At 40.2% G+C, this 72,089-nt stretch overlaps 1 non-coding gene across 1 annotated transcript; it reads right to left on the reverse strand.

Annotated features, from left to right (window-relative positions):
- Positions 1 to 23,389: 23,389 nt before the first annotated feature.
- Trnas-cga (transfer RNA serine (anticodon CGA)) lies at positions 23,390 to 23,464 on the reverse strand. The gene has a single exon. It is a non-coding gene; the product is annotated as a tRNA-Ser (tRNA).
- Between the last annotated feature and the right edge of the window lie 48,625 nt (positions 23,465 to 72,089).

Consider the following 72,089-nt stretch of genomic DNA (forward strand, 5'->3'; position numbering starts at 1 on the left):
CAGGAGGGAACAAAACCAAGATGACAATATTAAACTGGCAAAAAAGAGGGCTAGGTCATGCAGGTTTTCCGAAAATAGCGGAATATTACAAAATACACCACGAGGTATTATTTAGGCGAAGATAGAACGATGAGGAAAAATGGCGCATCTGTTTATGTGCGTGGGAAGTACGGGCATTATGGAGACAGAAAATGTATTGCGAAACTGAATGAGGTAGTAATTTTCGAGAACATGTGGCGCAGAGTACAGGAAAGACTAGAATCTTGTGACATATGTAAGAACGTGCGAGCAAATAATAGGATCGAACATGGACAAATCTATTCTGTATATCCTCAAAATAGGCTATATCTCGTAGCTGTGGACCTTTCTGCCCCTTTACCTGTTTCAAAGGGGGGTTGTGACTATGTCTTTGTACTAGTAGATGGATTTACGAAGTATGTTAGATTTTATCCTACAAAAAAGGCAAACTGCGAAGTAATTGTTAGTAAACTAGAGAAAGATTATTTTGTAAACATTGGGGTGCCGAAAGCCAGGTTATCAGCTAATGGATCCCAGTTTGTGTCCAAGAGGTTTGAGGAATGTTTAAACAAAATTTTGAGTACACTAAAATTCTGGAAGGTTCCTCGCAAACGTTTCCCCTTTATATTTGAGAACAAAATTACGATTTATGATACTCGTATACGTGTAAAGTTAGGGTGCAGAAATTGAGAATGGTGAGTTAGACGCACTGTATTTTGCAGGTACGAAATTTTGAAAAACCTCATACGAGACAATAAGAAACCAGGTCTAGGACAGACGACTTGACGCTGTATCACAGTGAAGTGCCTCTAAAGCAACCAACGTGTAAGTGTGAGGAAAAAAATTATTCTACCCCAGTGCTGCTACAGAAAGTAAGTGCTTTCTTCCTAAAGTATGTAAAAAAGACGCTTCCCAAAGCGAGAATATAATAATATAACGAAGGAAACATTTTATCTACAGAGATGATGAAAGCTAGTGTTATCCTGCTAGAAAATTTTATGGAATTACGCTAAACAAGTAGAATCTTCTGTATAATAATATATTAGGTTCCATGAACGCTAATATAGCGACTGTAAAGAGCATTAAGTGGTTTTTTTCATTTCAAAACGATATAGAAATTTGTAAGGTAATTGTTTAAAGTAAAATTTAATTTCATGGAAAACGTGAATATCTACTAATGTAAATGGTTTAATAAGTATTATCTTTTTTTGGAAAACGTTAAAGTGCTGAATTTTGTACGAAAAATATTTTTTCTCAAGAAAAAGGGAAATTTTGTAAATCAGATTTACTATCTCTTATGAAGTCCAAACCTTTGAAATCTGATGTAACATCGTAGAAAACTGTAATGTAGTTTTGGTATTTTGTTTATTTGAAAAAAAAATGTAAGGAGGAACGATTTTCATTAAAAATCCCATAGTAAAATTTGTCGGTTTATTTAAAGAATGCAGTAATAACATTGCCGTTAAATGAACCTTAAATTCACTTAAAATTAATTTTAGGTTCTTAGGGGGCGTGTAACGCAACAAGTTATTACGAGATGACATTCGTTGCAGTAAGGCACGCAGCCGTCTAGTACAGTGGCTGCAGGATGGCTGTGTTTTTCTTCGCTCTGTTCGCAGCACTGCTGACGCTGGCTGCCATGAGAACTGCATAGTGTAACATTTAGTCGATACAAAGATTCATACCCTCTACGAATCTAAATAATCCATATTTGTTATTATCCGAGTTTGGTTGAAATTTGATACACAGCCTTTTGTTATTAATGGGATGATGTTTTTAAAATTTTCGAGTTTTATTTATTATAGTTCCAGAGATAAAAATAATTACCTAAATGTCTTAAACCTACGCTTGTTTTTCAAAATTAAGTTAGGAACAATAACAGATTGATTTTCATTACCATTTGAAGCCATTACAAAGTTCTCAGTGCATAAAAATCAGTTAATTAGAATTTTCTTTTTTAAACTTTTGTCACTTTGCATTACATAATACAATAAACGCTCATAATTGTAATTTGATTATAATTTGTTGTGTGAGTGCGTGAGAATGATTGAGAGAATGTATGTGGGGCATACGTTAAAATTTAATATTTCATTTCTCATAAATCCTTGTACAAACGAACAGAGGGAAAGTATGTTGCAACCACGATTCAGGTGACGTATGACTGTGTGAAAATGCTTTTGTATAAAAGCAGCCAGAACGGACGTTAGTGGCGGAATAGGTTTATTTACCAATTTGAAGAATATTTAGTACTTCGCTTATTTTGATTAAACATAATACAAGAAATTGAAGTTTTGCTGAAATAAATTTCTATCAAATTAGTGATTGGATAAGGCAAGATGAGCCACGTCATTGATCACGAAGGAACATTCTGATTGGTCGTTTACATCAACAGCCAATCAGAATTAAGCTGTTCCTCCGAGAATAGAGGAGTGGTCAGAGAGGAGAGTACCTCGGGAGAATCGCTTGTTAGCCGTCCAACAGATAACACGATGTTAGATCGCACCTTAAAAATACTCTGTAATGTTAAAAAATAGTGAGCTAATTTCAGTTCGAACATATCGTGACTGAAGCGACTGGAGACACAAACATTTTAATGAAAGTTTAGTGTTTCTAAGTTAAATAGTTTGAGAGATATGAGCATGTGAACTTTCTGGTCGTAGTAACAACTCCGGTAGCGTGTTTCGTGCTCTGTATGGAATATTTTGGCGAGAAGACCACTGAAACGACCGAATGCTTAACTCGCGAATAGTTGTGAATCTGCTTTTCTAGTGGATATTTGTTATACGGACAGTGACATTTCAATGATAACGTTTCACCATATTAAATACAGGCTTGATAGCCATTTCATGTGTTTCAATATAAATAAAAACAGAGTTAATCTAATTTTAAACGCTTTTCTACAAGTAGACTGAATATCGCGAACACCCGATTTTTTAGTCATGAACTTTCAGTTACTGACTTTCCACTTGAGTTACGCGACCTCTGTGTGGTAGGTATTAGGTAGTGGTTTCATCAACGCTGCTTTACACTGCCTAGCACGTATCTGCTACCACAGAGAGAAGGGACAACGGCAAGATTCTTATCGAGGTAGGTTGACTGAACGATAGCATTGAGAGGCACCCGCATGCCTTGCTCATACTGTGGCATCAAGCAGTCAGGCCCGCAAGATGAGTGGTCTGCCAAGCGAGTGGATTCATTTTTTTTTTTATTTATCAAGTAACATGAACTCTAGTACTCACAATTAAGTTAAAAGTTATTCTCCTGCTTGGAGACTATTAGTAATTTATACAACTCTGACTGTTCACTACGCACTGGCAATACCGCATTTTCGTTCTTATTCAACGGCTTTGATCAACACGTGGCCATCGCACTGCATATGAATGGCGCACACATTATAAATTCTGGGTATCATGGCAACACACTATTCGAAGGAAAAGGCCACCAATCTTTTTCTTTTCACTATCTTATTTATTCCGATAAATTCTATAACCTAAACACACCAATTCTATAACCTACAACAATAACACATGAGAAATTCCGCCCAGAGGGTATGGCTTTACATGGGTGATACTCTATCTTATGGTTTCGTAATTATTTAATGCTACAGTGCACTTTCTGGATAGGATGGTGGATCTTTTGCTACATCTCACACTTCGACTCTCACAACCATCATCACGAAACTTTCCTCCAGACCGAGTGGTACAAAAGGAACATGCATAACCCACTACCTCTGAAACTACCTTGTTACTCTCCCATGCAAACCACACATACTTAAATTACATGACATACATCACACTGCAACATGGAATACAACATAGGAATTGTCACAACATTATAATCCCATCATTTTCAGCTTTCCCACTTCAATTAGTATTCATCCCAGTTCCACACGACACTGCCCCACTTCGTAACTTTTCTTTCCTACTACGAACTCTGGACGATATATGCACGTCTTCCTGCGCGATGCAAGCCAAGTGGCGTGGCTGAATAGACGGCTGACTCACCTTGCTTCTCTCTCAGAGTATTATAGTTTGAATCAAGTGTCACACGGAAACATAACACGCAAAGTAATATTAAGAACATATTCATCACACACGCGAGTCCACAACTGATACCATGGACGAGTACTTCTCTTTATCCTTTCTCTCATATACAGATTGAGACTCACACAGTACTCACGACGTGGAAGTACTCGTCTCTAATTTCAAGTCCTGCACACGCCATTTCATAAATATTTCCAACTTATAGTACACACGCTAGTAATTCAGCTTAACTTAAGCACTCGGAAGTATTTCAACTTATTGCTACACGTGGTTTCATTGTGACCGTTGGTCACTTCCGAAGATTACTACGACCCCATTAATATTACCTGCCTGACATTTAATTCTCCCCACAAAAGTTCGTGAAATAGAGAAATTATTATTCTAAACTACTCTTAAGTATTTCACATGCATACCATGTCTCCACTCTTTTGTCCTTACGGAGTACGCCTAAGACAGGTCTTACCAACACTAGATCCAGCGGCAGAGTGCTGAAGCATGGCCGTTCTTCAGGTCATCTCGCACCTCTGTCGAGGCTGGGGAAGACCATGCTACCGTATTGGTCAGCCACGTTTCAGGCGCTCAAAGATCCGGTAAGTTTCATCTCTTTGGCTCCACCAAAGGTGGCCAAAGGATCGTCTCAAAGATGATCGTATATTCACATTCACTATCTGCGGTTAGCAGACGACCATACATTCCTTCATTTCACAGATCTCACCAAACTGGATGTAGGGATTGATTTTGTGGGAGTGCACATGTGATCAATTAAATAAGTAAATTGTCATTCTTTCCCACACTGGTATCCGGCTTCGCTGTATTAATTGAAACTGAGGTACGTTTACAAAAAATATGTTGTTCTGACAAGAATAATGAAGTATGTTGTACCTATTTTCAATGTCGGGCGGTACTGTGCCCTTTCAGCATTAACAACAACACAAACGATCGAGCCCGCCCCGCCGCACGGTGTAGGATCTTGTGCACGAACTGATCTCTCAAATATGTATTATAAATGTTCGATGGGATTCATGTTGGGCTATCTGAGTGGTCAAATCATCGGCACGAACTGTCTAGAATATTCTGCAGACCAACCAATAAAATATCCATCTTTGATTTGGAACATTAAGTCCATGATGGCTTCAAATGGTCTCCAAGTAGCCGAATATAACCGTTTCCAGTCAATGATTGGTTCAGCTGGACCAGAGGACTCTGTCCATTCCACGCAAACACAACCCACACTATTGCAGAGCCACCAGCAGTTTGCATAATGCCTTCGTGGCATTTGCGCCACACTCGAACCCTACCATCAGCTCTTGTCAACTGAAATCTGGACTCATTTGATCAGGCCACAGTTTTCCAGTCGTCTAGGGTCCAACCAATACGGTCACAAGCCCAGGAGAGGCGCTGCAAGCGATGTAGTGCTTTTAGCAAAGGCACTCGCGTCGGTCGTCTGCTGCCATATCCCGTTAACACCAGATTTCGCGGCACTGTCCTAACGGATACTATCGTCGTATTTCCCATATTGATTTCTGCAGTTGTATCATGCAGTGTTGCTTATCTGTTGGCACTGAAAACTCTACACAAACGCCACTGCTCTTGGCCGTTAAGTAAAGATCGTCGGCCGCTGTGTTGTCCGTGGTGAGAGGTAACGCCTCAAAATTGGTATTGTCGACACACTCTCGACACTGTGGATCTCGGAATACTGAATTCCCGAACGATTTACGAAGTGGAGTGTCACACACGTGTAGCACCACTCCGCGTTCAAAGTATGTTAATTCCTGTCGTGCGGCCACAATCATGTCGGCAACCATTTCACATGAATCATCTGAGTACAAATGATAGCTCAGCCAATGCACTGTCCTTTTATACCTAGTGTACTCGATACAACGGCCATCTGTATATTTGTATATCTCTATCCCGTGAAATTTGTCACCTCAGTGTATGACGACAAGCAAGTGTCTACGAAGAACATGAATGCCAAAAATGTTGCCATATAGCCGTATAAAGATGCGGTAGTTTGGGAAAGGAAGCTTAAATTACTGTTGTGTTAAACCGAAAAAGTATTTTCATGAATTATAGGGCACTAAAATTGATAGATAAATGGGGTTTTGTTAATTATAGCGTTACAAACTCATTTTACAAAATAATAGAGAAACAAATGTAAATAAAAAGCGTGTGATGTTCTTACATGATATCATGAATTATAGGGCACTAAAATTGATAGATAAATGGGGTTTTGTTAATTATAGCGTTACAAACTCATTTTACAAAATAATAAAGAAACAAATGTACATAAAAAGCGTGTGAAGTTCTTACATGACATCTGGACAGTGATACTGATAGTACCTTAAATTTCATTCATATTTAGTGCTATAAATAATATTGACTGTGGTAGATACATACAGTATTATAAGATTTATTACTTGATATGCAGATAAGTGTAGAGATTATTTATACTGGAATTTGGTAAGTATTTGCTGCAAGTTTTTCAGGAAATTAGTGTCAACCAAATAAGTATACTCATAAAGGATGTTATCAGGGGAGCGCGCTTGTGTGTGTGTGTGTGTGTGTGTGTGTGTGTGTGTGTGAGTGGGTGTGAATTTCTGTTTGTTACAACAGATTCACAGTTGCTCCTTTTTTTACTAAATGTAATACTTTCATGTTGCTCTCAATGTTACTAAACTGAATGGTTTTCGTCAGCAATGTGGGCTGCAAATTGTACAAGTTTCTAAGCCTTATATCATCAAGGGGTTCTTTGTTCCTAATCTCAATACTTCTGTCTGACCATTGTAGAATTTTGTGAACAAATCCCGTTGGAGCTTGGTTTTACTGTAGGGTACCTCGGAAAGACTTATTTCATGCATTACCTTTTGCTACCATTTACTATTAGGAGAGAAGCTGATTTTAATATTCTTCTTTTTAAATACGTTTACTGTTTTGTATGCTAATACGGCTATGCATGGGATAACAGTATACATATGTTTCGCTTCTGTGGGAGGCTGATTTGTGTTGGAGTGAATGTTGTGTGAATTGCTGTTCTGTGAATCTGTGATTTTGGTTTTATTTTGTTGCGGAGTTTGTTTATTATTATAGGATTATAGCCATTATTATGAGCAACTGTTTTGATTACAGTGGTTCCATTTTGATTATCTGTGTGACTCATGTAATTTTGAATTCATTGTACCATGGCTTTGTTGGATGGGATGACGTGATGAGTTTTCAATACTGACATTTGTGGCGGTGGGTTTTCTACAGATACTAAATTGATGTTAATCGTTACTACTACAAATTTTATTGAGAAAATTTGTGCTCTTACTCTTTTGATGCTTAACAGTGAATTTAATAAATTTATGCATTTTTCTGGACTCTGCTGCCGATGCATCAGTTTCATTGTTTGTACTATCAAGGAGAAGGAGTGCATCACCAACATATATTTTGTAACATATTATTCTGTTAGTGATTTGTTTCTTACTGGAGAAGAATCTTTGTTCTATATGGTTGATGTAAATGTCAGTTACTATCCCAGCCAAGCCACTTCCCATTGCCAAGGCATCATGTTGTTGGTAAAACTTTTTCTTGAAGTTAAGACAATTGTGCACCAATTGTGAGTTCATAAGTGTTTCCAATACTAATTGTTTTTCCATGGCCTTAAGGGGATGAATCTACTGCAATGCAGTGGGGTTGGGTGGGTGTCAGGAGGTAATTTGGGCCTGCCACCAATGCAGTTTTAATTTCTGCCCTCACACTGCACACACAGCAGTAACAGATGGCCGCAGAGGTCCAAGGCTGGCGCTACGCTCGGTGCCACTTGATGCATGCACTGGTGTGTGTGCAACACTAATACACAAAAAATTGTTAAAAAAGTACTGTCAGTGTAATTTGATAAAAAAGATCCTGTACCTCCACAGTGTAAGAGTTACATAGCAAGAGTGTAATCTGTGTAAAAAAGATGGCTACACAAATGTCTTTAAAGTTGTGGTGTGTTAAATTGCACCATACTGTTCGTAAACATGTTAAAATAATAAAACACGCAATATGCAGCTGTCAAATTAGATACCTTAACTTGATATCTTACCCAGATTTTTTTAAAATTTACTTTCATTTTACAGCAGGTGGGCTCATACAATACTTGACATATCTGATATCTTTTGTTCTGTCATACTGGACGCCAGCTTGGATTACAAATTGTACTAATGTGTTATATGTATAAATTAGAGTGTATATGTGTTTCTGGGAGCTCATCCCAAACTCCTTGATAGATTTATAGCAAATTTGGCACAGAAGCAGCAGGACATATGTGTATCAGCACCATGGTGTTTACACCCTCCTAACTCCAATAGGAGCGGAAATATAGGCAAAAAGTGTTTATCTCCAGCCCCTGGCGATTTGGCTGTTCTGCATGACAGTCACATTTTGTGTAGACTTTATCAGCCTGCCAAATCAACCTTTTCTGCAAGGCAGCCTACGTGCAAAGGGCAAGAAACGGTTTTTCGGGTCTCCACATGTCTGCATGACATTCGTGTTGTGTGGGAGCAGTATCAATTTGCTATATCAACCTGCTTTTCATGGCGGACTATACAGCAGGGGCAAATAAATGATTTTAATGCCCCTGACTTGCCGCCCACTCTAAGCGACAGGCATCTTGTGGGAGTGGTATCAGCCTGCTTTATTGAACACTATTGCAGGGACTACAAGTGCCGATGAAGATAGCTGGGGCAGGGTGAAATGAACAGATATGGGGATGGGTAGAGCGAGGGGAGGAGGAAACAGAGAGGGGAGGAGGAGGCTGCAAGAGACAGGTGGAACATATAGGCAGGTGGGGGGTAGGTGGAAAAGGAAGTGTGGGAGGCAGAGATGGAAAGAGAAAGGGGGAGGAGAGATGGTAAGAGGGAGGTTGGTGAAGGAGGTGGGTGAAGGGCTTGAGGAAATGCACAAAGAAAGGGGGAGGATTAGATGAAGAGAGAGACAGAGTGGGGAGGAGGATGTTAACATGCAGAGGAGGGAGGAGTCGTGGACAGTAGGTGTGGACACAGAGAGGAAGAGGATGAGGAGGAGGAGGAGGAGGAGGAGATGTGCTCAACATATGTGTAAAAGGCATACATGGGCGAAACTACAGGGTAAAGCCTAGCTGGATAATAAATATCAGTAATAAGGATAACAAATTGGGTAGTAAGATAGAGCATTAAGGAAAAGGGTTAGGATCCCTGGTTAATAAATTATAACGATCAGGATAAGGGTAGTCCTAATATGACGATAAATTATACCAATGAAGATAATTGACACGGGAGTAAATTATGTGAAAATGCGCGAGTAATCTGACAACCATACACGCTGACCTCATCTGCGTCAACCAATAGGATAACAATCCAAACTGTATGACTGGAAAGAATGTGATAGCTGGAACTTCTGACAAAAGGCATTTCGTCAGCAGAGAGATTTCTCAAGTCGGCTTTGTAGATTTTTCGTCGATAGTTTCAGACATTAAGAGAGATTCTCAACTAAAAATTACCAAATTATGCAGATAAAATCTATGTATGATTACTTACAGGCATTTCCCTAAAGGAAACTCATAATGTGGCACAATTTCAGCATCTTTATTATCCATTAAGGACAAAAGAGTACACAATCACATCAAGTGGTTTCAATACTACTGCGTCATTCTCACCGTTACGCACAGCAATTTAAACAAAATCAGTATTTTCTCTGTGTAATGGAATCCTTCAAGAGATGTTACAGAGAATTTTAAAGGTCTTAGTTTTGGCGTACTGTATAAGTGATGTCATGTCTCCATTGCTATATTGCTATAATGGATAAAAAAGAATGACTAGTTCACTACTTTTTACTACTGATGATTCTTCTATGTGACTAATAGATCGGTTCTAGCGCTATAAGGTGCAGTTTTGCCAGTAGCAGTCAGAATGTAACTTAAAACTATATAAAAACTAAGTATTTACAAAAATATTTATGAAAGCACGGAAGTGATACAAAATTTTATTGCATTATGTGATATGCAACCTTATTCCTCGGAACGCAAATGTTTCATTTACAGGGAGTACACATGCAGGAAAGCATGAACCCAGAGGATTTAAAATATATGATTTACTAATCTGGTAATTTGTGATGTATCTTGACAATTTTTATTTGCCCAGTTGGTATTACTACGTTTTTCATCAACACAAAGAAGTTGCAGAGAGTGATGCACAACGCTGTTTGAGCAGACAGTATATTTGTGAATGTACTAACAAAATCCATACTTTACGAGGAGAACGTGGGAAGTAGCGTAAATCGCTTTCCCAGAAACTTTGCTTAGAGGAAAAGCGTTAAAAATAAGGGAACACTTGTCTCGGCTTATCCGTAGATACTCAGCCGTTTCTGAGAATCGACAGTCAAAGCTTAAGAGGTACTTCACATGCTTTTTAGCGAGTGAATAGTCCAACTGAAGCGGTGGCACAGTGCATAGCGTTGCAGCTTCACCCTTTTGTGCCACGTGTATGTAGCCCGATTATTATTTTTATTGCTGTTTTTTTATTTATCTACCCAGGTCCATAGAAGATTACTACACCAATGCTTTCTGATGTATATTGAAATAACATTGTCCTTAACCATGTATCTGGGGAACAAATTTAAAAAATGAAAAAATCATGTGAAATTGACTTTGGTGAAATTACCGTAGTATATCTTGATTCATAATCAATTTTACGCGCCGGTTTGCCCGTTATGTGTAGTTTGCACCGAAATTGTAGCCAACGCGCGAAATCTTCAGCAGTGTTTACCGTGTGAAATTCATATGAAGAAGTGTCACTGCGGCAAACCTGCCTTCCCGCGATGCTCGTGCTGTTCGTAATTGCTGTGTTTTGCATGTTTCTACGATCGGTATAATCCAACAGAATTCACCACAGTTTTCGGAAGAATATTCATAAGAAGAAAATGTAAGAATTAACATAATTGATATAATAATGTAATATCAGATTATGAGAGTTTAAAAATGTTATAACGCTGAAAAAACTATGCACACATATATTATGCACTGAATGAGGAAAAATATTCCGAGGTCCGCATGCTGCTACACAGCAGACCCGTACAAACTGGTAACCTACCTAATATCGTCTAGGGCCCCTGCGAGCACGAAGAAGTGCCGCATCACGACGTGGCATAGACTTAACTAATGCCTGAAGTATTGCTGGAGGGAATCCACACCATGAATCCTACAGGGCTGTTCATAAATCCGTAAGAGTACGAGGGAGTGGAGGTTCCTTCTAAACAGCACGTGCCGAGCCATTCCAGACATCCTCAATAATGCTGATGTCTGGGGAGTTTGGTGGGCAGCGGAAGTGTTTAAACTCAGAAGAGTGTTCCTGGAGCCACTCTGTAGCAATTCCGGACATATGGAGTGTCGCATTGTCCTGCTGGAATTGCCCTTGTCCGTCGGAATGCACAATGGATATAAATGGATTCAGGTGATCACACAAGATGCTTATGTACGTGTCACCTGTCGCAGTGGTATCTAAACGTATCAGGGGTCCCATATCACTCCAACTGCACAATCTCCACACCATTACAGAGCCTCCACCAGTTCGAACAGTCCCCTGCTGATAAGCAGGGTCCTTCGATTCATGAGGTTGTCTCCATACCCGCACACGTCCATCCACTCGATACAATTAGAAACGAGATTCGCATTAGCAGGCAACATATTTTCAGTCATCAACAGTCGAATGTCGATGTTGACGGGCCCAGGCGAAGCTTAAAGCTTTGCTTAATGCAGTCACCAAGGGTAAACAATGATGTTTCGATGAATGATTCGCACGCTGACACTCGTTGATGGCCCGGCATTGAAATCTGCAGCAATTTGTGGAAGGGTTGCACTTCAGTGACGTTGAACGATTCTTTTCAGTCGTCGTTGGTCCCGTTCTTGAAGGATCTTTTTCCGGCCGAAGCGATGTCGGGGATTTCATGTTTTTCCAGATTCCTGATATTCGCGGTACACTCGTGAAATGGTCGTACAGGATAATCCCCACTTCATCGCTTCCTCGAAGATGCTGTGTCCCACCGATCGTGCGCCGACTATAACACCAGGTTCAGATTCACTTAAATCTTGATAACCTGCCATTGTAGCAGCAGTAATCATCTAACAACTGCACCAGTCATTTGCTGTCTTATACAGGCGTTGCCGACCGCAGCGCCGTATTTTGCCTGTTTACATATCTCTGTATTGAATACGCATGTTTCTACCAGTTACCTTAGTACTTCAATGTGTAATAAATGTACGACAATTATTGTGAAACCCAGTTGTAATTTTCAATTGATATAAAGCCTTTCTATCCTCTGACTTAATAAGAAACGTTCGTGTAGTATACGGGAATGGTAGATAAGTGAAAAAATATAAATTAGTAAGAAAATAATCGGGTTTCGAGTACGAGAAGCAAAGCTGAGAGGCCGTGTCACAATTTCGGCTAAAATTATCGCAAGCTTAAAGGCATCTAAATTTCGTCGAAGACTTTCAACGTCGTTTTCTCAGAGACTGTCGAGTATCTACGGAAATGCTGAGACACGTGCTCGCTTATTTTAACTCCTCTTACGCTGAGTGAACTTTCTGGGAAATCGGGTTGTGGCACTTGCGGTGTTCTTCTCGTTAACGGGAAGCAAATACGATCCACAGAACATGCTAATGACTAATAAACGCCGTTAAACGAAAGCGTATGTAATGTGTACACATATGCTCATAGGTCCATACATGAAAATGAGCGTACGGCATCATTGGCCGGGAGGCCCCTATTCGGGGAAGTTCGGACGCCAAATGGAAGTCTTATTTCATTTGACGCCACATTCGGCGACTTGTGCGCCGGTGATGAGGATGAAATGATAATGAGGGCAACACAACACCCAGCCCCCGATCGGAGAAAATCTCCAACCCGGCCGGGAATCGAACCCGGGTCCACTTGCACGGGAGGCGAACACGTTACCACCCACCTAAGCAGGCGGACAGGTCCGTGCATAGGGAGTCTTCAACAAGAGTGAGTAAATTTGAAACTTTTACATTGTCTACATAACTACGGCTGTAGATTGTGCGAAAAAAACGAGTTTGTGCAGTGAATACGATCCAAAAAGCTTTTTCCCTAGGTTGCTTGTACTGGACTAGTCGTAAAAAGAGGCCACGAGGCTCGAGGCGTGTTCCTACGGCAGTTACTTACGGAAGGTAAACAAGCGGTCGCCTTCTCTCTTAGCCCTGAGGCAACATTGTTCACTTGCCCTTTCTCTTGGCGGGATGAATTGGAGGGAACTATCCGTTGTTTTAACTCAGCGCCGTCTTACTAAAGATTATTTGGCGTGCGTAGTCACCTGTCTCGCTTACTCCCTCAATACGAAGTGTGTGTTTTGACATTAGGGGTGCTCAATGGTAAGGTTATCAGCGCCCTGGAACATTTTAAAATGATCAAACATGGATAAAATCGCTAAAATTATTGTACGCAGTGAAGATGGTTCAAATGGCTCTGAGCACTATGGGACTTAACTTCTGAGGTCATTAGTCCCCTAGAACTTAGAACTACATAAACCTAACTAACCTAAGGACATCACACACATCCATGCCCGAGGCAGGATTCGAACCTGCGACCGTAGCGATCTCGCGGTTCCAGACAGAAGCGCCTAGAACCGCTCGGCCACTGCGGCCGTCGCAGTGAAGATGAATTCTACACAACGACACTAGTTCGCTCACTCCCTCCTCACTCACATTCACTCACACAATCACAAAAGCTCGCACGCCTTAAGACAACGGAGTAAAGGTGAAAGGTACTATACCAGAGGTTAAAACACAAATAAAATGACAGAAGAACTAAAATAGTCGCAAAAGAAAATTAGACCGGCTGGCTACTTTAGTAACCATGTGTGAGCCAATCGCCCTGGCAATACATTACGACCATCTCCCTAAAATCTTGGGAAAAATGTTGGACAGTCCACTAACGCTTAAAACTCTAACCAAATTGGTTGGAAAATCAATGAAGGGAGAGGACAGGTCTGTGGGCAAATCTGCCGCTACCCTCTGGTCTGAAAATGGAACACCGTATAAAAAAATGTGGCGACCAGTGATATGTACGCCACAAACACCACACAATGGAGGGTCCTCTCGGCGGAGCCAGAAGCCATTCGTCATTGAGCCTGGGCTTATGCGAAGACTTACAAGGAGGACCACTTCCCGTCGACGTGGCGGGAAGGAAGTATGTGACGGCCGCGTTCCGGGCCTTACTAGTCGGAGATTATCGTCTGTCACTTCCAGCCACTCATCCTCCCATCGACGCAAGACTGTATGTCAACAACGGGGCGACAGCATGCAGGGGGAGGGCACATCACACTAACTGAGGATCTCGATACGCCTCTTTGGCTTCTACATCTGTCGTTTTGTTCCTCGCAATATCCATATGCCCTGGTACCCAACACAAAGACATTTCCTATCGGAGTTGTTGTGGTTGGAGGAGTAGTCCTGAAGATTCTGGACTACTTTATCTGCTGGGTACAAGTGTTTTAGAGAGTAAGGGGCATTCAGACATTCGGAACACACAAGAAATTTAGTGCTCAAACCACGTCTCATCTGCTTCAGTGCTCTCAAAATCATATGTAATTCTGCTTCGAAGACAACAAAGTCTTGAGGAGTCAGACCTTGAGGTCATAATCAGAGAAAACAACAGAGCAACCAACGGAGTCCCCTCGTTTCGACCCACCCGGAAAGGCAGCTGTGAAGTTGTGGAGTTCAGTTAAAATCTTCTTACATAATATATCAAAAACATATGCTGGAATGCAACCTCTCCTGAACTTCACTAAATCTAAATTTACTATGGGCCCTGCAGCAAACAGGGTGACAGACTATTAAAACCCTGTACTGGGAACGATGACCTCAGCAGTTTGGTCCCATAAGATCTTATCACAAATTTCCAAATTTTTCCCTGGACTTGAGGTTGTACTTGCTCCACTCTTATTGACTTCAACACATGCTTCACACGGATCCCAAACGGCGTTGTTGACGAACACTGTACCAAACTGTGGTTCCTTTAAGCAAATGAATTGCGAGCCCGTATAGACTCTCACGAGGTGAAAGAACAAACTGGCTTTAGAAGTGGGTATACTACATTGTACCATCTGCAGATTGTCAACGACATTATAGAAGGATGTGCGTGTGTGAATTCCTAAGGGACCAAACTGCTGAGGTCATCGGTCCCTAGACTTACGCACTACTTAAACTAGCTTAAAATAACTTATGCTAAGAACAACACACACACTCATGCCTGAGGGAGGACTCGAACCTCCGGCGGAAGGGGCCTCGCAATCCGTGACATATAGAAGGCTGCAACGAATGTTAGCTACCAGATTTTATGGAAGTGCTTGACTTTCACAATAAAATCTATGGCGGTAATACTTCACAATCAAATGATAGAACCTCCCTACATCAGATCATTGAAGAATATATGCAACAAGGCTACAGCATCCATTCGATTATATCAAGATGGAACTGTTTAGAATTGAGAAAAGTGTGTCATACGATCTTCATTTCACCAAAACTATTTTCTGCAGCCTTGTAAGAGGTCTTAAAGTCACTAAGCTGGGATGCAGAAGGAATATTCATTAACACTTCATATCTGGACCATTTTCGGTTAGCAGATGACACTGACATGAACTATAAATCACATCCTACACGGTCTGAAAGTATAGTAAATAGCATCTTACAGGTCAGATTTGTACAAGGACCATTTGGTTTTTGTCTGGGACGCTTTTGCCTAATGACCTGAACAAATTGAGGTCATATTGTGATTGGGATGAACTGTAACTGTTTCATCTCAGCAGCAGGGAACCTCGGAAAACTGCATCAGCATCAACTTACCTTGTTTGCTAAAAATCTTTTATAAAACAGTAAAAGTAGTGAAGCAAAGGGAGTTTGGTGGCACTTTTGATATCAAATTGATAGGAAATGGATATCAAATTTATAAGCTGATTAATTAAATTGATGCCATAATCCCTTCACCTATTGTTATGCTGCCTGATTTATGACTCCCTAGAGATAATCTGTCCTTCTGAGAAACCCCCTAGCCCTCCCCCCTCCTCCTCCTTCCTTCTGGGAAATCCCAAGCCATTCTCTCCCCACCCTCTACTGGCGGGAAATTAAAAAATTTGTGGGAAATTCAGGACCAGGATCAAGCCCAGAGGTGGATCGACCATGTGTTACATCCAGGATAAGGTTCGAAGGTGGATCCACCACAAGTTATTGTCGATATGGGGCTTAGAGATGGATCCACTATGCACCTGGAAAGAGTTCGAAGGTGAATCCACCTATGAGACATCTGATATGGTGTCTGGAGGTTTATTCACCAGCAATAAGTCCAAGGCAGGTTTCAAAGCTAAATGCACCTTGAATATGTCTGGGGCAGTGTCTGAAGGTGGATCACCAGCAATAGGTATGGAGTAGGTTCTGGGGGCACCCACATGATACTGATAAACACACATACAGAAAAATAGCGCTCTTGCGCTAGCTGTTTGCGACTTTACTACATTTACAAGCAAATTTAGAATATGTGGCCGGGAGTGATGTCATCATCACGTCAGCAGAGGTGTCAGCGTCTTGGGTCTTTACAGTAGGCTACACATAAAAGGAGCTTTGAAAGCAGATTGCTCTGTGACATAGTGGGTACCTCATGGTGTTGGGGAAGTATATTGGCGAGTCAAACTGATTGTCTTGCGCAATACTTGTAACCTGTGCAGAATGGAGATACTCCCACAGTAATCTCCCCAATCAGCATCGTTGTGCAGTTCAGTGTGCGATGTGTGAGGGATTAGGTTAGCTCACCTTAAATATACAACATATGACGTGGGGCTGGCATTTTCAAAGGTTGGTGTTTAGCTATTAAGCAACATCCTGACAAACAAAGTGAAGCTGGTTTCCTTTATACTGCTACTGGATATGAAACTGTGTCTTTCCATTGTGATGGAGGATTGAAACGAATAACCCATGGGAACATGTGTGGTTTTCCAAGCTCTTGTTCCTGCTCGTAGCGAGGAGTAGGGATCTTGTGGATAGTATCCGTCAGAAGAGAGATGCAAGAATTACTGCAGAGGTTGCAGCTAATATTGAATCTCAATCAAATCGTCTGAAAGCGGGAACAGAACACCATGTGACTGTAATAATTTCTGACAATGTTCAACTGGGTAAAATCTGCTTCCAGGAAGAAGTGGGAATACTATTCTTTCCCTGTGGACATATTTCTGCTTGCATTAAATGTGACCTATCCTTTCCTCGTGTGCTGTTTGTCAGAGACATAAGAGCATTTTTGATGAAGACAGTGATGTAGTTTTTATACATTGTTAATACACATGGTGAAGAATGAAGCATTAGCGTTAAAATGCGGTCTTTGCTTGTTTTTTTCCTACATCAGTCCCACTTATCTCTGCTCTTAACGTGATAGCTAGGATTACACTGTGATCTTAACAGCTCCTGACCTATACTGAAGAATCGTGATTTTTTTTAGTGTCGAAGCATACATACCACCTTTCTTCGATGCAGTTAAAAATATTAGGAGAAATTGGTATGCATGCAGCGGGAATATAAAAAAATCCATTTAAAGCAGAACTGGTTGAAGTTGAAACGGAGCATCAGCCTGTACTATTGCAACGGCCCTCAACATATTATTACTAGCTTATATATTCGGATAATCAGAATGATTACATGCGACTACATAACGTTTTAACCTCTGTTTTACAATACGGAAATGGACTGGGCAGGTATGACCCTCTCTAAATGCTGGCGATATGGAAGTACATTTCAAAAATCAGTATGGAATGTATATAGTGAGGAAGACTTAGTTTTAATGCAACATCTGTTAACTATGTGAAGGAGTACCCTATACGGCATCACTGTTGTTAAATCGAGACAGTCGTTTGAGACATAAGTTACATGCATCTAATTCCAATACATTGTAAGAATACTGATTATTTTTTCTTTGTATGCAAATTACATTTCTAAATTATAATGGAGTGCATATGCATGTATATGACAAGGAAAACTGTAGTTATAATGGAACATTTGTTAATAGTGGGAGAGTGTACCTCACATAGCATCACTAAATTTGAATAGACCTGACAGATGTTTGGAGATTAAGTTACATGCATCTCATTCCATCGCACAGCTGCATTACTAAGTAATTTTTCTTCCTAAGCAAATTACATTTAGAAATCAGGAGGGGATCTATGTGTATGTGTATGACACTGAAGGTTGTAGTTTTACTAGGAGATCTGTTAAAGGTGAGAGGGAGCACAACATGCATAATCACTTTACTTAAACAACCCTCATAAACGTTTGGTAACTATGTTACACACACCTGATTCGATTGCTTCGCTGGATAGGCTGTATTTTGATCGTAAGCAGAGTACATTTCGAAATAAGGATTGAGTCTATATGCACATATATGGCATGGAAGACTCTCGTTTTAATGGAACATTTGTTAATGGTTGGATGGAGTATCACATAAAGCATTAGTAGAACTGACTGCCGCTTGGAAACTATGCGATGGTATTACAAAGAAATTGTTCTTTTGTATGCTGAGAACTCCACATCTGTTTCATGCAAAACCTGTTGGAGTAGTTGTACCATCATGAATGAACTGTTGTTGATCTGAGAATGATTGAGTGACCAAAATCATGAACAGTTCATCTCTATCACAATGCTCCCACTATCTTAAGCAAAACAGTTCCACAGACCTACTCTCGCTCCACTGCGACACGTACGACTTCCTGCAAACCATGTGTGCTCACGGCAATTTTTTGCTTTAGAAATACGTTCTGTGATGACTCTCGAGCTGTTAATTTTGTAAGTCGTCGTGGTCTCCTGACCTTCATTGCATACATATTCCGCCCTCACAATCATATTCCGCACATCAAGACGCTTCATTCGAACCCAAACTCGATAAGATAAAGTCAATGTTGTATGAATTCATGTAAACGATATGCAATTAACAAGTAAGCGCACCGTGGTTGAAACACTCGAGGCTGGTGTACACACATACATTCCAGACACGACGGTCACAGAAGCTTTTAGTTCAGGAGAGAAACTGCACAACAGGACGCTGGTCCCTTCAGAGGATGACCCAGCCTATGTAGGCCGGTGACCACCTGTGTAGCAGACAACGTGGGCCCGAGTGAAAGGGGGGAACAACACCGTGTTCAGCTTAAAAGCAAATTCCGCTACGTTGTGTGGGAGCGGCCAGCCTACGCATTCTTTACACATAGCATGCAGTTTCAGAGATTTTCACAGGGAGACAGCAAACGCCAAACGTCAATGCTACAGGGTTACGGATTGGTCGCCTTAAACGAAACGTCATTCTCCCGTTTTAGAAGAGCAATGCTGATTGGCAGACGATATTTCTGATGCCTTGAGCTGAAAGAATAATGGAAGAGACCGAAAGATATACCCCTTCACGTCTGGCGTGGAGAGGTGCTGTTCCGTTGTCGCTCTTGGAGAGAGGAACAAGTGTCTCCTCAGTACTTCACTGGGAGAGCACCTATGTCGAGAGCGAATCGAAGTGCTACTCTATATTGAGTCCATGCGATTAAGCATTGTTCACTGTGTTGGCCGACACACTTATTGTGTGGTGTGAACGGACAGAGTTATAGTTAAACGCCTGTGAGTGAATTTTGAATTGCATCGCAGTGGACTGGTTATCTGACAGGTGTACCACGCCAATAGTTAGACTAGGGGCGAACAGGAATCCTTGACTTCATCAAGGCATAGGGAGAGTTTGATTGGCGAAGGTGAGTCCAGATAGAACGAGAGTTATCTTATTTGTCAGCAGCGAGCGGCGCAGACAGCAGTCATTGCAGCTTACAGTATTGTGCGCTACAGCTATTGCGAGCCCCATATTTCCTCCACAACAGTACACTTCACTGCATTTCACACACGACAGCCTCAACCGTACCTAGCAACATTCTAAAGGATAATTATTCAAGTTGAGTAGGCGCGCCTCTCAGCTATTCTGCCAAGTCAACAACCATCTTAAACTTTGTATAGATATTTCATTAGCGAATCCTATCCTTGAGAGGTAACTTCACATTCCGAAAAGAACCAGAATATAACTTGTTCAATTCATAACTAAAAGTGCCATTGTGATTTCTCAGAATTGTTGCAAAATAAATAATAACTTTCGTTAGTTTCATATTTTTCTTACACTAACAAACACTACTCCAGTACGCAAGTATTCTACTAGTTGCGTAAGAAATTTTGTGAATTTTTGTGTTATTTCCTTACAGCAGACGACTCTAGAAGATATTTATTGCTGAACGTTTTTCAGGTTTTTCTCTTTAGAACGTAAGGAGCGTCTGTCTGACTTCTGTGGTAATGTGGGGGTGGAAATTGAATCTTGCAGGAGCCACAGGGTAAAGGGTACATCTCAGATTAATCCGTTGCGCAGAATAACAGAATAACAGATCAACCCCACACCTCAGAATTTTAACAAAGAGTATTGATGCTCTAACACTGCTGCTGTCGAAGATGGGAATGTCAAGACAGCATGTTTCGTACTTAGCTGTAATTTGCCTCTCGATATATATGTCAGTTTGCTGCACATCTTCCCCCACTCTGTCACAGTATACATTCTGAGCTACCATTATAACTTCAAGGTCATTGTCAGCCGCTATCCCGACATTAAGACGCATAGTCGTGTAACTGGTTAAGTGATGTGTATTGGAGAAAAGCAGCCTCGATTCGACATCTCTACGCTACACAGCCGCCGTTCACTAATCCCGTGAGCCCCCATCCGTTCGTGTTACGTGACTGATCTGCGGAGCAAGGGCATCACGTGGATGCCGTTAGGATTTTATGGGTTGACATACTCTATTCGAATACGTTACAGAAAAAAAAATCTCTGGGAAAGGCAACGTGTTTCTCTCTGAAACGCAGCGGTGGATTAGGGTATGTTCGGATGTATACAGGCAATTTTTTATTCGATCATCGTGTGAGTTTGGGCTAGAGGAGTAATCGATAATACTAGTACGATGTACCCTCCACCGTTCACTGTACAACCGCTTGTAGTGTATTTGTTTTAGATGTGGGCTATTAGTAGGTGATGGATTTGTCTGCATGCAGGTGTGAATACCTGTGACGGAGTTGGTTGTTAACTTGAACGTATCTGAAGCTATTGCTAATTAGTAGGACTAGGGATCCCATATACTCTCACTGGTAACGTTACCTGCCGTAAAATGACTTAAGCATTGGGAGCGAGATGAAGTAAAATGAATATGACGGGTTTGGATTCATTTACTGGAATCTTAAGGGAAACATTCCAAGCACTAAGAACTGACAAGTCAGTGAGGTGAAGCAGAAGAATATGTCAGGATCAAATTAATTTTTATGGATTTTTAAGGGGGGTTTGACCTACTCACTAAAAAGTGACGGTGTAGGAGGCGAGGGAGCGCGAATGCTGTCGGTATGTCACCTACAGGCTGTAGCACTACAATTCGGATCGAGGTGTAAGATGTACTTAGATGACTGCTGTTGTTGAGGTAAATTTTGACACGGATTTGACCTGGCTTGTACTTGTTGGTTAAGTGGCTCTTGATGTATGATAGTTGGATAAACGTATAGCACTACGTATGTTAATACTACCGATGTGGATAGGCTCTGCTCTGGACGGAATATAGTGTCACTGTCGGCCCACTATCGAATAGCGCGCCGCGGTAAGAAATTAGCAATGCTGCGGTACGTCCCGAATCTCCCTCCCCCTCCTGCCCCTATTCATGACGCAGCTCTGAATTATGCGTGGAGATGTGAGGCTGTTGCACCAATGCAAATGAGTCTGTAGATAGTGTATTGGAAGCTCTATGATACTGTTAGATTCGTGTTATAGAGAGAGACCTACTTGAAAAAAAGGTGAAGTATTCCTTACGAAACACTGTAGTGTAAACGAAGACTCTAACACCATTACACTGTAATTCCTAGTATAGTAATCACTGGAATACGATAAAGGGGATTAGGATATATACATGGGTCTATTTTTAAGCAGTCCCTCGATATCTATGAATTGTAGATATTATAATACGTTTCTTGTAGTGGCCATTTTCTCAGCAGGTATATATATAATTGCTGTTGTTTCAAAGAAAATGCCTTTTTTGCATGCTGCACATCGAAATTTTTATTTTTATTTATGCATCCAGACACGTTTCGCCTTTTTTTTACAAGGCATCTTCAGTGAGTGTCCTGACATATTACATGATTTGTCCATTTTTACAATAGGTTATGATTTCACAGCTAGGTCATAGATTTACAAACAGTTTCTTAACGTTTTTTTATGAAATGGAAAGGTACTTACAGGTAACTTCTAATTCACTGCATCTAAGCGAACTGCCTTTTCTCATCTGGCAACCAGGTGGACATTTTACACTTCACTTTCAGTTCACTGTTCACGTTACACATCACTGTAATTGCCATCTTTTTAATACAGAGTTTCATTTGTTTTTCTAAATGTTACCAACATTCTCAGTTTTCTGCATTCAACTGTTTTGTGAATGTGTGTGTGTGTTGTGTGTGTGTGTGTGTGTGTGTGTGTGTGTGTGTGTGTGTGTGTGTATTAGAGAGGGAGAGAGATTTCTTATTTTTTTTAATAAAATAAAAATTATTTATTTTATTTTTATTACTATTTTTATTCATTTATTTATTCTTAATACTAATACTAATAATAATAATAACAATAATAATAATTATTATATTTTCCTGTATATACTGGGTGATCAAAAAGTCAGTATATATTTGAAAACTGAATAAATCGCAGAATAATGTAGATAGAGAGGTACAAATTGACACACATGCTTGGAATGACATGAGGTTTTATTAGAACCGAAAAAATACAAAAGTTCAAAAAGTGTCAGACAGATGGCGCTTCATCTGATCAGACTAGCAATAATTAGCATAACAAAATAAGACAATGCAAAGATGATGTTTCCAGAATGAGATTTTCACTTTGCAGCGGAGTATGCGCTGTTATGAAACTTCCTGGCAGATTAAAACTGTGTGCCGGACTGAGACTCGACTCGGGACCTTTTCCTTTCGTGGGCACGTGCTCTACCAACTGAGCTACCCAAGCACGAATCACGCCCTGCCCTCACATCTTTACTTCTGCCATTACCTCGTCTCCTACCTTCCAAACTTAACAGAAGCTCTCCTGCGAAACCTTGCAGAAATAGAACTCCTGAAAGAAAGGATACTGCGGAGACATGGCTTAGCCTCAGCCTGGGGGATGTTTCCAGAATGAGATTTTCACTCTGCAGCGGAGTGTGCGCTGTTATGAAACTTCATAGCAGATTAAAACTGTGTGCCGGACCGAGGCTCGAACTCGGGACCTTTGCCTTTCGAGGGCAAGTGCTCTACCAACTGAGCTACCCAAGCACGACTCACGCCCCGCCCTCTAAACTTTACTTCTGCCAGCACCTCGTCTCGTCTCCGCAATATCCTTTCTTTCAGGAGTGCTAGTTCTGCAAGTCTTGCAGGAGAGCTTCTGTAAAGTTTGGAAGGTAGGAGACGAGGTACTGGCAGAAGTAAAGCTGTAAGGATGGGGCGTGAGTCGTGCTTGGGTAGCTCAGTTGGTAGAGCACTTGCCCGCGATAGGCAAAAGTCCCGAGTTCGAGTCTCGGTCCGGCACACAGTCTTAATCTGCCAGGAAGTTTCAAAGATGATGTTCTTTACAGGAAATGCTCAATATGTTCACCATCATTCTTCAACAATAGCTGTAGTCAAGGAATAATGTTGTGAACAGCATGTCCAGAGCTATGGTGAGGCATTGGCGTCGGATGTTGTCTCTCAGCATCCCTAGAGATGTCAGTCGATCACGATACACTTGCGACTTCAGGTAACCCCAAAGCCAATAATCGCACGGACTGAGGTCTGGGAACCTGGGGGGCCAAGCATGACGAAAGTGGCCGCTGAACACACGATCATCACCAAACTACGTGCGCAAGAGATCTTTCACGCGTCTAGCAATATGGGGTGGAGCGCCATCCTGCATAAACATCGTACGTTCCAGCAAGTGTTTATCAGCCAGGCTGGGGATGACGCGATTCTGTAACATATCGATGTACCTCTCACCCGTCACGGTAGCAGTTACGAAACCAGAATCAGGCATTTCCTCGAAGAAAAAAGGCCCGACAACGGTAGATGTGGTAAATCCAACCCATACCGTGACTTTCTCGTCGTACAATGGAGTTTCCACGACAGTTCTAGGATTTTCGGTAGCCCAAATTCTGCAGTTGTGGGCGTTGACAGACCCTCGGAGCGTGAAATGAGCTTCGTCGGTCCACAACACGTTACTCAACCAATCGTCATCTTCCGCCAACTTTTGAGACGCCCACACCGAAAATGCCCTGCGCTTCACTAAATCGCCAGGTAACAGTTCATGATGCCGATGGATTTTGTACGGATAGCATCGAAGTGTACGCCTCAGTGCCAACCAAACAGGAGTGTATGGAATGCCGGTGCGACGTGCGACTGCACGAACGCTGACTTCCCCGTGCATAGACGAAGCCGCTACAGTCTCCATTTTTTCCTGAAATGTCTCAGCCGCATTACGCCTCGTGCTCGGTCGTCCACTACGGGGTCTACCGTCTAAACAACCCGTGACGTCGAACTTCGAAATCATTCTCGCCACAGCTGCATTTGTCAACGGACCTTTACCCGTTCGAATCCCCTTCCAATGGCGATAGGATCGTAACGCTGAACTAGCACATTCCCCATTCTGATAATACAGCTTCACTAAAAGCGCCTTTTCAGGTAACGTCAACATGCTGCGACTGCTGGCGCATCTGATTCTCTCTCTCATTACAGCTCCTATTATACACGATTGTCATGCGCAGTCACTGACGTTTTGCTGTCCAGCGCCATCTGTCGGACATTTTGTGAACTTTTTTTTTATTGTTGTAATAAATCCCCATGTCATTCCAAGCATGTGTGTCAATTTTTACCTCTCTACCTACATTATTCCGTGGTTTATTAAGTTTTCAAATTTATACTGACTTTTTGATCACCCAGTACTTCCGAGAGGAATCAGATGTGTAGTCATTTGTTAGAATTTCTGTCTATTATACGATCAATCAGTGTAAACAGTGAGTTGTTAGTGATATTTACTTGATCATTTTGTAGTTGCTTCTTTTCAGCCTTTGTTTTGTATATACGATGATTTTCCTGTAATGTTAGGAGAAGTCTTTCATTATTTATTGTAATTATTTTCATATCATTTTCTCTTGTAGTAGGTTTGTGGTTATTTTCTCTCAAATGTTCTGCAAAAGTTGAGTGGTTCGTTCCATTTTTCCATGCTCTGATTGTTCTTTGTACCGGGTGCCAAATGTTCTTCAGGTTAGTCCTATATTCCTTCCATCACATGTGTTGCACTGTAGTTGGTATATTCCTGCTTTTTGGTAGATACCAGAGTTAATTGTTATTTTTGGAATGTGCCTTTGGGTTGAATTGACTGTTTTGAGTCTATGTTTATCCCTTGTCTTTTCAAAATGTTTGTTATTTTATGCGTGAGTTTGTGCTTGTATGTCATTGTGTACCATTTTGAATCTTCTTTCATGTTTTTCTTTATTCTTTGTGTCGTTATTTTTCTGTCACTGTTTGTGCCTGTTTGCGTATTGTTTTGTTGTACCGTTGTTTGTGGGTGTTTATGTACTGTGTTCACTGGGTGTATTTTTTAAATTTTTTTGTTTATTTTGGTGACTAGGTCCAAATTGTACCAATTGTTTGTTACTATTTGTGTGATGATGTCTAGTTCTTTCTGGTAATTTTCTGTGCTGAGTGGTACTGTGTTGAGTCTACAAAGCATGCATCTGAGTGCTGATTGTTTCTGTGAGTGTGGATGATTAGAAGTCTGATGTAGGTTTGTGTCAGTGGTTATAGGTTTATGGTAGATTTCAAAGCTATGCTGATTGTTTTCTTTTTTAATGGTTATATCTAAAATGTTTATTCGGTTGTTCTGTTCTGTTTCCATTGCGAATCCTTTCTTTCTTTGTATTGTGTTTATATCTGTATGCAAATGTTCAATTTTTGCCAGAGGTTCATCTATTAAACAAAGGATGTCATCCATGTATCTGACACAATAAAATATGTTGTAATTCTTTTTGCTAAAATTTTTGAAAATTAAGTTTTCGATATGGTTTGTGAAAATGTTTGCTAGGGCATCTGATGCTTCGGATCCCATTGGTACCTCATCTTCCTGTAAATAGTATTCAGTATTGAAATGAAAGTAGTTCTGTTCAATTATCAGTTCCAGCAACTTGTGTATTTCATTGCTGTGTTCAACTGGTAGCTTGTTGTTGTCCTTCAGGGTTTGTTCTATGATATTTATTGTTTCTGCTATGGGAATTTTAGAGTACATCTCAAAAGTGTGTCTGGGATTTTTATATCTTTTATAAGTTGCATTAACTGTCAAGTGTTTCTTATAGTTCTGTCAACTTCTGTTTTATAAGTTTGTATTAGTAATATCAACATGTGTCCTGCAAGTTTGTAAGTGGGAGCTTTTTTGAAGTTTGCAGTGGGTCTTACTGGGATATTTGGTTTATGGATTTTTGGTTGGCATCGGAGTGTGGGTGCTGTAGGATTGTTCTGTATTCTTTTCCTCTGTCATCCAGTGTGTATTCTACATTTTTTAACCTATTCTTTACCTTGGCCTGAAATCTGTTTATTGGGTCTGATTTCAATTTTTTAATATTATTTTGTGAATGAACTCTTATGTTTTCTCAATGTATTGCTGTTTGGGCATAAGAACTACTCTATTTCCTTTGCTTTGGTAATAATATGTTTTCATTTTGTAGATTCTTTCTGAGTGTTTCGGATTGTGTGGTTTTACTGTTTTTGTCAGTCTGCTTTTTTGTATCTGCAATAATTTAATGTATTTTTTAATCAATTACCTTGTGGGCCCAGTGTTTACATTGCTTTTGTCACTTTTCTCTTCTCGCTTTAGAATGGCTTCTGATTTTATTATGAGGTTTTCTATGTATTCTTCATCTACTATCGTATTCGCGTCATATTTGAGTCCTTTTTCTAATAGCTCTTTTTCTTCATTTTTTAATTGTGTGTCTGTGAGATTCACCAAACGTGGATAAAAATGGTGTGTGTTTGGTTGTTTATTGTTTATGTTTCTTTGCTGTGTTTGTTGTCTCATGAGCTGTGTTATCGTTTTATTATGTTTTTCTTCAGTCTCTTTCAAGACAGTGTCTGTGCAACTTTCAATCCCCTTGACCAGATCAGAAAAAACAGCTGGTCAAAAAGGTTGAATACAAAAGTAGATGAAGAATCCATAGAAAAACTCATCATACAATCAGAAGCCATTCTAAAGCGAGAGGAGAAAACTAAAAACAGCAGTGTAAACACGGGTCTTACAAGGGAATTGATATAAAATATATACATAAAATAATTACAGATACAAAAAAGCAGACTGACAAAAACAGTAAAAACACACAATACGATACACTCAGAAAACTCAGAAAGAAGCTCCAAAATGAAAACATCATTATTACCAAAGCAGACAAAGGAAATACAGTACTTCTTACACCCAAACAGTAATACATTGACAACACATAAGTGTTCATTTCACAAAATAATATTAAAAAATTGAATTCAGACCCAATAAACAGATTTCAGGCCAAGGTAAAGAATAGGTTAGAAAATATAGACTACACACTGGATGACAGAGGAAAAGGTAAATTCATACAGAACAATCCTACAGCACACACCCTCTGATGCCAACCAAAAATTCATAAACCAAATATCCCAGTAAGACCCATTGTAAACTTCAAAAAAGCTCCCACTTTCAAACTTACAGGAAACATGCTGAAATTACTAACACTAACTTATAAAATAGAAGATGACAGAACTATAAGGAACACCTCGCAGTTAATGCAGCTTGTAAAAGATATAAAAATATCAGACACACTTTTGAGATAGAAAACATGTACTCCAAAATTCCCATAGCATAAACAATAAATATCATAGAACAAAACCTGAAGGACAACAAAAAGCTACCAGATGAACACAGCACTGAAATACACAAGTTGCTGGTACTGATAACTGAACAGAACTACTTTCATTTCAATAGCGAATACTGTTTACAGGAAGACAGGTTACCAATGGGATCCCCAGTATCAGATGCCCTAGCAGACATTTTCATAAACCATATAGAAAACTTAATTTTCAAAAATATTATCTAAAAGAATTACAACATACTTTATTGGTCAGATACATGGATGACAATCTTTGTTTAATAGATGAATCTCAGGTAAAAATTGACCAGTTGCATACAGATATAAACACAACACAAAGAAAGAAAAGATTCGCAATGAAAAAAGAACAGAACAACCAAATAAACGTTTTAGATATAACCATTAAAAAAAGGAAACAATCACCATAGCTTTGAAATCTACCATAAACCTACAACAACTGACACAATCCTACATCAGACTTCTTATCACCCACACTCACAGTGAACACAGTACATAAAGACCCACAAACAACAGTACAACAAAACAATACACAAACAGGCACAAACAGTGACAGAAAAATAACGACACAAAGAGTAAAGGAAAACATGAAAGAAGATTCAAAACGGTACACAATGACATACAAGCACAAACTCACACATAAAATAACAAACATTTTCAAAAGACAAGGTATAAACATAGCACTCAATACAGTCAATTCAACCCAAAGGCACATTCCAAAAATAACAAATAATGCAGATATCTACCAAAAAGCAGGAATATACCAACAATAGTGCAGCTCATGTAATGGAAGGTATATAGGACAAACCAGGAGAACATTTGGCACCCAGTACAAAGAACAATCAGAGCATGGAAAAATGGAACGAACCACTCAACTTTTGCAGAACATTTGAGAGAAAATAACCACAAACCTACTACAAGAGAAAATGATATGAAAATAATTACAGTAAATAATGAATGACATCTCCTAACAATACAGGAAAATTATCATATATACAAAACAAAGGCTGAAAAGAAACAACTACTAAATGACCAAGTAAATATGACTAACAACTCACTGTTTACAGTGATTGATCGTATAATAGACATAAATTCTAACAAATGATTACACATCTGATTCCTCTCATAAGTATATACAAGAAAATATAATAATAACAATAATAATTAATATTAATTTTAAGAATAAATAAATGAATAAAAATAGTAATAAAAATAAAATAAATAATTTTTATTTTATTAAAAAAAAAGAAATCTCTCTCCCTCTCTAATATATACACCCACCCACCCACACCCACACCCACACACACACACACACACACACACACACACACACACACACACACACACAGACACACAGACACACACGTACACACATTCACAAAACAGTTGAGTGCAGAAAACTGAGAAAGTTGGTAACACTTAGAAAAACAAATGAAACTCTGTATTAAAAAGATAGCAGTTACAGTGATGTGTAACGTAAACAGTGAACTGAAAGTGAAGTGTAAGATGTCCACCTGGTTGCCAGGTGAGAAAAGGCAGTTCGCTTGGATGCAGTGAATTAGACGTTACCTGTAAGTACCTTTCCATTTCATAAAAAACGTTAAGGAATTGTTTTTAAATCTATGACCTAGATGTGAAACCATAACCTATGTGTAAAAATGGACAAATCATGTAATATTTCAGGACACCCACTGAAGATGCATTGTAAAAAAGGCGAAACGCTTCTGGGTGCATAAATAAAAACAAAAATTTCGATGTGCAGCATGCAAAAAAGGGATTTTCTATGAACAACCTGCGTTTTGTAGGTGTTATGCTTCTGAATTTTTTTGTGCAGTCCACGTTTTCTCGGCATATTCGTGAATTTCCTCCTGTACTGAAGTATGTTATTTTTCTCGTTGTGATACCTCTCTACGTAGTGGAGGGTTAGTGAGCATATAACTATTGCAGTAGTGCTATATGAACGTCATGGAATTTTGAGAGAATTAGTAGGGGTCTGTGACTTGACGGGGTACATTCACTTGTCAAAATCAGGTTGCTGTAACTGCTATATATCGAAGACTCGAAGATTCGGGAGAATGTGGCAGGTGAGCGACTCTCTGACGAAAGAGGAGTTGAGAGTCATTGCAGTCACCATCTCAAGATAGTGACTGCAATGAGAAAATTAGGGGCCAGTACGAAGGTTTTTACCGAGAGACAGTCAGCAGCAGAAGTTGTCTCTTTAGTTTTCTCGATAAATACGAGACATCCATTATCCGTTAGTTTTGTGTGCCTATGAACGTATGGACTGACATCGTAATAGGTAGACTAAATTTACATCTACACGTATACACGTACATCACAAGCCATAGTAAGCTGTGTGGGGGAGGTTATTCTGTACTACTACTATTCATTTCCTTTCCTATTCCACTCGCCAATAGAGCAATACAGAAAAATACTATCTACATGCCTCCACATGAGCGCTAATTTCTCATATCTTATTTTCGTGGTCCTTATGCGAAATGTGTATTGGCAGTAGTAGAATCCTAAACGCTAGTCCTCTAAATTTTCCCAACAATGTTCCTCAAAGAGAACATCGCCTTCCCTCCAGGAATTCCCATTTGAGTTGTCGAAGCAGACCGCTAGTAATTCGGGGGGAATTAATAGGAATGCTTTTACAGGGCTGTACTGCGAGGGAAACACAGGTCTGCAGGCTCATACATGTTAGGTATGGAGTGTTCAGCAGACAGGTATTTTGCTATTGTTCGCCGGGTCAGGCGTTCCGGGATATTTTGAAAACACATCTCAGAACAGTTCGGTTTGCTGGAGAGGGAGTGGGGGGGGGGGGGGGGGGGGGAAGAGGAAGCATATTCTTCAATATCCTGGTATTTACCCAGTGACATTTATGTGTGTTTATGAGTCTGGAATCGTTAACAGATGTCTGGCACGGCGAGCGTTGGCTTGTCGTCCTGGAGCGGTATAACCCTGACGTGCGCACACAGGTTCGCGACCAGGTGTCGGCAGTGACAGCTGTTCATATGGGACCCAATGGCGCCAGCTGAGATGGGGCGGAGAAGACACGGGGGAGGAGAAGAGATTCAAACATCCTACTGCCCCCATAGACTGACAGGTCTCAGCTGGATTAGTTTGGGAGCAGTATTCCAGAATTGTAAGTGACTTACTTCCACCAACATGACAAGGCAATCGACAGACAGAGCGTATTCAGCGTTGGGTATCTTCAGCTATCTCACGACGGTTACCAGCCAGTTTGCTACCGGAGGAGGTTGCTACCTAGCCTATGGGAACCCCCAGAGACGTCACAGAAGCGTCTGTGGTGGTTACCTGGCCAGTGTGACCCGACTGCAGAAAAAAATACTCACTATGCAAAGGGACTTTCAAGATCTATTTAATTAACTAGTCAGTTAATATGATATCAATGAGGTGCCACCAGTCGGGTGGGAGCGAGGGTGAGAGTGCCACGGATATGATGGATATGATTCGCGAATTGGAGCGACAATCAGGCATTTTTCCATTGCGACAAGATCTTTTCACAAAATTTCAATCTGCCACCTACATAGGGAGAGAAGGCCATCGTAATAAAATCACCTATATTACCGTATTTATAAAGTGATACATAGTATAAACCTGATATTTACACTCCTTGCTACTATTTGACTACCTTAAGAGACTTGATAGGTAACGAAGTGTTTGACTACCTTAAGAGCATTGGAAAGTGAGTAGGCATACTGTGACCGAGGTAGAGCATGCGGTTACCACGCCTCCATGAGCCGAAAATGAGTTTAATATTCTAGTCTTGTGATGCAGAATGTACCAGATATTAAGCTGATGAGAACAGTATCTTTACCGGATGAGAGAATACTTAGAAGAAATATAGTTTGTCCCATATTATTGCACAGAATTTTCACGCTAAAAACGATAGTTTAGCGATGTAAAAACTCATTTATGCTTCGATTTCTTCTGTCGTCGAGAATGACACGCATAAATGGGAGGAATCTACAGTTCAAGTGAGAAATTCGAGGTGTATGGACATCAATATCGTCGTCTCGAATTGGGTGAAGTGGATTTTTTTAAAATTGGTGTGAGTCTATGTCGGAGGTGGAATTGCAGTTACAACTCTATGATCAAGCCAGACCTGCCTGTCTCGCAATGTGCTAGAATTTAGCGACGTCCGTCCGCAGCAAGTGCAGTCACTAGGGTCAGCCGACCGGAAGCCCCGGCTTAGCCTGTGCCGACTGTTCATGTATGAATAAAGATTCCGGCTAATCGGCTCTTAAGGTACACAGTACACTCGGTAGATCGTCTGGACTACACTGGAGATGATGGGCCAGTTTTTTCATCTTGACATACCTTGTTCAAGTAAGATTATGAGCACTACACTCGTAAAAAATACCGTGCAACCCATGTTTCTGTTGGCTGGGATGCGATTTGCGCCTCGTAAATAGGTATATGTGTGCTTCGTTCCCCAATGCTTTTGTTAAAAAAATGGTTCAAATGGCTCTGAGCACTATGGGACTTAACATCTGTGGTCGTCAGTCCCCTAGAACTTAGAACTACTTAAACCCAACTAACCTACGGACATCACATACATCCATGCCCGAGGCAGGATTCGAACCTGCGACCGTAGCAGTCACACGGCTCCGGACTGAGCGCCTAGAACCGCGAGACCACCGCGGCCGACTGCTTTTGTTACAGGACTCTTGTATATGAAGGCAGGGGTCTATAGCAGCATTTGCATTCATCTCTGCACTCATCTGCGTATTCATCGCCGCCGTCGCCTCCGCAACCACTGCAATCTACTCGCCGCCACCGCCGCCGCCTCCATCTTCAACGCCACTACCACCACCTCCGCCGCAGTTCTCATCTGCTGCCATCACATCACACCAGATGCCGCTGCCCTCATCCCCCACCGTCCTTGTGACCCTCCGCTGCAAGGGACAGAGGGTCTCTGTCCCTTGCTTCCTTTCACCCACAATGTACACTCCAGCCATCTCCATCATTTGCACCACTTTCCCCTCCACTCCTACCGTCAGTACATGGAGCGCTTCCTTTCACCCACCACCATGTGTCCACACCCCCTATCCACAGTTTGTTACCCTCTGCAGTCACATCAGCTGCCTACCCTACCCTCACTGCAACACCTTCCCTACCATCCACTTTTTCATTTGCCTATCCTCCACTCCCAACGTCACTCACACTCACAACTGCCCCTGCAACACCTGCAACAGTAAGTCTCGTCGCACCACTGTCGTTACACAAGCCTCCACAATAGCATCAACCAGCAGCCACACTGACTGCGATCCACTGGAAGGACCTACCCAACGCCATATCCCACCCTCACCAATTACTCAACCCTCTACCTCATCCCATCGTCACCAAAAATTCCAAGAAGCGACCCAATGCAGACACCACAGCCAGTACTACGACCAAAACAATGCAAACCAACCCAGACCCCACTACACAGTTTTACAATGCTTCCTCCCTTGCAGCCCCTCCCCCAGCTCTCCACACCTTCATTCTACCCCACCCTGACCCTCAATTCCACAGCTCCAAATCCCTTACCCTCAAAATCAGAAAATATATCCCCCACATTCCTGTGACCTAAATCATACCCCACAAAGATTCGGAACTCATGAAATCCACCAGTCCCAACTACCAAACAGTCCCAGCCGCCTCACCATCTCCCTACCCTCACTGCCATGATTACGAAGCTTGGCCCCGAGATCACAGCAGAGGAGGTGATCACAGAACTCAATTCATACCCTTGCATAGAGATTTACACTACCCACAATGTATACAATGACTCTGATCAGACATTCCTAATGCGAGTATTCACAGAGCATGCTCCTGCCACCAATCACCTTACCACAGAGGGAGTCCTCATCTACAACTGCCATCACAAGTTCGAACCCTCCAAATCCCCCTCCCGCAATCCTACCAACGCCAAAACTGCGTCCTATATACAGACCACCTTACTGCTGGCGTAAGAATCCTTGCACCTGCCCCTAGTGTAAGCAATCCAACTTCTTTAAGCAATTTCCCAACCTAGGTTTCCTCTCGTCCCTACCTGAAACACCTGCAGTGATAGTCATCCTACTTACTCCATCAAGTGGAAGCCTGAATCCTCACTCATCAAATGTAAATTAACTGTGCCTGTCCGCCCTATTGACCATCCCATCCATCCCAAGAACTCCCTCCTCCCACCCACCCACACTGCTGAGGGCATCACCTCCATCCTTACCACTGTCTTCCAAAATATCCACCCCCTTTCAACGACCCAGCACTCTTCAGCAAATCTCCCTTGCTGCCTCATTATTCCACCCGAAAAGCCAAGCCACATACTCCCACAACCATGTCCACTTCGTCTTCACCTGTCTCGAAACCCTCGTATAAATCTACATCTACATCTGCATTTACATCTACATACATACTCCGCAATCCACCATACGGTGCGTGGCGGAGGGTATCTCGTACCACAACTAACATCTTCTCTCCCTGTTCCACTCCCAAACAGAACGAGGGAAAAATGACTGCCTATATGCCTCTGTACGAGCCCTAATCTCTCTTATCTTATCTTTGTGGTCTTTCCGCGAAATATAAGTTGGCGGCAGTAAAATTGTACTGCAGTCAGCCTCAAATGCTGGTTCTCTAAATTTTCTCAGTAGCGATTCATGAAAAGAACGCCTCCTTTCCTCCAGAGACTCCCACCCGAGTTCATGAAGCATTTCCGTAACACTCGCGTGATGATCAAACCTACCAGTAACAAATCTAGCAGCCCGCCTCTGAATTGCTTCTATGTCCTCCCTCAATCCGATCTGATAGGGATCCCAAACGCTGGAGCAGTACTCAAGAATAGGTCGTATTAGTGTTTTATAAGCGGTCTCCTTAACAAATGAACCACATCTTCCTAAAATTCTACCAATGAACCGAAGACGACTATCCGCCATCCCCACAACTGCCATTACATGCTTGTCCCACTTCATATCGCTCTGCAATGTTACGCCCAAATATTTAATCGAGGTGACTGTGTCAAGCGCTACATTACTAATGGAGTATTCAAACATTACGGGATTCTTTTTCCTAATCATCTGCATTAATTTACATTTATTTATATTTAGAGTAAGCTGCCATTCTTTACACCAATCACAAATCCTGTCCAAGTCATCTTGCATCCTCCTACAGTTACTCAACGACGACACCTTCCCGTACACCACAGCACCATCAGCAAATAGACGCACACTGCTATCCACCCTATCCAAAAGATCATTTATGTAGATAGAAAACTACAGCGGACCTACCACACTTCCCTGGGGCACTCCAGATGATACCCTAATCTCCGATGAACACTCACCATCGAGGACAACGTACTGGGTTCTATTACTTAAGAAGTCTTCGAGCCACTCACATATTTAGGAACCAATCCCATATGCTCGTACCTTAGTTAGGAGTCCACTCCTAACCCGTGAAATTCTATTCCTAGCCTCTCACCATGACCTAACAACACTGCAACATCCTGTATAGCAACATCCGCTCCGTACCCAACAACAAGCCCTTTTCTATGCGTACCCTGTCCCAACACAACATTGATACCTTCATCCTTAACTACACGTTCCTACAACCACGCCACATCATCTGTACTTCTTCCTATATCGTCCACTGTACTGATAACCCTCTACCCCTGGCCAGAGATGGATTACCAATAGGCCATCACAGGAACATCCATCCCCACTCAGCCACAACCATTATTCAATAACACCACTGAACCCTTATCCTTAGCCTTTTCTCCAAAACACTCACTGTTACCTGTGCTACCATCTACATCTGACCAAACAATCCCATCCCCTATGATTTCCTCATTCACATTGACCTCACCTTTTCCACCTATATTATTGCCGCTGACGTCAGTATACATAATAGACCCTCTGCAGAACTCCAACGGTGGCATTAGTTTACCGAATTTCTCCACGGTGACATTGTCCCCACCTCACAGCACACCTGTCCTAAAAGCATCTTGCAAGGCAATGATATTTTATTCATATTTTTGACGCTGTATTTTATTATGCAGAATTTGTCTTTTACGTATGGTGTGTTGCCAGATAACGACACTGATGTGGAAAAAAGTCGCAACACTAAAAAATAATTAATGTAGAGTAATGAAATTTGGGAAATACGTTTGTCTAGATAACATATGTAAGTGATTAACATTGCAAGATTGCAGGTAAATATCAGCCATTGCAAATGTAAAATGCTGGTACAGTAATAACCGGTAAAACCTATACAGTGTTGAATGCAATCATGCAAACGTACATGCATCGTGTTGTACAGGTGCCAGATGTCAGTTTTTGGGACGGAGTTCCATGTCTGTTGCCCTTGGTCGGTTAACGCTGGTTGTGGATGACGCTGGGGCTGTCGTCAGATGATGGCCCATATATGCTCAATTGGAGACAGATCTTGTGACCGAGCAGGCCAAGGCAACATGTTGATACACTGCAAAGCGTGTTGGATTACAACAGTGGCATGTGGCGAGCATTATCCTATAGGTGTGGTTGGACCATGATACGAATGCATGTCATTGCATGAAAAAGCAAGAAGATGGGACTCCTGATTATAGATTCCCCCGCAAACTGAAAATAACGAAAAACAGAATGTCTTACGTAGGAGACACCAATGGGTTCTATGTATGATAACATCGACATCTTCACAGGACTAAACGCAGAGATAAGTCGATAAGATGTGAAAAATGAACCTCAAAACTACTGTGTATAGAGCGCTCTCGACACAACAAAAGTGGTCCAAATCTTAAAATATTAATTATTAAATATACCTGAACGGCTAAATAACACTGATAAAATTATTAATTCTGGAATACTCCCTCTAGTAATACTGAGGCACACTTCAGTATCACTGGATGTACGTCACTGTCAACGAATACTCACGAAATGCGACCACGAAACGTACCAATGTATCACCAAAATAATTCAGCACAACACAAATACTTTCTCCTAATCTACACGTGGCTAGCCTTATATCTGCTATCGACTACGACAACTCACCTCATTACACACACACACACAATCACTAATAGTCACATTAAACAGATAAAGGTATAGATTCGTAAATATATTTATGTAGCTGTAGCGGCTCTAGGCGCTACAGTCCTGAACCGCGCTGCTGCTACGGTCGCAGGTTCGAATCCTGCCTCGGGGATGGATGTGTGTGATGTCCTTAGGTTAGTTAGGTTTAAGTAGCTCTGAGTCTAGGGGACTGATGACCTCAGATGTTAAATCCCATAGTGCTCAGAGCCATTTTGAATGACACAAATAGCACTCGTTGCGTCATTCACCAACTTTAATTAACGGACGCGAAGGTCACAGATTCCAACGTGGAAGAAATTGCTTTTATGTATGTATTTAGATAAAGCTCTACGTCTTGTCCAATTTCATCGCGCCTTCTCGTAAAATAATTACTAAGATATCATGTCCCTTCTAAAAATTTTGTATTTCGCTGCAAAGCTTCTGCTATGATAATTTCCTGGAAACGTCTTCGTTTTACCCGTCTCTGCTCGCTCAAACTACTTCAGTTGTCTCCGGAAAGTAATTATCTTCCTCACGTTACATATTCAAACTATTTCTACACAGAATATTTCCTCAATTCCGCAAAATTATCATTTAAATCATCATCAAATTGATAGGCCCCCTGCCCGTCTACAATACACCACTTCCTAGCTTCAGCTTCGTTTTTCATTTATCACTAGCCTCGTAATAACAAAACTGAACAAATCTGCTTAAGGAACATGTTTGTACCCAGACCTGTGTCTTTTCTTACGTAGCAGATCGGCGTTGATGAACATTCACCTTCAGGATTCAGAAAATACGGAAACCACTAGGGGAGAGGTCGGTATTGTATGGAGGATGTGCAAGGGCTTACTAAATTACTTCTGCAGCGTACACGAAATAAACATGGCAATAAAATGCCTGCCCACATTCTGCTAGGCTTGTTACAAATACACTGATGTGATTTCCATGTTTTTGGAGGACTGAAGAAAGAGATTACTGGCCATAGCTTTCATTGGGGCGAAGATGAGCCCGACTTGGTACAATCATGATACCATAGGCAACCGCAAACATTTATCCATAAGGTCAGTGAAAGACTTGTCCAGCAGTAGAACAAATGTTTTCACACTTATAGCGATTACTCTTGATATAATAAACAGTTTACTTACGTTTTTCCCAACTGACTCGCTGTCACTACTGCCTCATATAGAAACGGCAAGTTATCACTGATACCATTCTGAGCATAAGCATCCTGAGAGAAGCGTGGTCCATTTATTGCCATTAGATTAAATATATTTCCATCTCTAGTGGGCTTGCAAAACATCTAAGGTAGGTACTTTTTAGAAAAGGCATTTAGCAATGATAAACGAGGTGTCTTACCATGACCAACACTAAGAAATCTATAATTATTCCTATCCATATCTGTATCATTACAAGCTTCTCTATCGACGACACTCTGAATGGGGAAAAAAATTAAGCGAGATGAGTTTGAGCTTGAAATTTTCAGTCACATCTGGGCGTGAGTCCGGTGGTTAACAGGTAGATCGAGTTATAAGAATATTTAAAAAATTGACACTGAGTCTTGAAGAAATATTTTGGCATGCGGTTCCAGTTTTATCTCAGCTGATCCGAGTTTGGTGTCCCTTACAATAAATACTGTACTTCTGTTTCCCATACGCTTATGCTTTATATATACGCTTGCATTTGCCACAATAAATCTCACGTTTGTCATCGTCGATTTTTTCATAAATTTCATAACCTTCTTTTTTGTGGACTCCACACCTTTTTACGAGTGCTATCAACCCTTGTAAGTTGGTCGATAATGATTCGGCAGCTGATCAGGATGATGTGGACGCGAAGTCACCTAAGCACAGCACCCTCGTGAATATCCCACACGCCATCAGCAGGTGGATAGTATCTCTGATAGTATTGCGCCACTTAGACATTTACTGAGATCCTACAGTTTTCGAAACTACAGCACAAAGCTAGGAACTCCCAGACCTGTCCAGCTTGTGGAACAATCATAGGAGTCTCTGGTTCACGTCACCCACTGGTCTCAGAGCAATAGTTCCCCTATCTGTTTTGCGGAGAATGTTGTACATTGTAAGCTTTGTTGAAATTCTGTGAGTAAGGGCATGGCATAAGACTTCTGGAACACTTACTTATCTGATACTTTTTTTCAGTTTCGCGTTCTACTCGGCACAACATTCACTGCTCCATAAACGACATGTTCATTTTTCGAGGTTACCCGCTATCACTTGTGTTGGTCTCTTATGATTCCGTCAATGTCTGATAGTCACTGGATGAATTTGCTGACCTTCACTTTGAGTTGGAATGCCGGGTTCAAATGTCGTTCATCGTACATGACTGTGCTTGTCGATAACCAACTGCTGTTGGCTAAACCATAGGGGAATACTATGTCATCAAATTCCCGTGTGAAATAAAAGGTTTTCATTTCACCGTTCTCTTGGTTCACACTTCACTACAATCACGAATCGTGTTCCGATTTCATTACAAACACAAAACGGGAAAAAGTGAATGGCTTACAAGGGAAACAGCAGAAACGTGTTTAACTAATAAACTCAAAGACATCCTACAGTATTCGACCCCACAGCGTTAATCTAGGCACTCCCAGCCCTGTCCAGCTAGTCATAAACTCATCCAAGTCTCTGATTCACGCCACCCACTCGTCTCAGAACAAGAAGTCCACGATCATATCTGCGTAGAATTACGCATATTGTGAGCTTCGATTCGATTCCGTGAACGAGGGCATGGATTAAGGCTTCTGCTGCTATTCATCAAATACATTTTTCAATTTCGATCTCTACTCGGTACAACCTTTACTGGTCTATTAACGACATGCCCGTTCTACGAGGTAAACCGAAATCACAAGTGATTCCGTAAGCGTCCGCAAGTCGCTGGATGAGCAGCTGAACGTTACCTTTAGATGTTATGTGGGGTTGAAATGTTGTTCGTCGTTCATGAGAAGTGCTTGTACTTATATGTCGCTGGCTAAACTGCAGGAGAATTCTATGTCATGAAATTCCCGTGCGAAATAATAGGACTTCATTTCACCATTCACTTGGTTCACACTCCCAGCAATCAAAAATTCTGTTCTGATTCCATCATAACTCAAAACGACAAATAGTTTACGCAGGAGGCTGCAGTAACTCCAATGTATAAAGACAGAAAGACGTTCAGAAGAATATATTCAAAGATGGTCCGATGAAATGTGAGCACTGAACGTCTATATCACCGTTCTCGACACAACTAAAGCGTCGCATATCTTAAAACAGTAACAATTTAATATGTTGTCTGAATACATAACGCTGATAAAATTATTAATACTGGAACATTCGCTCTAGTTCTACTGATGCATACTTAAATATTACTAATATACACGTCGTTAGTTCAAAATGGCTCTGAGCATAATGGGACTTAACTTCTGAAATCATCAGTCCCCGAGAACTAAGAACTACTTGGCTCTGAGCACTATGGTACTTAACATATATGGTCATCAGTCCCTTAGAACTTAGAACTGCTTAAACCTAACTAACCTAAGGACGTCACACAACACTCAGTCATCACGAGGCAGAGAAAATTCCTGACCCCGCCGGGAATCGAACGAACTTAGAACTACTTAAACCTATTAGTCAACCACGGAGATTGCTTACGAATAACTCATGTTACCCACCCTAAGATATTGTACAAGTATGTGTGATCCATACTAGCAGGGTATACTGAAAATCTCCGGAGAAGGGCAGCATAAATTGTCACAGGTTTGTTTGACCCGCCTGAGAGTGTCACTGAGATGTTTAAAAAACTGAATGGGCACATTCTTAAAGAAAAACGGAAACTATTCTGAGAAATCTTTTAAAAGGTTTCCAAAACCGGCTTTAAATGGTGACTGTAGGAAAATGTTAGAACCTCCTACCCATGGCTTCCTTAGGGTACGTGAGGACTAATCTAGGTTAATACAGCATGCACAAAGGCATGTAAACAATTACTTTTCGCTCGCTGCATACGTGAATGGCAAGGGAAAACTTCTAAGTAGCTGATACAATGGGACATAACCTCTCTCATGCACTTCATAATGGTTTGCACGTTATAGCCTTATATGCAGACGTAGATGGATGCTACTACGACGCCTTAGAATGAAATTCAGAAATCATATCTGTATCTGCAATCTTCGCTATGGCACATAACATTCCACCGCTTGCAGGACGGTGGTCTCTGAGGCTCGCTCAGAATTGTTATCATACTATGATATTTATAACGATTTAGCTAACGTACTGTGACCTTTCTAACATTTTTGCGTACTTAATAAGCATACATAATATTTTACGATTAAAAGGGTTTATGCCTTTGCTCCAGCAAGTATGCCTGAATGCTTTAATAGATACAGTTCATAGCGATCCTGTTTGCTGGAGGTGTTTTTAATACAACATAAAAGACCTATCCACCCTGTAACGTAACAGCAGCGTATTTTGATTATTGTCGCATGTTGTTGCCATCATAATTTAATGCCTAATGTTTTTTATACATTGTTTTTGAAACCAAGGGTACCTATTGATACATATTCAATATATAATAAATAATTTGGTTTGTTGAATCTATGTTGTACACCAAATTATCTTCGTTATTAACGTTTGTACGTAATTGCTATCTTCGTGAGGAGACGATGTTCTAATATATTTGTGATCGTGGTCTTCAGCCACTGAGGTAGGATATGTGACTAGAGTCAATGGTAGTCGTTCGTAGCTAAACATTGGTGCAACGCAGTTGGCACGTAATATGCTCAACAATCAGCTGATTTTGTGCTGTAAAGTATTGAACAACATTAAATGCAGGCCATAGTTGGATGCATTTACAGTAGGAAGTCATCTCAGTTTTGTATTTGCCTCTGACGAGAGATTTTTTAGGTTAAATCTATGTCGTAATTGCTAGCACTACACGTTCAGGAAGTAGCATGGTCAAAGAATGCAATATGATGAGCAGCAGCTAAATGGTTAATGTGAGACGAAATGGATACCGCAATATATTTACTGCCATTTGCTTACATGTCTATGCTTTAGTGAAAAAATAGAGTATTGTTCTATTCTTCATAAATATGTGAAGGGATGATGTTAATGATTATCATTAAAGTGATTTATAATTACATGAGTCATTATTACTTGGAAGCTTATAATTTCCTTCCTCCCATGTCATTTTACAAAGTCATGTAAATCAAAGAATAATTATAGACATTATAAATCTTTGTGGAATAATGGTAGTGTGAAGTAATAGAGGTATAAATTACATGCCTCCCACACTCCTAAAAAAGATTTCTCAGTTTTTATTGTTGACCAAATTATTTTGATTCTGAAAAATAATCAAAAGTATTATAGCTTAGATGTAAACAAATGCGTAATTCATTTACTGGACTGGCTGCTCTGCAATGTTTCATTGTAATTTTGACGTAATAAATCATTAATCCTAATAAATCGGCATTTTCTATTTAGTTAGTGTAGATTATATTATATCATACCGTTTTACATTTAGTTCGGTGTCAACACGAGTGTATATTTATCGTATATTAACATTTCTGTTGAATTTGTTATCGACTATATCCTCAACAATCTTTCAGGAATCAGTAATTTTAATCACAGCTTTTTATGTAACATCGATAGAAATCTCATTTTGGTAACTAGCTGCTTCATTTCCTAAAGGGAACTAATAATTCTTTTAGCTTAATAGATCCTGAAATCAAAATAAAATTAGCAACCACAACGCAGCCACACTTTGAACGCTCTTGTGGAACACAGTATAAATTAGTTGACGTTTGTAAGCAGATGTAAATTGCCCTGACTACTGTGCAATGGTTGGCCTAGGCACCCTGGAAAGGGTAGACAGAGACCACGGAGAACTCAAGTTGTTATACCGATCTCTCTAATAACTAGTTCGAGGTCCAGTAAGTACTTGATATGAAACTGAGCCACAGAGACTTACGTCACCAGCCTGCTATACCCTGCGTCAAGAAGCAAATAAGAAAGGCTAGAGGCCTAGTAGGTTATAAATAGAGAAGGTTAATATGATACCAGCAAACTGCAGGAGCATCTATCATATGGAGTAAGGATTCAGAATTAATACCGCTTATTAAAAGTAATAATGACTGGACAGTATTAGGAACAGAAATTTGGTTGAAACCGGAGGAAAACAGCAACTAAATCCTGAATACAGATACACTTAATTAGTCATAAACAAAACACTTAAGTGTCAACTGTTTACCAGAACGGTCATGTCATTTAAGCAACTGTGAGGGTTGTGTCGAGTATAATAACAAATTGCAAATAAAATATTTGATGACTGGGAGATACAAGAGTCTTAATCCACCCGCTTGGTCATGGAATTTCTACAAAGTTTAAAATATGCAACATTCTCCACAGAAGTGGTGACGAACGCCATGTTCTGAGACAAGAGGGTGGCGTGAACCAGAGACTGAGAAAACAAGCTGAACAAGATTCTATAATTACACTGTAAGTTCGAAAACTGTTGGGTCTCCGTAAGTGGGCCACTAACGCACTACAAGCAGAGATCAGATCCATTGAGCTGATAGAGTGTGTGATATTCAGAAATTTTTTATCCTAGGCAACATTCCACCCACTTCACCCTGATCAGCTGCCGAAGCATTCGCAACAACATACGAGTATTGGAAGCGGAGTTCTAACAATATAAGGTTTAGAAATTTGGGTAAAAATCCTGACTTACAGCGGTGATAATTTTTGTGGTAAATGCAAGTGTACATCGTAAGCATAAGCGTATGGGTAACGGAAGTAGTGTATTTATCGTAAGAGACAACAAAATCTTATCAGCTGATATAAAAATTTAAGCTCCATGCCAGATTATTTGGCAACACTCAGTATAAAGTGTGGGCATAATTCAATAACTGCATCTATCTATTTATCACTCGGCTCACGCAAAATTCTAACCGGAAACTTCAAAGAGAAACAACTCGCTAAAATGCATGTCCCTCATTCACACTGTCATGATTCGAGATGATTTTAATCGTAACGATATGGATAGGCATTATTAAACATTTGTGAAAGTTGGTCATGGTAAAACACCACGCACAAAATTGCTAAACGCCTTTTCTAAAAAGTACATAGTTTAGATAAATAGTACGTCTACTTCTGATGTTAATGTGTTGGATCTAATGGCAAAAATCGATAGACTGAGGATGTTCGTACTTAAAATGGTATCAGTGACCTTGAGGCGGTTGTAAGAGAGATTAGCCAGGAAAACAACACAGTTGCGGAAACTGGTCGCAATCTCTTTATTACTTGAAGAGCATTTGGCGTAGCTGTTAAAACATGTATCCTGCTGTGAGATGAGATTTTCAACGCCATTACGGGAAAGTGATTGTGGTACTAATCGTACCACTATTGTAATAATGCATACCCCTCATCGTGAAAAGGAAATCGGTGGCTACAAATTTCTTTGTTCAGTTCTCCAATAACATGGAAATCGCATGGGGAGGGATCGTGATCGTATGGTGAGTGTGTAAGGGCTTCCAGGAAACTTAAGCTGCTTATTCAAAAATGCTTAGCAGTATGTGGACGGGTATTTAGTTGAGAAAGTTATTTCGATTAAAGCGAAGAAGTTCTTTCTGAGCCCTTACACATCCCCCATAAAGACCCGAAATCTCCCCATCCGATTTACATAATTTTCGACCCCTCAACGAAGGTATTCGTGGCCGTAGATTTGCTCCACACGTATAGATGCAGGTCTGGGTAAAGTCGTGGTTAGTTATGCAAATCTGCACATATTTTCATTACGAGGTAAGTGGAAAATGAGAATGGCAGTTGAAACAGAGCAATGGCATTTTAATGATGGCGGAGGAACTTATCGGTTCCTTAGTGAAAAAAGTGGTTATTTGCAGAAACGAGATAATATTCTGTGAAGTAAATAGTTGTAATGTGTAACACGAAGAAGAGAACTGCAGTACTTGTGTTAGTTGCCTATGAGTGAGTGTGTGCCTGCATGTCGCTGGATGAACCTGCTGAAGTTTACTTTCAGATGGAATGTGGGTTTAAAATGTCGTTCGTCGTACATGACAAGTGCTTGTCGATTAGTGCCGTTGGCTACACCGTAGGAGAATACTACGTCATTAAATTGCCGTGTCAAACAGTAGGACTCCATTTTACAGTGCACTTGGTTCACACTCCTCAGGAGTCACGAACCCTTTTTCTTATTCCATCACACACTCGGAACGACAAATGATGGAATGGCTTACGTAGGAGGCAGCAGTAATTACTATGTACGAAAGCAGAGTCATGTTCAGAGAACTGAATTCACGGACAAACCGACAAGACGTGAACAATGAACGTCAACACCACTGAGAACAGACACTTCTCATCACAAGAAAAGTGGTGCTTATCTTAATACCTTACAATTGTAACGTATTAGTGGAACACTGGCTGTAGTACTTCTGGGGCACACTTCAATATCACTGGATGGAGGACACCGTCAATGAACTCTAATAAAATGCCTCCAACAACCACGCTAGTGTTTCGCCAGAACAATTCGTTAGCAAACAGTTCTGACTTACCTAGACGTGGCTAACTTTCCTGCTGCTCTTGACTATGGCATATGACTAGATAACGCAACAATTTATACACATAATCATCGAAAGCAGGTACAGATACAGAATGGTATTAGTTCTTAGGTAGCTATTTAGATAGATAAATAACATCTCTGTTTGGACGACTGAAGTACTCTGCGTCAACACCATTCGCTCATTTTCCATAACGATAGTTAAGGATTTATAAATTAATACAAATTATTGAAAACATGGAAAACTGCGATTTCTAATTACGATCAGAATGATAGTTGCGACATGAAAAATTTGTCGAAAATTTAAGACTGCAGAATATGGAACCATGTTAGTTAAGTTCATTTTTGCTAATACAATTTGATGTGAAGTGATAAAATAAACGAATTTTATAAAAACCAAATTAAATTTCCAAATTACTTATGACAGCGGAAAGAAAAAGTAAAGATTCATTTTACATTTTGCTCTCAGGTAAGCACGGTTTCACTGCTTAATTTAAATATTGAGATAAAACATCTCTCTACGTGAAGTCTGTTTGGCTCGAAAGTAACTAGCCACTGATGTGTCGTAGCGAATCACGTCCAGTAGTTGTTGATCCCTCACCTGAGAAGTATCTTCTGCAACAGCGGAATAACGCACGTACGATAGTAAATCAGATGTCCACGGGAGGACGATAAGCTGAAGATAGTTGGCATCGACAACGAGCAAATTAATTCAAGGAAATATTATTAATTCATACTGTTGCTGTTGCGCATCGTCTTGAGCTGTAAAGATCGCTGATAAGAATTGTAGTCCAGTCGACCTAATGCTTCATGCGTTAAAATAAGGAATATGTCTTTTTCGTACACTTCCCCAGTTGCTGCAGCGTATATTCTCGTTTTCTGAGATTGATTCGTCTCTTCTCACACTTTAGATGTCCGGAACCTTCCACGCAAGAAACAGAGGTTTATGGAGACAATGTTCTGCTGCATCTTCAGTTCCTGAATCTTCTCTCTTACGTCTGTTTTCTATTTTTGTGTTTCATTCGCTTCAGATAACTACGAAGAAATCGTGTCTTCCCTGAATCTTTGCTGTTTCACTGCAACGATGCTGCTATAACAATTAGCTGGAAACTTCTTTGCTTCACCCGTCTCCGCAGACTCAGCGCTTCCATGGTCACCGTCCTCCAGTTTTCTTCTTCACGTTACAAATCGCTGCATCATGGTGTAATACTGTATTTACGTCCTGACGTAAAGACATAAGAATGGATTGAGCAAGTGATCTTTATTTATACGTGTTTATTTCACAGTGTTAAATTCAAACAATTCTCCACCAAATTTTATAATGGTGATATAACGCGCTATTTACCTTACATTACCGTATCAACAATAATTAACTATACCTACCAAAGTGTACGTAGATACTCTGAAAGTCATACTGTACGGAAAAGATTTGACGCTCACTGTAACGTCAGTATCTCCTATGTTCTCGTCAAACACGTACGGGCGGTATTTGACGCTAATGTCGTCTTATCCATTACAATTGGGACGTAATATTGGCTCTCTGTAGTATTGCTGTGCTGCTAGTTTATCATATTCGCGTTTGCAAATCGTATCAAAGTCTAACGTTACTAGCAGGTTGCCTTAGTACTTTCTCTCTCTCTTACATCTGACACATTTTTCTCTCAGACCCCCACTGCACTCATCTTTAAAAACCCAATCGAACAAATTATAAATATCTGAATTGGCGTCATTGGTAGCTACCCTCGATATATTTCCTTTGTTTAACTAGGCTTGAAATGCCAGCTAAGAGTCGTGCTCGTTCGCTGTAAATCTGTTTGCATGATACCATTTGCACAAAAGGCTATACAAGATACATTGCATCTGACGGTGTGGTCTGAACTGTCTCCTGAAAGCAATCATAAGTACATGTGGTGGCCTGTAACTGCAAATACTGTCAAATCCATAAGTATTAGTCGCAACAATTCATCAGCCATTGTCCCTAATAGACTCCAAAATATAATCATTCAGTAGAACACTGTTATTGACCTTTCTAGTTTTACAAGATGTGTCCATCTGTAACTCAAAACGAGGATGCAATTAAGTACTCTTAGTTTTTTGGGGGCCGTTTTTATTGAGCCACTTGTGTTCAAGTGTTAACTTGTGGTAGTTTCCAGGGTGTTCTGTTACCAACTCCGATTTTTTCAGTTCAGTGTCTACTCATTTTTCCACTGGTTCAGGAGCATTAACAGTTCCATAGGTCTGTACATTCAATAAAATACTGTGTGATGTTTCCACTTCATGTAGTTTATGTTAACCAGTCGCGGACTGGTCAGTGTTCGTTGAATCATTGTAGACTTCTTTAGCCCAAGCTGGCTTGGGATGTCCTGAAAGAGTTATCAAATGAAGAGTTACGAAGTTGTCACCTGGCTTTGGGCAAGTCTTATTTAGTAACAAACGATATGTCAAATCGTTAAATTCCCCCTCTACTGCGGACGAGATGGCATTTGTAGTCCCAGATATAAAGATGGTATCCTAATAGCAGAATAAAGGGGAAAAAATACAAAATTGCCATGATGGTAGAACCGCTACGGTCGCAGGTTCGAATCCTGCCTCGGGCATGGATGTGTGTGATGTCCTTAAGTTAGTTACGTTTAAGTTGTTCTAAGTTCTAGGGGACTGATGACCTCAGATGTTAAGTCCCATAGTGGTCAGAGCCATTTGAACCATTTATTTACAGATAAATAAACTTTTAGATCTCGACTGTCTCCAAACTCCATTAGAAAGCAGCCAATAGTGCTTTGTCGTAATCGCAGACATCGGTTTCTACTGGAAATTTTGTATTGTGCTTGCTACACAGGTGAATAATTTCATTAAGGCAGTATTGCATGGAATCTGTGTTTTGAGACTCGCTCAACATTTGAAAGACGCGCAGTCTGGAAACTGGGGTTTCTGTGACGATTTGATAAAGATAGATGTGCGAACTGAGCTCTCCTGTTAGTTTCTTCAATCTTTTTAGTAGTGAACCTGTTCCATCTATACAGATGTATTGTGAATACTTAACGAACACAGCAAATAATTCTTGCATACAATAATGGACGTGCTATGGATGTAGACCGAACGAGTGAATTTCACCGTCGTGACGTTCAATCTTCATGACCGTGAGACTTTCAATCGGACTGCATCCAGTCAATCCAAAAATTGCCTTTTGGAGCTCTTGTTTTGGCTTACTTGAAACTCAATTTGTTGGTAATTGCGGAAGCCCAGTGTCTCCAAATTTCGTTAGTTGATTTTCCTCGATTCTTGGCCAGATGCGAGATAAGATATTGCTGTCTACCATTTCTGTTGGAACATGAGTTCTACGTTTTCGTTTTAGGTGATGCTTCTTACTATATACAAATGATCAGTCGGAACAACAATTCCCGAAAAATTGTTTCGACATTTTGCACATATTCCTTTGATCTAAAGGTACAGACCAAACTCCGACGCTTTATATCTCTTAACTGCGATAGTTGATAGCATCGACTTTTTCTCCCACAGTTTCTCATACAGGATATCTGTCCAGACGTTTAGCAATAGAGCATTCGATTTTAATGTTGACGACATGGAATTCAAGCACTTTGGACTAGGGATTATAATGATTTTTTGGAGAAACATGTAAATATTTTTATGGATTATAAATACATTCTCATCCGAATTGCTGATTACAGCACTGATATACAGGTAAATACGTGAGCTTGGCACCTTTTGTCTACCTGATCGAAGAATGAGAGTGCAGTAATCCGATGATAGTACTACCCTTGAAGTCGCCGAACACTTCTTATGGCTGAAATTACTCATAGAAGTACCATAGTTCCATTGCGACGTATTATAATCTGCAAGAGACATTCCCGTCTCTTTCTCTTCGTAGCCTGCAGAGCTTGTGAAATGTTCAATTGAATGGGTTGGGTGCAGGTACAAGGAACATTGTGTAATGATGGAACGAACCGGTATCAGTGCTAACTAGCAGGAAATCCAAAGGGAACAAACTAGACATACCTGTAAACTTAGAAACATATGCTCAGCACTTCCCTAAAGGAATTTCATTTTCTATAATGATAAATGGAAAGAAATGTCTTCACTTATCTGCTGCGTTTGTGATGCTTTAAAATACGGTTGTGGAAGAATACAGAGGATGACGGAAACTCAAACGATCACGAAAATGTTATTATCTACAGGGGAGAAAACTTCAGCATCGATTACATATTATTAGTATTGTTATTGACTATTCAAAAATGTCGTTCTGGAGACTGTTGAGAACTAGAGTAAGTCAGAATAAATTTAGAAACTATAATTCTGCATAAAAAGATAGGCTAATAAGAAAATTGGTATGGTTTCCACTTCAATACTGTTTACTTATCCTCTGTGTTTGACCAGAGGATACTGTGTTCAGAACAACCACAGAAACACACAGCGAGAAAAACGGACAAAAGTGTGAAAAGGGCAGCTGTTAAAAACGTGGTTTAATTTCTATTTCAGTACTATTTCTTTGTCGGGGTAGTACTTATGGAGCAATGTTCGGAATACGTAGAATAACTAAAGGCACACTTTAAAAATCCCAGATTTTCAAAAAGAGAGGACTAGGACAATAAAATTCTCTTGGTTACCAATTCTAGACTACTAGCAAGTTGACACGAAGTAACAGTCAGCGTACAAAAAACCAACTTTCATTAAGTGTGTTCTGGTGAATGCTGTTCTGAAGTAACATTCAGAGCAACTGGAGCAACTCAGAGGAGCAGAAAAACCCGATTTTACAACATGGGGATGGTGGCAGAAGATATGTTTTCGCTTCACATTTGAAACCTTTTTATGTGAGGACATTGTTTTCTGGAGAAACATTGGCATCTGAACTAACGGAGGCTGGTGAGTATCCCACAGACCATCAGCTAGATGTATGGGACTCCTGATGATAGATTCTTCCACAAATTGAAAACAACAAATTATGGAATGACTTATGTAGGAGACACCAATGATTTCAATGTATGATAGCATCGACACATTCACAGGACTCAACGCAGAGATAAGTCGATAAGATGTGAGGAATGAACCTCAACACCACTGGGTATAGAGCGCTTTTGACACAACAAAAGTGGTCCAAATCTTAAAACAGTAATTATTAAATTTACCTGACCGGCTAAATAACACTGCTAAAATTATTAATTCTGGAATACTTCCTCTAGTAATACTGAGGCACACTTCAGTATCACTGGATGTACGTCACTGTCAACGAATACTCACGACATGTGCCCAAAAATCCTACCAATGTATCACCAAAATAATTCAGCACAACACAAATACTTTCTCCTAACCTACACGTGGGTAGCGTCACATATGCTCTCGACTATGACAGATCACTTCATAAAACATACACACAAACACCAATAATCACATAAAACAGATAAAGATGTAGAATCGTAATAATATTTTTGTAGCTGGTGAATGACGCAAGCTGGCCGTCTTGGCCGAGCATTTCTAGGCGCTTCAGTCCGGAACCGTGCAGCTGCTACGGTCGCAGGTTCGAATCCTGCCTCGGGAATTGATGTGTGTGATGTCCTTAGGTTAGTTAGGTTTAAGTAGTTCAGAGTCTAGGGAATTGATGACCTCAGATGTTAAGTCCTATAGTGCTCAGTGCCATTTTGAGTGACGCAAATAGCACTCGTTGCGTCATTCACCAACTTTAATTAACGGTCGCAAAGTTCACTGATTCCAACGTGAACAAAATAGCTTTTATGCAGGTATTTAGATAAATACGTGCATTTTGTCTTGCCTTCTCGTAAAATAATCACGGAGATATCATGTCTCATCTAAAAACTTTGTATTTAGCTGCAAGCCTTCTGCTTTGATAATTAGCTGGAAATGTCTTCGTTTTACCCGTCTGTGCTCGCTCAAACTACTTCAGTTGTCTCCGGAATGTAATACTCTTCCTCACGTTACACATTCAAACTATTTCTACACAGAATATTTCCCCAATTCCGCAAACTTATCATTTATATCATCATCAAAATGAAACGTCCCCTGCCCGTCTACACTACACCACGTCCTAGCTTCAGCTTCCTTTTTCATTTATCACTAGCCTCGCAAAAAAAACTGCACTCATCAGCACGAGGAACACGTTTGTACCCAGACCTGTGTCCTTTCATATGGAGCAGATCGGCGTTGATGAACATCCATCTTCACGATTCAGAAAAAACGGAATCCCCTAGGGGAGAGGTCGGGACTGCATGGATTATGAGCAAGGGCTTACCAAATTACTTCTGCAGCGTACACGAAATAACCATGGCAACAAAATGCCTGTCCACATTCTGCTAGGCTTCTTACAAATACACTGCAGAAGTTTCTCTGGAAGCTATTACACGTCCTCCATTCGATCATGATATCTCCCCATGTGATTTCTATGTTTTTGAAGGACTGAAGGAAGAGATTACTGGCCATAGCTATCATTAAGGCGAAGATGAGCACGACTTGGTACAATCATGATACCATAGGCAACCGCAAACATTTATCCATAAGGTCAGTGACATACATGTCCAGCAGTAGGACGAATGTTTTCACAGTTTACTCTCGATATAATAAACAGTTTACTTACGTTTTTCCCAACTGTTTCGCTTTCACTACTGCCTCATATAGAAACGGCAAGTTATCACTGATACCATTCTGAGTATGAACATCCTCAGACAAGTATGGTTCATTTATTGTTATTAGATCCAATATATTTCCATATCTAGTGGGCTTGTGAACCATCTAAAGTAGGTACTTTTCAGAAAAGGCATTTAGCAATGATAAACGAGGTGACTTACCATGACCAACAACAAGAAATCTATAATTATTCCTATTCATATCTGTATGATTACAAGCTGCTTTATTGACGACAGACAGAATGGGGAAAAATTAAGCGAGATGAGTTTGAGTTAATGTTTCCAGTCACATCTGGCCGTGAGTCCGGTGGTTAATAGGTAGATCGAGTTATAAGAATATCCCGAAAATTGATACTGAGTCTTGAGGAAATAATTTGGCATGCAGCTCCAGTTTTATCTCAGCTGATCCGAGTTTGTTGTCCCTTGCGAATAATACAGTACTTCTATTTCCCATACGCTTGGGCTTTCGATATACGCTTGCATATGCCACAATAAATCTCACCTTTGTCATCTTCGATTTTTACGTAAATTTCATAACCTTCTATTTTGTGGACTCCACACCTTTTTACGAGTGCTATCAACCCTTGTAGGTTGTTGCTAATGATTCGGCAGCTGATCAGGATGATGTGGACGCAAAGTCCCCTAAGCACAATACCCGCGTGAGTATCCCACACGCTTTCAGCAGGTGGATAGTATCTCTGATAGTATTGCGCCACTTGGACATTTACTGAGACCCTACAGTTTTCGAAAATACAGCACAAAGCTAGGAAATTCCAGCCCTGTCCAGCTTGTGAAACAATCATCGTAGTCTCTGGTTCACGTCATACACTGGTCTCAGAGCAAGAGGTTCCCCATCTGTTCTGCGGAGAATGTTGTACATTGTAAGCTTTGTTGAAGTTCTGTGAGTAAAGGCTTGGCATAAGACTTCTGGAACACTTAATTATCAGATAATTTTTTTTTTTTCAATTTCGCCTTCTACTCGGCACAAGATTCACTGCTCCATAAACGACATGCTCATTTTTCGAGGTAACCCGCTATCACTTGTGTTCGTCTCTTATGATTCTGTCAATGTCTGGTAGTCACTGGATGAATTTGCTGACCTTCACTTTGAGTTGGAATGCAGGGTTCAAATGTCGTTCATCATACATGACTGTGGATGTCGATAACCAACTGCTGTTGGCTAAACTGTAGGGGAATACTATGTCATAAAATTCACGTGTGAAATAATAGGTTTTCATTTCACCGTTCTCTTGGTTCACACTTCACTGCAATCACGAATCGTGTTCCGATTTCGTTACAAACAGAAAACGGGAAAAAGTGAATGGCTTACAAGGGAAACAGCAGAAACGTGTTTAACTAATAAACCCAAAGACATCCTACAGTATTCGACCCTACAGCGCTAATCTAGGCACTCCCAGCCCTGTCCAGCTAGTCATAAACTCATCGAAGTCTCTGGTTCACGCCGCCCACTCGTCTCAGAACAACAAGTCTGCGATCATATCTGCGCAGAATTATGCATATTGTGAGCTTCGATTGGATTCCGTGAACAAGGTCTTGGATTAAGGCTTCTGCTGCTATTTATCAATACATTTTTCAATTTCGATATGTACTCGCTACAACCTTTACTGGTCTATTGACGACATGCGCGTTCTGCGTGGTAAACCGAAATCACACGTGTTCGTTGCTTATGATTCCGTAAGTGTCCGCATGTCGCTGGATGAGCCGCTGAACGTTACTTTGAGATGTTATGTGGGGTTGAAACGTCGTTCGTCGTTCATGAGAAATGCTTGTCGATACATGATGCTGGCTAAACTGCAGGAGAATTATATGTCATGAAATTGCCGTGTGAAATATCAGGACTTCATTTCACCATTCACTTGGTTCACACTCCACAGCAATCAAAAAAACATACACGTCGTTAGTTCAAAATGGCTCTGAGCACAATGGGACTTAACTTCTGAGGTCATCAGTCCCCGAGAACTTAGAACTACTTAAACCTATTAGTCAACAATGGAGATTGCTTACGAATAACTCATGTTACCCATCCTAAGATATTGTACAAGTATGTGTGGCCCATACTAGGCGGATATTCTGAACATCTCCAGAGAAGGGCAGCATAAATAATCACAGGTTTGTTTGACCCACGTGGGAGTGTCACTGAGATGAAAAAACTGAAAGTTCAGACTCTTAAAGAAAAACGGAAACTATCCTGAGAAATCTACTAAAAAAGTTTCCAAAACTGGCTTTAAATGGTGATTGTAGACACGCCTACCCATCGCAACATTCGGGTACGTGAGGACTAATCGAGGTTAATTACAGCATGCACAAAGGCATGCAAACAATTACTTTTCTCTCACTCCGTACGTGAATAGCAAGGGAAAAAGTCGAAATAGCTGATAAAATGGGACGCACCCTCTCTCTTGCACATCATAATGGTGTGCACGTTATAGACTTATATGCAGACGAAGATGGATGCTAGTACGACGCCTTAGAATGAAATTCAGAAATAATATCTGTGTCTGCAATCTTCTGAAATGTACTTTCATGTCATCCCTTAACATCTCGAAGTACAATTGTGTTCCATTAGTATTCATATTTGTAGAGTAGAATTATTCCACTCTGGCGAGGTACGTACAGAAGTCTGTTAATAGTTGTTTGTAAAAGTTCAATCTTGGGCTATATTCACTGGAAGTGTTCGGACAGATCTACGAATTTCCATTTTGGTCTTTTGAGACGTTAGGGGAGCAATTATTCACTCAGGCAGAGGCACACATACAAGATACAGGCAACTGATATGTTGTAGGTGCCCGATAGCTCTCTGGCTAGAAACTGATTGGCACAACAGTCATCCACTCAATCAGCATGTAGCATAACATAAAGTTTGAGATTTTGTGTACAGTCCCAGCAAAGGATTAAGCCATAACACCAGCTCGCTGTGGCACATATCATCCCACCACGTGCAGGAAGTTGGTTCCTGATGCTCGCACAGAATTGTAAGCGTACTATTATATTCCTAACGATTTAGCTAACATACTGTGAGCTTTCTAACAATTTTACGTACTTAATAAGCATACATAATATTTTACGATTAAAAGTGTTTATGCCTTTGCTCCAGCAAGTATGCCTGAATATTCTATTAGATACAGTTCATAGCGATCCTGTTTGTTGGAGGTGTTTTTAATACAACATAAAGGATCTATCCAGCCTGTAACGTAACAGCAGTGTATTTTGATTATTATCGCATGTTGTTAATATCATAATTTAATACCGAATGTTTTTTATACATTGTTTTTGAAACCAAGGGTTACCTATTGTTACCTATGCAATATGTATTTAATTATTTGGTTTGTTGAAACTCTGTTGTAGACCTCACTCGTGGTCATGCGGTAGCGTTGTCGCTTCCCACGCCCGGAATCCCGGGTTCGATTCCCGGAGTGGTCAGGAATTTTCTCTGCCTCCTGATGACTGGGCGTTGTGAGCTGTCCTTAGGTTAGTTAGGTTTAAGTAGTTGTAAGTTTTAGGGGACTGATGACCATAGATGTAAAGTCCCATAGTGCTCAGAGCCATTTGAACCAAACTCTGTTGTACATCAAATTATCATCGTTATTAATGTTCTTCATGAGGGGATGCTGTTGTAATATATTTGTAAACGTGGTCTTCAACTAATAAGGTAGGATATGAGACTAGAGTCAGTGGTAATCGTTCGAAGCTAAACAATGGTGCAATGCGGTTGGCACCTAATATGAACAACAATTAGCTGATTTTGTGCAGTGAAGCATTGAAGAATAGTGAATGCAGGCGATAGTTTGATGCATTTACAGCAGGAAGTCATCTCAGTTTTGCATTTGCCTCTGATGAGAGATTTTTTGGGATAAATCTATGTCGTAATTGCTAGCACTACACGTTCAGGAAGTAGTATGGTCAAAGAATGCAATATGATGAGCAGCAGGTAAATGGTTAATATGAGACGTGAAGATACCATAATATATTTACTGCTATTTGCTTACATGTCAATGTTTCAGTAAAAAGAATAGAATATTTTTCTATTCTTCTTAATATGTGAAGTGATGATGTTAATCAGATACGTTAAAGTGATTTATAATTACATGAGTCAGTATTACTTGAAAGCTTATAACTTCCTTCCTCCCATGTCATTTTCCAAAGTCAGGTATATCAAAGGATAATTATAGACATAATAAATGTTTCTGGAATAAATATAATGTGACGTAATAGAGGTATAAATTACATGCCCTCGACACTCCTAAAAAAGATTAATCTGTTTTTACTGTTAACCAAATTATTTTGATTCTGAAAAATAACCAAAAGTGTCACAGCTCAGATATAAAAAAATGCGTAAATCATTTACTGTTCAGGTTGCTCTGCAATGTTTCATTGTAATTTAGACGTAATGTATCATTTATCGTAATAAATCGGCGTTTTCTATTTAGTTAGTGTAGATTATATTATATCATACCGTTTTACATTTAGTTCGCTGTCAACAGGAGTGTATATTTATCGTATAATAACATTTCTGTTAAATTTGTTATCTCCTCAACAATCTTTCAGGAATCAGTAATTTTAATCATAGCTTTTTCTGTTGCATTGTTAGAAATCGTATTTCTGTAATCAGCTGCTTCATTTGCTAAAGGGGATTAATAATTCTTTTAGCTTAACAGATCCAGAAAACAGAATAAAATTAGCAACCACAACGCAGCCACACTTTGAATGCTCTTGTCGAACACGGGATAAATTAGTTGACGTTTGAAAGCAGATGTGAATTGCCCCGACTACAGTGCAATGGTAGGACTAGGCACAATGGAAAGCGTAGACAGAGACCATGGAGAACTGAAAGTGTTATACCGATCTCTCTAATAACAAGTCCGAGGTCCTGTAAGTACTTGAAATGAAACTGAGCCACAGAGACTTACGTCACCAGCCTGATATACCCTGTGTCAAGAAGTAAATTTGAAAGGCTAGGGGTGTTGTAGATTATAAGTAGAGAGAGTTAATATAATACCAGCCAACTGCAGGAGAATCTATCATATGGAGTAAGGATTCAGAATTAATACTGCTTATTAAAAGTAATATTGACTGGACAGTATTAGGAACAGAAATTTCGTTGAAACCGGAGGAAAACAGCAACTAAATCCTGAATACAGATTGCAATATTCATCATAAGGATAGGACAGAGGCTAAAGGGACCATCTATATATTGTTGTACACAATTCGGTAATATCGGGCGAAGTTGTTACTGATTCTGAATGTGTATCAATCTCCAATTTGCATGAAGTTTTGGATCAAAGGTGGATTACAATGGTAATCGGATGCTTTTATAAAAATCTACGTCAGGAAATGTGCAGGTTAAGCAAATTGCAGAATTTCGGGAAGAAGATTCCTGATCAAGCTATAGTGCCAGGGGGTGACGACTTGCGAGGAATATTGTAAGAGCTTCATGCGATAAAAACAAGTGCCACTTGCCGATAGAATTTTGTTACGTGGTGCTGTTAATACTGTGCAACCGTCAGTTTGTCTATGACATGTATGCAATTATCATATCTTCAGTTCGTGAGTGCAGCTCGATGTATCTGCTATGTGTTCTGTATTTCTTAACTGTCGATATCTGCGTGATGCGCCGCGGCAGCGCTTCTGCTTTTACTACGTGACTTATGTCTTCTGTTTTATAGAAGTCTGACTGTGTGTTACGTGCAAATGATTAATGATAAAGTCATTTATTCACAAGCTAATAACGTTTTATTAATGACCAGTTCAGCATTTGTGCAGTACTGTTCCAAATATTCTGAGCGTATTTCCCGAAAATTACATACAGCAGGCAGTTAGAGAACCAACTCGCCTTAGACTTCCAAGCAACAAAGGGACCTCAAGTTTACACGATCTTCCTAATTCGAGGTACTTGCAGAGACCACATCCGGACAGATATTTAGTACTCTCGTTTTTCAGTATTTTACGTATCTGTTCATGTTTTACGTATATGCTTATATATACTATAATTTGCGTCTACAGAAAGAGTCTACCTGTTAGTGAAATCACTCATCCAGTTTATGAAATATTCGCTAACTAAGACCGACATGAGTACCTCAAAGGCAGTGCGTTTTCTAGGGAACCATTGAGACATTCCCACAGAGAGAGTTTTGTACTCAAAACCAGTGTCGATCGACGCTGAATACAAAATTGTTACAGCCGAAACTCAGCAAACTACATGTAGCTAAATTAATTTATTCTCCGTCTCACAAATGCAACTTGTTTTTACAAATGAAATACATCTATTAAATGTTTCTTTATTCATGCTGACTGGTGATTCAGTCATTCAGATATGTGGTTGCTTTTATTGTAGTTCTTGATGCCGTAAGCTGCCGTTGGGTGAACCGTACATGAATATTATGCCACCAAGTTCCCGTGTTAAGTAAACTGTCTTCAATTCACTGTTCACTTGGTTCACACTCCACAGAGTTCACGAATCGTGTTCTAATTCCATCACAAACTCAAAGCGACGAATACGAATTGGCTTAGGTAGGATCCAGCAGTAGCTGCTATGCGTGAAGCCAGAAACATGTTCAGAGGAATAAACTCAGAGGTAACCCGACAATGCGTGAGCAATGAAGGTCAACACCACTGAGTATAGACCACTCTCGACACAACTGCAGTTGTGCATGCATTGAAACAGTAATAACTTAACATGCTGCACATATAAAATTGTTATAGTGCTACTGAAGCACACTTTAATGTGACTGACAGAGCTCACTGGGAATGCTCACTCGCGAAATGGTGCCACCAAACCTGTTTCTGTTAGGCCAAAATAATTCAGTACTTAAGAAACACTTTCGCCTTACCTAGACGTAGCTAGCCTCCCTTCTGCTCTTGAGTATGACGTTTGGCTTCCTTCGACACACGCATGTACACACATAATCACATGAAGCAAGCAAAGATGTAGATTCGTAGTAATATTTATGAAGCTATTTAGATAGATAAAAATTTTCTCTGTTTGAACGTCGCAAGTGCTTTGTGTCGACACAGCTTGCTTCATTTTTCATACGGAGTGTTAAGAATTTATAAATTAATACAAATTATTTGCAAAATAAAATTAATTATTGATAAATATGATTTCAAATGGCTATCAAGATGAATTTTGATACATGGAATGTTTATCGAAAATTTATGGCTGCAGACTATAAATTGTGTAGTTAAGTTCAGTTTTGATAATACAATTTGGAGTGTAGTGATAAAATAAAGGAATTTTTCGATACAAACTTAAATATTCAAATTGCTTATTTCAGCTGATGGAAATAGTAGTGATAAACTTACACATGGTTCTCAAGTAAGTGTGATTTCACTACTTCCTTTAAATAGTGGGATAAATCATTTGGATGCGATAAAATTGTGCGTCTTAGCGAATAATCTAATTTATTTGAATTTATTTTTAATATTCTGATACAACTTATCAAGTTTCATTATATTTCACTGTCATTTTCCTCTACGTGAGATCTGCTACGTAACGTTTCCTCGAATGTAAATAGTCACAGATGTGGCCAAGGTAATGGCTTCCAGTAGGGAAACGTAGTTGCACCCTCAATTGTGTTGCCTCTTCTACAGCCGCTGAATATTGCGGAGCCATAACAAAACAGAAGTCCACGGGAGGACGATAAGTTGACGATGGGTCGTATCGAAAAGGAATAAATTAAATCAGAAAAGATGTATGTGGTGAAATTGCGGACTTACGGAATATCGTCTCAGTTACGAAGTTTCATCTCAGAGAGGTCACAGTTCATAGTCAATGACGGAAAATCATCGAGTAAAGGAGAAATGGTTTGCGGCGTTCCCCAAGGTAGCTTTGCACTGCCTCTGCAGTGCCTTATCTATATGAACGATTTAGGAAACAGTCTTAGAGGCGTCTTAGTTTGTTTGCAGATGATGCTGCTGCTTATCATTTAGTTAACTGTTCAGAAGTTCAAATCAAATTGCAAAACGATTTGGAAAGGGTATCTGAATAGTGCGAAAATTGGCAATTGAAAAGATAAGGTCATTCACTTGAGTGCTCAAAGTAATAAGTTAAAGTTCGGTTGCACGATAAATCAGTCAAACCTGAAGGCGGTACATTTAACTACATACCTAGGAATTCCAATTACGAACTATTTAAATTGGAAAGAACACATACGATAGACTACGTTTTGTTGTGCGAACTCTTAGCAAATGTAACAAATGTACTAAAGAGACTGCCTACACTACTCTTGTTCGTCCCTTTTTGGAATACTGCACCGCTGTCTGGCATTCTTACCAGATAGAGTTAACGGAGTGCATCGAGAACGTTAACAGGAGAGCAGCACCTCTAGTATTATTGAGAAATAGGGGAGCCAGTGTCACAGAGATGATACAGGATTTGGGATGGACACCGTTCAAACATAGGCGTTTATTTGTGGCGACGGAATATCCTTACAAAAAATCATTCACCAACTTTCTCCTCTGAGTGAGAAAATATTTTGATGACGCTGGTATACATAATAAGAAACAATCATCGTAATGAAATATGGGAAACCAGAGCTCACACGGAAAGTTATTACTGTTCGTTTTTTCCGTGGGGTCATCCAAAGTGAAAATACAGACAATTATTGTGTCGGTAGTTCAAAACTGGTTCAAATATCTCTGAGCACTATGGGACTTAACCTCTGGGGTCATCAGTCCCCTGGAACTTAGAACTACTTAAACCTAATCATCCTAAGGACATCACACATATCCACGGCCGAGGCAGGATTCGAACCTGCGACCGTAGCGGTCCCGCGGTTCCAGACTCAAGCGCCTAGAACCGCTCGGCCACTTCGGTCAGCTGACGGCAGTTCGATAAACCCTCTGCCAGCTTCCCGTTTCCATAGTTAAACTAACGTGTTTATCTCTTTCGTACACAATCTCTGTTGGTGCAGCGTGTATATTGATTTGTGATGACGATTGTCCCTTCTAGCACTGTCGAAATCTGGAATCTTCGTCGCAGGAAATAGAAGATTAGCGAGAAGATGTTCTCCAAAATCTTCAGTTCTTCTATCTTCTCTCTTAGGTGTGCTTACTCTTATGTGATCGCTTCTTTGTTGATAATTTCGAAAAACTTGTGTTGCCTTTTAACATTGGCTATTTCACTACACGATGATAATTGTCTGGAAACTTTTTCGTTTCACCTGTCTCTGTATGCACATGCTACTTCCATTGCGATCGTACTGCAATTCTATTCTCCACGCTACACATTCCAACTATTTACTACATTGAATACTACGTCATTACTGCTAAATTGCCGCTTTCTTCGCTAATAAACCGACACATCACTCTGCTCGGCTTCAAGCTACCACGTATCAGCTTCAACTGGCATTTTCATTTATCACGTGTCTCGTAATAAAAACAAAATGCGCAGGCATGACTAAGGAATGATGTCTGAGCTCAGGCCCGTATCTACACGTATGAAGTAAATGTGCGGCAACCAATATCTTTCTTCAAGGCCCCAAATAAATGGAAATCGCATTGGCCGAGTTCGAGGATATGTGGAGGAAGTGTAAAGTTCAAAATGGCTCTGAGCACTATGGGACTGAACTTCTGAGGTCATCAGTCCCCTAGAACTTAGAACTACTTAAACCTAACTAACCTAAGGACATCTCAAACATCCATGACCGAGGCAGAAATCGAACCTGCGACCGTAGTAGTCTACGCGGTTCCAGACTGAAGCGCCTTTAATCGCTCGGCCGCCCAGCCGGCGACGTGTAAGAGCTTAACAATAAATTTCTTCAGCGTACTCGTATTACTACACACGAGAATTCGATGACATACTATTCTACTACGATTTTGTCAACGACAGTTATCAACACCCACTTGTAACGGACGACAAACGATATGCTAACCAACTCATTCCATCTGAAAGTAAAGTTCGGGAAGATCATTCAGCGATTTGCCGACAATGAATTAGTCATACACAAAAAACGTAAGTGTCAGCTGTCTACCAGAATGGTCATGCCATTTAAGGAACTGTGAGGGTTGTGTCGTGTAGAATACCAAACTGCAAATAAAATATTTGATGTGTGGGACATCCAAAAGTCTTAACCCACGCCCTTGGTCATGGAATTTCTACAAAGTTTGAAATATGCTGCGTTCTCCACAGAAGTGATGATGAACGCCATGTTCTGAGACAAGAGGGTGGCGTGAACCAGAGACTGAGAAGACAAGCTGAACAAGATTCTATAATAGCACTGTAAGTTCGAAAACTGTTGGGTCTCCGTAAATGGGCCACTAACGCACTACAAGCAGAGATCAGATCCATTTAGATGATAGTGTGTGTGATATTCAGAAATTTTTTTTTAATCCTGTGCAACATTCCACCCACTTCACCCTGATCAGCTGCCGAAGCGTTCGCAACAACGTACGAGGATTGGAAGGGGAGTTCTAACAATATGAGGTATAGAAATTTGGGTAAAAATCCAAACTTACAGCGGTGATAAATTTTGTAGTAAATGCAAGTGTACATCAGAAGCAAAAGCGTTTGGGTAACGGAAGTATTGTATTTATCGTGAGAGACAACAAACTCTTATAAGCCGCATGCCAGATTATTTGGCAACACTCAGTATAATGTGTGGGCATAATTCAATAACTGCATCTATCTATTTATCACCGGAGTCACGCAAAATTGTAACCGGAGACTTCAAAGAGAAGCAACTTGCTAAAATGCATGTCCCTCATTCACACTGTCATGATTAGAGATGATTTTAATCGCAAAGATATGGATAGGAATTATTACACATTTGTGAAAGTTGGTCACGGTAAAACACCACGCACAATATTGCTATACGCCTTTTGTAAAATGTACATAGTTTAGATAGTTAGTAAGTCTACATGTGATGATAATTTGTTGGATCTAACGGCAATAAATCGTTAGATTGAGAATGTTCGCACTCAAAATGGTATCAGTGACTTTGAGGTGGTCGTGAGAGAGATTAGCCAGGAAAACAAGACGGTTGCGCAAACTGGTCGCAATCTCTTTATTATTTCAGGAGTATTTTGCATAACTGTTAAAACATGTATCCTACTGTGAGAAGATACTTTCAACGCAATTACGGGAAAATGATTGTGGTACCAATCGTACCATTATTGTAATAATGCGTACCCCTCATCGTGAAAAGCAAATCAGTGGCCACGAATTCCTTTGTTCAGTGCTCCAATAACATGGAAATCGCATGGGGAGCGATAGGGATCGTATGGAGAGTGTGTATGGGCTTCCAGGAAACTTCAGCAGCTTGTTCAAAAATGCTTAGCAGTATGTGGACGGGCACTTAGTTGCGAAAGTTATTTCGGTTAAATAGTGAAATAAATAGTTGTGATGTGTAACATTAAGAAGAGAACTGCAGTACTTGTGTTAGTTGCCTATGAGTCAATGTACGATGTTTAAAACGACGTTCGTCGTACATGACAAGTGCTTTTCGATTAGTGCCGTTGGATACACCGTAGCAGAATACTACTGCCGTGTGAAATAGTAGGACTTCATTTTACTGTACACTTGGTTCACACTCCACAGCAATCACGAATCCTTTTTCTTATTCCAACTCAAACTCGGAACAACAATTGATGGAATGGCTTACGTAGGAAGCAGCAGTAATTACTATGTACGAAGGCAGAATCATGTTCAGAGAACTGAATTCACGGTCAAGCCGACAAGACGTGAACAATGACCGTCAACGCCACTGAGAACAGACTTCTCAACACAACAAAGGTGGTGCTTATCTTAATACCTTACAATTGTAAGGTATTTCGGGAACACTGGCTGTAGTACTTCTGAAGCACACTTTAATATCACTGGATAGAGGACACTGCCAACAAACTCTAATAAAATGACTCCAACAACCACGCTAGAGTTTCGCCAAAACTATTCGTTAGCAGACAAACAGTTTGGCCATACCTAGACGTGGCTAACTTTCCTGCTGCTCTTGACTATGGCATATGGCTAGATAACGCAACAATTTATACACGTAATCATAGAAAGCAGGTACAGATACAGAATCGAATTAGTACTTAGGTAGCTATTTAGATAGACAAATAATATCTCTGTTTGTCGACTCAAGTACTCTACGTCAACACCATTCGCTCATTTTCCATCAGGAGAGTTAAGAATTCATAAATTAATACAAATTATGGAAAAACATGGAGCACTATGATTCCAAATTACGATCACAATGATAGTTGCGACATGAAAAATTTATCGAAAATTTAAGACTGCAGAATATGGAACCATGTTAGTTAAGTTCATTTTTGCTAATACAAATTGATGTTAAGTGATAAAATAAACGGAATTTTATAAAAACAAATTTAAATTTCCAAATTACTTATGACAGCCGGTAGAAACACTAAAGATTCATTTTACATTTTGCTCTCAGGTAAGCACGATTTCACTGCTTAATTTAAATAGTGAGATAAAGCATCTGACTGCCAGAAAATCAAGTGTCAGAGTGAAAAATCGAATATATTTCAGTTTATTGTTATTGTTCTGAAATGATTTATTCAGTTTCATTATTCTTCATTCTTATTTAGCTCTACGTGAAGTCTGTTTAGCTCGAAAGTTATTAGCCACTGATGTGTCGAAGAGAATCACGTCCAGTTGTTGTTGCTTCCTCACCGGAACAGTATATTCTGCAGCAGCGGAATAACGCAGGTACCATAGTCAATCAGATGTCCACGCGAAGACGATAAGCTGAAGATAGCTGGCATCGAAAACGAGCAAATTAATTGAAAGAAATGCTATTAATTCATACTGTTGCTGTTGTGCATCTTCTTGAGCTGTAAGGATCGCTGATAAGAATTGTAGTCCAGTCGACCTAATGCTTCCTTCGTTAAAATAACGAGTATTTCTTTATCGTACTCTTTCCCGGTTGCTGCAGCGTATATTATCGTTTTCTGAGATCGATTCGTCTCTTCTCACATTTTAGATGTCCGGAACCTTCGACGCAAGAAACAGAGGATTATGGAGACGATGTTCTGCTGCATCTTCAGTTCGTGAATCTTATCTCTTACATCTGCATTCTATTATTGTGTTTTATTCGCTTCAGATAACTTTGAAGATATCATGTCTTCCATTAATATTTGCTGTCTCACTGCAACGATGCTGATATAATAATTAGTTGGAAACTTCTGTGCTTCACCCGTCTCGGCAGGCGCAGTGCTTCCATGGTCACCGGTTTTCTTCTCCACGTTACACATTCCATTTGTATACCACACAGAATACTACCTCATTTCTGTAAAATTATCATCTCTTCACTGATACACAGACACGTCCCTTTGCCCGTCCTTAAACTGCCACTTTCGTCCTTCTATTACCTTTCTCAGATATCACGTGCCTCCTAACAAAAATTTGAATAGATGTGCCTATGGAATCACGAATCTATCCAGGCGTGTATATGTACGTCTCGGGCACATCTTCGGCCACGAATATCTTCTTTCAGAGCCCAGAAAATATGGAAATCGGAATGACAGAGGTAAGGGCTGTAATGAGTATGTGTAATGTCTTACCAAGAAACTTCATCAGTGTACTCGAAATAACCATCCCAACGTTATGCTCATCGCCATTTGGTTAAGTTTGTTCTGAATATGCTGCAGATGTTCCGCTGCAAGCCCTTACACATTCGCCATTCGATCCCGATCCATCCCAACTTGATTTCCTTGTTTGTGAAGTTCTGAAGTAAGACATTGTTGGCCATCGATTAGATTCTGACGTAGACGAGCAGGCCTTGGTATAAGGTGTTTCTAGTGGCTCCCACCTATATAACCGCCTCAAGGTCAGTGATACGACTCTTGAGTATAAATCTCCCCATACAGGTCTAATCAGTTTATTGCCGTTAGATCGAATAAATTTCCATCACGAGTGGGCATCCGAACTAATTAGGTACTTTTAGAAAAGGCATTTAGCAATGTTCAGCATGGTGCCTTACCATGACCAACATTTATAAATGTTTAATTATTCCTACTTATACAGCTATGATAAAAATCTTCTCTAAACAGAGCAGTATGAATGGGGAACATACACTTTAGCGAGATGTGTTTGGCTTTAAAGTTTTCGGTTACATCTGGGCGTGAGTCAGGTGGGCAGTAAATATATCCAGTTATAAGACTTTGCCCATATTGATACTGAGTCTTGCCTAAATACTTGGGCATGCCGCTTCAATTTGTATCTCTGCGAGATCTGAGTTTGTTGGCTCTTGCGACAAATACACTACTTCCACTTACCACACGCTTATGCTTTCGATTTACACTTACATTTACAGCAAAAATTATCACCGCTGTCAATTTCTATTTTTACCTACATTTCTGTACCTTGTATCGTGTGTACTCCACACTTTTTCACGAATTCTGCCTATCCTTGTACGATGTTGTGAATGCTTCGGCAACTGATCAGGGTGAAGTTGATGGAGTATCGCCTAGGCTCAAAAAGCCTCATGAGTATCCCAGACACCATCAGCTAGATAGATCTGATCTCGGTTTGTAGTGCGCCACTGACCCATTTACGGAGGCCACACAGCGCTAATCTATTAGGTCCCAGCTCCGTCCAGCTTGTCACACAATCTTCAAAGTCTGTGGTTCACACCGCCCACTCGTCTCACATCAAGGGGTCGTCGATCAGTTCTGCGGAGAAAGCTGCATATTGCAAGTTTCGTTGAACCTCCGTGAGCAAGGGCGTGAATTTTAACTTCTGCAGCGCCTGTTCATCAAATTACTTTTTTCCAATTTCTCGTCCCTCGTCAACTCGGTACACCACTCACTGGTTCATAAGCTACTTGCGAATTTTGCTAGTATTACCGCTTTCACTTGTGTTTGTTGCTTATGATTCAGTCAGTGTCTGCAAGTTAACCAAGTAACCTGATGAATTTTACTTTCAGCTGGAATGCGGGATTAACATGTGGTCTGTCGTACCTGACAAGTGCTTATCGATAACTGCCGTTGGCTAAACCGTGGGAGGATACTATGTCATCAAATTCACGTGTCAAGTTATAGGGCATCATTTCACTCTTTACTTGGTTCACACTCCAGAGCTCTCAGTAACCATATTCTAATTCCACCAAAAACTCAAAACGACAAATACGGAATTTCTTACGTAGGAGGCACAAGTAATTGGTATGTATTATAGCAGAAATAAACTCAGAGACAAGCTGACAAGGTGTGAACAGTAAATGTGAACATTCATGAGTACAGACATTTCTCAACACAATAAAAGTGGTGCACACCTTAATATGTTACAAGTGTGATAAATTAATACACTGTCGGAACACATATCATGGGTTAAATTATTGATACAAGAACACGTGCTCTAGGACTATTGAAGCACACTGTCAATCAACAATCACGAAATGCCATCAACAAACCTGCTACTGTATCCCCAAAATTATTTATTACTACACCAATACTTTCGCCTAACTTATACGTCCCCACCGCCCTCCCCCCCCCCCACCCCCCCCCCCCCCAACCACCACTATGAACAATAAAACTTGCTGCTGGTGGGAAGACGTGAGTGCCTCAGTGATACATAGCCGTACCACTGGTGTAATGGTTCCTTAAAGAGGGGCACCAGCCTTTTCTGTAGTTGCATTGGCAACAGTCTTGATGACTGACTGATCTGGCCTTTTAAGACCATCCAAAACGACCTTGCTGTGCTGGTACTGCAAAGGGCGGAAATCGAGGAATAATCACAGCTGTAATTTTCCCGAGGACTCGGCGCTCTACTGTATGGTTAATTGATGATGGCACCCTCTTGGAATAAACATTCCGGAGGTGTCAGGAAACCCACTCTGAAACTATGTATGAGGAGTGTAGCCATGTATGGAAGTGAAAATTGCACGATAAACAGTGTACACAAGAATCGAATAGAAGCTTTTGACACGTCGTGGTACAGAAGAAAGCCGAGCATTCGATGGGTAGATCACGTAACTAATGATGAGGTACTGAGTAGAATCGGGGAGAACAGAAATTTGTGATACAACCTGGATTTAAGAATGGATTCGTTGGTAGGACGCACTCTGAGGCATCAAGTAGTCACCAAATTAGTAATGGAGGGGAGCGTAGGGGTTAAAGTCGTAAAGGGAGACGAATATATGAATACAGTTGGCTGATTCAGAATAAAGAAGGAAACAGCAATTAATCGGAGATGAAAAGGATTGTGCAGGATGGAGTAGCATGGAGAGTTACATCTGGTCTTCAGTCCTTGGACTGAAGACCAGAACAACAACCTACACGTGGGTAGTCCCGCTTCTGCTCTTGTCTATGGCATATGTCACGATTCCACACACGGATATGCACACATAAGCACATAAATTAAGTACAGATATAGTAGATTCGTAATATTATTTATGTAGATATTTAGAAGAATAAATAATTTCTCTGTTTCAACGAATGAAGTGCCGTATGTCAACACAGTTTGCTTCATTTATTATAAGTGAGTAACGAATGTATGAATTAATACGAATTACCGAAATTATTGAACATTATTTTGAATTAAAAGATCAGTGAGACTCAAACCTGAGACTTGAAATGTTTACCGAAATTATATGGCTGTAGAGTATGTAATCATGTTAGTTAAGTTCAGTTTTGATAATACAATTTGCAGAGAAGTGATAAAATAAGCAGACTTTACAAAAACAAATGTAAGTACCGAAATTGCTTATGGCAGCTGATGAAATAAGCAATGATATATTTACATTTTGGTCTCACGAAAGCATGAGTTCATTGCTTTATGTAAATAGTAGTGACTACGTATTAATTACGCGACCTTGTGAAAAGCCGAATATATTTTGTGTTCATTGTCCTTGTCCCGAGATAACTTAGTCAGCTTCGTTATTATTCATTGTCATTTCTCTCTACGTGTAGTCTGCTACATATTGTTTAGCATGAATGGAAATAGCCACTGATGTGTCGAAAATAATGGCTGTCAGTAGGGAAATGTATTAGCTCCCACACCTGAGATGTATCTCCTGCAGCAGCTGGATATCCCAGGAGATATAGTAAATCGTATGCCTACGGGAAAACGATAATTTGAAGATGGTTCATATCGAAAACGAAAAAATTAATTCACAAAGATTCTATCAATTCACACTTTTGCTCCTGTGAATCATCTTGCTTCGGAAAGTTCGACGATAACAATTGTACTTCAGATACCTCCTGTTTCGATAGTCTAAATAACCATGGCCACAAAATGCCCGTCCAAATATTGCTAAGCTTCTTTTGAGTTCGCTGCAGAAGTTCGTTGCAAGTCCTTGCACAACCTGCAAAGGATCTCGATCCCTCCCCATGTGATTTCCTTGATTTTGGAGGATTGAAGGAGGACTTTGATGGCCATGGATTTGCTCTGAACGAGGAGGAGCACGTCTTGGTACAGTCACAATGCAATAGGCAACTGCAAACATTGTTCCATAATGGCTATGACAGTCTTGTCTCACAGCAGCATAGACGATGTAACAGTTATGGCATTTCCTCTTGAAATATTAAACAGTTTGTTTAGGTTTTTTTAACTGTCTCGGTTTAATGGGATGCTTCTTATACAACCGCAATTAAATCACTGATAACATTTCGAGTATGAACGTCCTCGGGCAGGTCTAGTCCATTAACTGCCATCAGATTGAATATATTTCCATTACGAGTTGGCTTCCGAACTATCTAAGGTAGGTACTTTTTAGGAAAGGTGTAGGGAAATGTTCAGCAAGAGTGTCTTACCGTGACCAACACTTATGAAAGTACAATTATTTCGAACTATATATGTATGATCAAAATCTTCTCTACTCATTATGGTATGACTGAGTACATGCGTTTTGGCGACATGAGTTTTTCTTTAAAGTTTTCGTTTGCCGCTGGGCGTGGGTTCGGTGGTCAATAAGTAGATCCAGTTATAAGATTATGCTAAGACTTGATTGTGTGTTTTGCACGAATAATGTGGCATGTAGCTTCATTTTGTATGTAAGTGATTCCAAGTTTTTTCTCTGTTGCGATAAATACTCTACTTCCACAGACGAATATGCTTTCAATATTCACTTTCATTTGCCACAAAATCTCTCAGCCCAGTCAGTTCCGATTGGTACCGAAATCTGTATCTTGTATCGTGTGAACATCACATTTTCTTACGAGTGCTTCCAGTCATTGTACGTTGCTTCGGCAGCGATTCAGGGTGATGTGGATGGACTGTAGGCAAGGCTAAGAAACTCTCCTGAGTGCGTCAGGAAAGTTAAGCTTCAAATATGAAAGATTTTTGAAGTTCTCATATTGCTTTCAAATTCTGTTTTCTTGCTCTACGTTTCTCCAGAAGAACACGTCTATAAATTTGAAAGCAAGAAACAAATATAAGAACGCTGCTCCAGGATAATAATGTCCACAGATAAACATTTTCCAAATGGGAATCAAAAACGGGTTATCTCACGTGCCAATACTTTAAAAAAATCGAAATTTTAACGCCTGCACTTATTTGCAGTAACTGGTCTGAACGTTGCTTCAGAACAGCAGTATTTCCGGACAAACAGTCCTGAAATTGCAACCAAAACCATATGTTGAGCCAGCCCTCCAATTTTGGAAAACTAACCAAAAATGACACTCATTCAGATTAGCTTCAGTTGCTCTGAGTTACAATGCCGGCAAATAAATGATACTGAACTAAGAGGTAATAAAAGTAGAGCATTTAGTGCAGCAGTTAAAAGGGAAAGGTACTTTAGAAAACTAAAATCATGGTTTGGATTATTCCAAATAGGCAACTATCTGAATCATATCGTATCCGAAAAGTAAGTGGGAGATATCATGTGCTTGCGTTAAATTTACATAGTTTACTCTTTCACTGACGTGGGTAAAATATCAATGCAAGAGCATGCAGGAAGGACCACGTGCAGGTTTTCAATTATCTTTTTTTCTTTCCAATTTATACCCTTGTGTTTGGCTTGATCTTATTAATAACGTATCCTCTCCTTCACTGTATTTGGTTTGTTTCTTTACGTTTTTTACGTTTTTTAACATTTTGACCATTTTCATCATTTGTATGCTTATAATGATACATATCTCACTGGAATCGTCTTATGTTTAATGTCAAACGAGACGTGAGGCGTTTCCCGTTTATGCCTTTGAAGAACTACGCAAATGTGTTTAAGGCAAATTAAACGACTCACTTCAGTTGCTGAATTACAACCAACAATTAATGTTACTATTATCATTTACATACATCGTAATTGCTAATTTGTTTATTTTTTGGTTATTGGTAATGTTTTCTGAAAGCCGCATCGTTTTCGTAATGGGTCAGTTTTAGTAAAACATGAATCGCTGCGCCATGTTGGTGTAATACTGTATTTACATAATGACGTAAAGACAAAACACTGGATTGAGCAAGTGATCTTCAGTTATACGTGTTGATTTCACAGTGTGAAATTCAAACAATTCCCCACCAAATTTTATAATGGTGATATAACGCGCTGTTTACCTTACTTTACCGTCTCAACAATAATTAACTGTACCTACCAAAGTGTACGTACATACGCTGAGAGTCATACTTGCTACGCAAGTGAATAATTTCATTAAGCCAGTATTGCAGGGAATCTGTGTTTTGAGACTCGCTCAACATTTGAAAGACGCGCCGTCTGGAAACTGGGGTTTCTGTGACGATTTGATAAACATAGATGTGCGAACTGAGTTTCTCCTGTTAGTTTCTTCAATCTTTTTACTAATGAACCTGTTCCATCTATACAGATGTA

The sequence above is a fragment of the Schistocerca serialis genome, chromosome 3 (genome assembly GCF_023864345.2).
Source record: "Schistocerca serialis cubense isolate TAMUIC-IGC-003099 chromosome 3, iqSchSeri2.2, whole genome shotgun sequence".
Classification (NCBI taxonomy): Eukaryota; Metazoa; Arthropoda; class Insecta; order Orthoptera; family Acrididae; genus Schistocerca; species Schistocerca serialis.